At 53.1% G+C, this 64,574-nt stretch overlaps 11 protein-coding genes and 1 non-coding gene across 12 annotated transcripts; 7 read left to right on the top strand and 5 right to left on the bottom strand.

The window, feature by feature from the left end:
* Positions 1-576: 576 nt before the first annotated feature.
* Positions 577-9,282, bottom strand: LOC34624399. Its single transcript, XM_026337463.1, has 13 exons — positions 8,131-9,282; positions 7,132-7,525; positions 6,706-6,942; positions 6,141-6,395; positions 5,595-5,717; positions 4,870-5,046; positions 4,672-4,738; positions 4,413-4,528; positions 3,864-3,995; positions 3,339-3,701; positions 2,381-3,201; positions 1,213-2,232; positions 577-1,005 (listed from the first exon to the last, which is right to left on the bottom strand). The coding sequence occupies exons 1-13, from the start codon at positions 9,013-9,015 to the stop codon at positions 577-579; spliced, it is 5,019 nt and encodes a 1,672-aa protein (XP_026193248.1). The 5' UTR covers positions 9,016-9,282.
* A 7,558-nt stretch (positions 9,283-16,840) lies between these two features.
* On the top strand, positions 16,841-19,548 carry LOC34621671. The gene is made up of 7 exons (XM_026337462.1): positions 16,841-17,020; positions 17,356-17,504; positions 17,601-17,720; positions 17,841-18,078; positions 18,774-18,840; positions 18,993-19,074; positions 19,404-19,548. Exons 1-7 carry the CDS (start codon positions 16,841-16,843, stop codon positions 19,546-19,548), a joined length of 981 nt encoding a protein of 326 aa, XP_026193247.1.
* Positions 19,549-19,774: 226 nt separating this feature from the next.
* On the bottom strand, positions 19,775-21,547 carry LOC34621672. Its single transcript, XM_026337461.1, has one exon. The coding sequence runs from the start codon at positions 21,545-21,547 to the stop codon at positions 19,775-19,777; it is 1,773 nt and encodes a 590-aa protein (XP_026193246.1).
* A 711-nt stretch (positions 21,548-22,258) lies between these two features.
* LOC34621673 (small COPII coat GTPase SAR1) lies at positions 22,259-24,558 on the top strand. Its single transcript, XM_026337460.1, has 7 exons — positions 22,259-22,275; positions 22,888-23,033; positions 23,217-23,282; positions 23,484-23,587; positions 23,834-23,971; positions 24,168-24,243; positions 24,527-24,558. Exons 1-7 carry the CDS (start codon positions 22,259-22,261, stop codon positions 24,556-24,558), a joined length of 579 nt encoding a protein of 192 aa, XP_026193245.1.
* Positions 24,559-29,706: 5,148 nt separating this feature from the next.
* On the bottom strand, positions 29,707-34,903 carry LOC34621675. Its single transcript, XM_026337459.1, has 10 exons — positions 34,869-34,903; positions 34,080-34,619; positions 33,707-33,734; positions 32,560-32,738; positions 31,928-32,370; positions 31,463-31,584; positions 30,944-31,066; positions 30,497-30,556; positions 30,066-30,219; positions 29,707-29,852 (listed from the first exon to the last, which is right to left on the bottom strand). The coding sequence occupies exons 1-10, from the start codon at positions 34,901-34,903 to the stop codon at positions 29,707-29,709; spliced, it is 1,830 nt and encodes a 609-aa protein (XP_026193244.1).
* A 1,527-nt stretch (positions 34,904-36,430) lies between these two features.
* Positions 36,431-38,294, top strand: LOC113147310 (transcription factor btd-like). The gene is made up of 3 exons (XM_026337458.1): positions 36,431-36,879; positions 37,093-37,434; positions 38,036-38,294. Exons 1-3 carry the CDS (start codon positions 36,431-36,433, stop codon positions 38,292-38,294), a joined length of 1,050 nt encoding a protein of 349 aa, XP_026193243.1.
* Positions 38,295-41,106: 2,812 nt separating this feature from the next.
* On the top strand, positions 41,107-43,536 carry LOC34621678 (coiled-coil domain-containing protein 153). Its single transcript, XM_022734876.2, has 4 exons — positions 41,107-41,200; positions 42,584-42,796; positions 43,051-43,181; positions 43,378-43,536. The coding sequence occupies exons 1-4, from the start codon at positions 41,107-41,109 to the stop codon at positions 43,534-43,536; spliced, it is 597 nt and encodes a 198-aa protein (XP_022587573.2).
* On the top strand, positions 41,496-41,568 carry Trnae-cuc. The gene has a single exon. It is a non-coding gene; the product is annotated as a tRNA-Glu (tRNA).
* A 1,858-nt stretch (positions 43,537-45,394) lies between the features above and the next one.
* LOC34621679 lies at positions 45,395-46,157 on the top strand. The gene is made up of 2 exons (XM_022734877.2): positions 45,395-45,724; positions 45,966-46,157. The coding sequence occupies exons 1-2, from the start codon at positions 45,395-45,397 to the stop codon at positions 46,155-46,157; spliced, it is 522 nt and encodes a 173-aa protein (XP_022587574.2).
* Positions 46,158-46,472: 315 nt separating this feature from the next.
* LOC34621680 (replication factor C subunit 5) lies at positions 46,473-49,936 on the bottom strand. Its single transcript, XM_026337456.1, has 14 exons — positions 49,859-49,936; positions 49,613-49,680; positions 49,431-49,513; positions 49,170-49,246; positions 48,861-48,946; positions 48,532-48,623; positions 48,256-48,346; positions 47,775-47,818; positions 47,636-47,673; positions 47,386-47,521; positions 47,152-47,205; positions 46,831-46,909; positions 46,664-46,700; positions 46,473-46,556 (listed from the first exon to the last, which is right to left on the bottom strand). The coding sequence occupies exons 1-14, from the start codon at positions 49,934-49,936 to the stop codon at positions 46,473-46,475; spliced, it is 1,047 nt and encodes a 348-aa protein (XP_026193241.1).
* Positions 49,937-50,219: 283 nt separating this feature from the next.
* On the top strand, positions 50,220-57,274 carry LOC34621681. Its single transcript, XM_026337455.1, has 13 exons — positions 50,220-50,357; positions 50,796-50,843; positions 51,453-51,878; positions 52,110-52,181; positions 52,587-52,725; positions 52,994-53,114; positions 53,434-53,708; positions 53,821-54,216; positions 54,406-54,776; positions 54,942-55,979; positions 56,064-56,381; positions 56,587-57,002; positions 57,178-57,274. The coding sequence occupies exons 1-13, from the start codon at positions 50,220-50,222 to the stop codon at positions 57,272-57,274; spliced, it is 3,855 nt and encodes a 1,284-aa protein (XP_026193240.1).
* Positions 57,275-60,545: 3,271 nt separating this feature from the next.
* Positions 60,546-63,176, bottom strand: LOC34621682 (radial spoke head 10 homolog B). Its single transcript, XM_026337454.1, has 5 exons — positions 62,683-63,176; positions 62,008-62,180; positions 61,757-61,859; positions 61,039-61,187; positions 60,546-60,697 (listed from the first exon to the last, which is right to left on the bottom strand). Exons 1-5 carry the CDS (start codon positions 63,174-63,176, stop codon positions 60,546-60,548), a joined length of 1,071 nt encoding a protein of 356 aa, XP_026193239.1.
* Positions 63,177-64,574: the final 1,398 nt, after the last annotated feature.

Below are 64,574 nucleotides of genomic sequence, written 5' to 3'. Positions count from 1 at the left end.
CAATCTCTGTCTTTGGCGCAGTGCCAGGAACTCCACCGAAGGGCACCCCCCTCCCTGCCTACAAAGCACTAGAAGGGGGAAGTACAGGCGTGTACTGTAGCACTAGCTGCTGCTACCCATGCAAGTCCAGCTGTTGCCGTGTGCGACACGGAAGACGGAGGCAGCCGCTCTCACAACAGTGGTGTGAAGTACCTGCAGCCAACGCTGCTACTGTCAGAGCTCCTCGTGTTACAGGTGCTGCTCCAGATGCCACAGCTGCAGCATTCATTAAGAAAATGACACAGAAAAGGGGAAACAGGTCCTTTCCTGGCCGCCAGGCAGATCACCCGGGCCGCAGAATTTACGCGCCTCTGGCACACAGCACAGGCTGTGCTGCAGCAGTCGCACATTTTTCTGGAGCAGCAACTGCAGCAGATCTGGCTGCATAGCCAGCTGACGCAAAAAGCGCTTGAAGGATTACAAGACAGCAGCAGCAAAATGAAGAGCCGTGAGGCAAAAGGAGAGCTGCTGCACTCCCTTTGCAGCCATGCAGCAGTGAGCCTCTACAGTGCCAGCAAAAGCCGCCGCTAAGAAGGTTCAACTGCGCCCATCGTTGTTGTTGCTGCTATGGGGTATGCTGCCCCCAGAGGCAGCAGCTGCAGCGCCAAGCTCGCCCAGGGAAGGCCCTCCAGAGCTTCCGGTGTTATTGCCATTGCCGCAATCCTCAAGGAGAGTCGAGGAGGGAGCAGTGAGTCCCCCCGTGTTTTGTGTATTGGAAGTTGAGGGCACGCCCCCGTTGTTAGTTCCGAACCCAGCAGCAGTGGTGGCTGCTGCTGCGGCTATTGCGGCTGCTGCAACAGTCGCCGCTGCCTGAGGCTTGGGTGGCTGCGTGAAAGGCCTTATTGGAGGCGGATACAGTTTATTCAGTGGAACAAACCTGTCCGAGGGGCAGCAGCGCACGGGAAGCGCTGGATCAAAGTAACCCATGGTATTCCAAATGAACATCTCCTTGATGAGGAAGGGGCCCTACATTTACACGCAGAGAGCAGCCGAAAGGAAAAAAGCAAGTGAACACTCCACCACGCTACCCAACGTTTACACCGAAGAAATGCCCGCTTGCAACTCGGGCACACGACATTCTACGTCGAAGCTCCCCGAGAGCCGAAATCTCCCTTCATGCCATTGCCATCGGCAGCACTGGTGCAACATGCATCAGCAAACCGAAAGTCTCACCTGAACATGGCCTTTCGGATCAATGTACTGCCAACATTTTTCAGTCATTACATCAGGCCGGCGGTTCTGCTGCTGCTGCCGCTGCTGCTGTTGCTGCAATAACTGCTGCAGTTGCTGCTGCTGCTGTAACAATTGCTGTTCCTGCAGTTGTTGCTGCTGCTGGAGCTGTTGCTGGAGCAGCAGTTGCTGCTGCAGCTGCTGCTTGTGCTGCTGCTGCTGCTGCTGTTGCGGCTGCTGCTGCTGCTGCTGCTGCTGCGGCGGCGGCTGCTGCTGCTGCAATTGCTGCTGCTGCTGCTGCTGCTGCAATTGCTGTAGCAATTGAAGCTGCTGCTGCTGCTGCTGCTGCCTCGCGTATTGGTGCTGCTCATTTTCGGCGCTGCTGCTATCCCACGCTTGCTGTCGCACACCGTACCGTTGCTGAGCTGCGGCTGCAGCGCGAGAGCCACGATACTGCTGTTGCTGCTGCGCCTCCTGCTGCTCGAGCTGCTGCTGCTGCAATTGTTGCAGCAGTTGCGCGGTTTTCTGGGCTCCTTCTCCTTGTTGCAGCCGCTGCAGCAGCAAGCGAGCTTGTTCCCTAGGAAGTTGCATTAGGGCAGCAGCCGCTGCTGCTGCAGGGGAAGCCGGCTGTCTCTGGGGGTGATGCTGATGCTGTAAATCCAGCGCAGCATCCCGTTGCAGCTCCGAGTGGTGCTGCTGCAGCTGCAACAGCTGTTGCTGCTGCTGCATTTGTTGCTGCTGGCGTTGCAGTTCTTGCTGCTGCAAGGCTTGCTGCTGCTGCAAGGACAAACTACGTTGCTGTTGCTGTTGCTGTTGCTGCTGCTGCTGCTGTTTTTGCTGCTGCGCTGCAGCGGCGCGCAGCAGTGCAAGCGCTTTTTGCTGCTGCTGCATTGCAACAGCTCCACGCCCGAGTGTTGCGTCTCCGCTGCTGCGCTGCAGCTGCTGCAGTAAGGGTCGCAGCTGGGACTCCAGCTGCTGCTGTTGCTGTTGTTGCTGTTGCTGCTGTTGCTGTTGTTGCTGTTGCTGTTGTTGCTGTTGCTGTTGCTGTTGCTGCTGCTGCTGCGCAGACCGACACCGAACACAAGTAGAAACATAGACGTGCACCCAAGAGCTAAGGAAGCAGCAGGGAGAGCAGCAGCAAACGAAAACAAGAAAGCGGTCAGAATCATACCAGATCTTGCTGCTGCTGCCTAAGAAGCAGCATCTGCTGCTGTCGTGCAGCAGCTGCTGCAATGGCGCTGAGTGCGCCTTCTCCTCGGTTGGCTTGTTGCCACTGATGTTGCTGCAGCTGACGCAGCAACTGATGCTGCTGCGCTGCAGGGGCATTAGGCAGCACCATCCGCAATGCTGCAGAAAGCTCTTCTGCCGATAGCTGCTGTTGCTGTTGCTGCTGCTGCTGTTGCTGCTGCTGCTGCGTGTTGTGTCCTGGTACCCGCGAGAAACCACCGCTTCCCGCATGATGCATCTGAAGCTGCTGCTGCAGATGCTGCAACAGTTGCTGCTGCTGCTGCTGCGACAATTGCTGCTGCTGCTGCTGCTGCTGCTGCTGCTGCTGCTGCTGCTGCTGCTGCTGTGGCCGCACCTGGGAGCCAATAACACCCACCGCAGCCGGTGTTGCCCCCAACGCTTGGAGAGTTGCTGGTGCTGCCTGCTGGTGCTGTTGCGGTCCTGCATTGCGAGAACCCTGCTGCAACAGCTGCTGCTGCAGTTGCTGCTGCTGTAGCTGCTGCTGTAGCTGCTGCTGCTGTTGTTGCAGCTGCTGCTGTTGTTGCAGCTGCTGCTGTTGTTGCAGCTGCTGCTGTTGTTGTAGCTGCTGCTGTTGTTGTAGCTGCTGCTGTTGTTGCAGCTGCTGCTGCAGTTGCTGTTGTTGGAGCTGCTGCTGCTGCCACTGCTGCTGCCAATGTTGCTGGCGCTGTTTTTGCTGCTGCTGTTGCTGCTGGATGTGTTGCAGAGAGTGCTGCTCCAACATCGCTGCCAAATCTTCCACTGCATCTGGGAAGTAAAAAACCGCAATCCAATCAAAATACCACTAGAAGGAAGGACAACTAGGTGCCTGCAGGAGCCGCAGTTCTGCAAATAGCTTTTTCAGGCGTGAAACGAAAGCAGCAAAAACACGCTTGACTTACTGCTGGGAGCCACAAAATCTGGCCCAAAAGAGGCAAAGTCTGAAGCCTTCCTGCGCTGCTGCTGCTGCTGCTGTGACAGCTGCTGCTGCTGCCGCTGCTGCTTTGCTGCAGTACACTGCGCCTCTGTCGCTTCATCACCCGAAGAAGGGCCGCTGCCTGACGCAGGGGGAGCACCCTCTTGCAGCTGCTGGCGTCCTGTTGCTGCTGATAGCGCGGTACCTTTACCTGCGGAAATGACTTGTGACAAATTGGTGGAGCTGCCGCTGCCTGCGCTCCTCTGCTTCTTCTCCGCCGCTGGAGCAGCGGGAGCAGCGGCAGCTGCTCCCGCTGCCTCGTCCTGAGATGCTTTTTGCTCAGATCTTGGCTCTGAACACACCAGCAGCCGCACAGGCAGCACGGCCAGCTATGAAGCTGCTGCTGCGGAAACTTCGGGGCAGAGCAACCGCAGTAGCACCTGAGAGGGAAGGGCTGCGTTAGGCCGGCAGTTTTAAGAAGAGCTGCACAGCAGTTCCGACAGCATCATCGTACGCCGCCTCCACTCCAATTCGACAATCTCGGTTTCTTTTTTCTTTGCTGCAGCAGCAGCTGTCTTGCGTCTCCTCATCTGCTCGCGCTGCCTGCGCAGTTCCTCGGGCAGCTCGGACTCGTCGAGAGCCTCCCCTGAGTAACGCAGGAAAAGAAGGAGAGGGAGAGCACTGCAAATAAGAAAAATCTGACGAAGGGAGTCGAGGAGGAGGCTCAACAAGAGTCGGCTCAGAGAAGGCGGCAGAGAGGACCTCCCCCTGGACTCCCCAAGTCGTCGCGCAGCGCCACAAATCGGAGTCTCCCGCTCTCTCTGCAAAGTACCACGTGACTTTATGCACCGCTCTCTCTGCAAAGTAGCACGTGACTTTATGCAGGAGGTCTTGGAAAAAAGCAGGCAGGAAGACTAAAAGAGGAAAGCGATCGCCAGAGTGCACGAGGAAGTCGCCCTGTAATACTCATGGCCGACCCCACAACCCAGCAGTGACAGCAGCAGCAGCCGCCTCACTGCCACGTCCATAAGGGGGGTTAGAGATTCACCACTCTATCACTCACCATTCATGATGCGGGCAGTGATCCCGCGCTGCTGCGCAGCACCTCGAGGTCTAAAAGCTTGATTTTCTGCTAGAGCTAGCAGCCGTTCGTTTCGGCGGGGAGGCAGCGGAGGCACTCTGCGCAACACACCACACCCCCGTGAGACAGGTTGGACTCGCCCTAGGGTGGGCACCTGCTCGCCTCCTAACACTGCTGCTGCTTCCTGTGTGCTGCTAGTGCTGCACTGTTACTGCTGCACTGTTACTGCTGTGCTACTTACAAGTCGGACTCAGGTTTCCAGGCAATGTGATACAGCTCGTCAAACTGGAGGCGCTGCACAGGCTCGCCTGCAACAAAGGCACCCGCAGCCAGCCGCGGAGTCGACACCTTGGAGCAAGAAGGCAGGAACGAAGAAACAGCCTAGTTAGTGCCCCCCCCCGCAAACGCGTTTGTGGCTGCAGCAGCAGAACATGCTTGCCTGTGTAGTCCAAAACATTCAGGCAGTTGTCGACTTTCATGCGGGGGTAAGTGGACGCCGTTGCGAAATACGAGCCGCAGGGAGCCCAAAGCGCTAAAACGCTGCAAGGCGCTCTGAATTCACTGATGTGCTGCATGCCGTGAGAGGCCCTGTCTCGGAAATAGAAGCTTACTTCACCTGCATGCATCATGCGCAAGGGGACGAAAAAATTTCGAGGCGGCAAAAATCTATCTTCAAGACAGCAGGCAGCACGACCACAGGCCCCAGCCAATACGGGGAGGCGGCGGGAGGCAGGAACCAGGCGTGTCAAGCACACGCAGTTTCCGCGCGTAAATCTCGCAAATACTGGCACAAAGGAGCACACATTCATAGAGAAGAGGGGTAGGATGTAGAGGGGGAAGAGGGAGAGGGGCATGGGACAGAAAAAGACACGACAGCCGAATACACATACGGCAAGGCTCAGCCCAGATAGAGAGAGAGAGAGAGAAAAGCTCTCGGAAATCGAGAGAACACAACGCAACAGGCAACAGAGGTTTCCGATGCGAAAGATTCTAAAACATCCCAGGCATCAGATGATCGAGGACAAGGCACAAAGACAACAATCAACCCTTTCCTTCTTCCTTCCTTCCTGCTCTTCCTTCCCTCTCAAGTGAAGAGAAAAAGGCAGGCACCCCTTCCGTGAGATACACTTGAGAGAAGCACGAGAAATGGGAGACGTGTCGTACCGGCTAAATTCCCAAAGCCAGCAATTACTGCCATCTGCCCGAACGGACAGAAGGACACAAAGTTGCGGTAGCGGCGCGGAAATACAAACTGCGTGCGTCCTTGGCGATCCAACAGTACAATGTCTGCGACAGCAGAGCAGACAGACACACACACAAACATACAGGAAATGTGGCGAGATGTTGCGCGTCTTCTGCCCCGCCTTCTGACACAAAGCGTGTCCAATATGTGCATGCATTCTTGCATGCCGAAGGTCATAGACAGATGTGTGTTTTCTTGCATACACCCCCACACAGCCATGGACTTGTCAAAGCGCGCGGCGAAACACGCCCCATGCATCGAACCGTCCACCAGGATAGCATCTCCAATCAGCTGGCTCGAATCCTCCCTCGCCTTATAAGAGCTACCGCCCACGTGGCAACAGCGAGAGAGATACGTGTGTGTGTGTGTGTGTGTGTGCCCCAGGAGACACCACACGGCCCACAACAACAGATCAGCAAAACAAAACTCCCTCGTGCGCCTTGAAAAGCCCAAAGGTGACGGCTTACCGCTCGGAGATTTTCCTTCAATAAGGACAAATTCGTCCCTTGTAGGGCTCCACTTGACATCCTGCACGACCTTCTTGCTGATGCGCCGCACGCAGCAGTATAGCGACAACCGAGACTCCTCTTGTGGCTGCTGCTGTTGCTGCTGCTGCTGGAGAGCGAGCCGCTGTAAGTGCTGCAGCGCGGAGATTGCTTGGGGATGCTGCGGCGGTCCCAGAGACACTGCCCAGCAGTCTCCCACGCCTCCATAATTTTCCCCTACAGCAACGCGGAAAGACGCAGCAGCAGGGAGAAGCGGCGGCTCAAGCCCTCCTTGCAGCCAAGAAGGGAGGATACATGAGCGTGCACATGCGCAGGCGATGCGGCGGGAAAAGGCAACGATGCAAAACACAAAGGCGTTGAAAATGCGGAGCAAACACGCGTGCAATGCAGCGAAGGCACGCACTGCTACAGACAAGTAGACAAACAGACGTTCCAGGGAGGGCGGAGGACGCCACACTTCAAAAGACAAAGCGGCTTTTCCAAAGAAGGAACGCTCGGCAAGGCAAAGAAGAGCAAAGAAAAATACCTGTTGCATCCACTGTGGTGTTGGCGACAACGAGCAGCGCTGCGCCCGACGGACTCCACTGGAAATCCGTAGAATCCGCAGATGGCAGAATTTGCCACGCTAGCAGCCGTACCAGCGACTTTTCATAGGCTGCCAAGGCTTCGACTGCTGTTGCCGCAGACACAGCAGCAGCAGCCCGAGCGGCAGGCACTGAAGCAGCAGCAGCAGCAGTAGCTGCTGCTGCTGCTGCTGCTGCTGCTGCCTCCGAAGCCCCCTCCCCAGCTGCTGCACCACTCCCCCCACCTGCACTCCCAGCACCTCTGCTACCGACGCTCCCTCCAGCTCCGCCACTCCCTCCAGCTCCACCACTCCCTCCAGCTCCGCCACTCCCTCCAGCTCCGCCACTCCCTCCAGCTCCGCCACTCCCTCCAGCTCCGCCACTATTACCACCCCCCCCCGCAGAGTCCACGCACTTCTGCAGCTGCTCCTGCAGCACGTCCAGAAGCTGCTGCTGAGGATTCGGTGCTGGTTCGAAGCAAGCAGCCGCCTCCACGTCCTCTCCGTTTTCCTTCGCAGCGGCTACTGCGCATGCAGAGAACGAGGCAGCCGCTGCAACGTTGGGAATTTCAATAACCGAGAAGGACGGCGGGGAAGCAGCCGCCTGCTGCTGCTGCTGGGTGGCTCCAAAGGAGAAACAGGCAATGCACAATCGCTGCTGCTGCTGCTGCGCTTGCTGCTCCTCCTGCTGCTGAAGCTGCAAAGCCGGGCACACCTCAAAGGTTTTCAGACGCCGCACAAACACGCGGAGGAGAAGGCGTCTCAGGTCGTTACCAGGATACACCTGCGAGGGCCCCCACACCGCAGCATGCAGCCTTCATCTCTCGCAAGACGCCAAGCTGCACACCTGGTATACAGCTTGCAGCTGCAGCTGCAGCTGCAGCCAGGCATATACGTATGCGTACCAAGTACAGCCCAGTCGGGCCCAGCTCAAACCTTTTCACTCTCACGTAAAGCTATAAGCAGCGAGAGAGAGGGAGAGACAGATGCACGAGCAAAGACGGGAAGCCAAAGAGGCAACAGGACGCAGAGAGGGGCAGCAAATCTGCCCTCAAAAAGCCGGAGAAATAACAAACGCTTGCGGGAGCAGAGGGAGGGGCGGGGGGAGCATGTGCGTCACCAGGCGAGGCAGCACAAGAAGGAAAGCGACTGCAGCACGCCAGCGCGTGCATGGCCAGAGGTATGGCAGAGAAATCGAAGCCGGAGCGTATCGGGAGCGTGACAATACAATGAGCGAGCAAGAGAGGCTCACAAAAGAAAATGTATGCGGAATAAGTATGTATGTATGTATGTGTGCATGTGTGCGTGTTTGTTTATCTATCCGTGTGTTTGTTTATCTATCTGTGTGAGTGTATCTGCGTGGGGAGGGGGAAAAGGCGGAACACTTACCAGCAAATGCGGTCGACTCTGCATGCAGCAAAAGGCTTCATCATCCCTCCATTGTAGGAGGGGCCAGACAAGCCTCTTCTGCTGCAATGAGACCATGACGCTGCGCGTCGAGACTTCCCACACAAATACGTTGTGCTCGGAGACAGCAGCTGCCCCCGGTGTTGCGGAGGAAGCAGCAGCAGCAGCAGCAGCAGCAGCAGCAGCAGCAGCAGGAGGAGGGGGTGTAACTTCGGGTTTGTTGGTAGTGGCCTCAGTGCCTCCGCTGACGCCGCCTTCTGTGCTGTTGTTGCTGCTGCCTCGCTGCTGCATCAGCTGGGAACGCACGTCTGGCTGGATATTTGCTACCAAATAAGTTCCGAGAGGCGACCAGTGGAGCGCCTTCACCTGAGCCTGGGGATCCACTTGCACGGGCTGCTGCTGGTAGTCTTCAAGCTGCGCGTGTTGATCCTGAGGCACGATTTCTGGCTTCAGGGGTGCAGACACGAGCTCCTGCTGCAGCTCGGCAGTAACCAGCTGCAGAACCTCCTCCCGAAGTGCTGCAGCCGCAGCTTGCGCTGCAGTGGGGGCAGCGGCGATTGTTGCACCTGCAATTGCAGCAGCGGCGGCTGCCGCTGCTGCAGAACCCTTCGACTCCCCTCGCTCCTGCTTCAGCAGCCACTCCGCGCGCAGCAGCTGCTGCGCAGCTTGCAGTTGCACCTGGGGAGTCACACTCCACGTCGGATGCTCCAGCAGCAACAGTCCTCCAGCCGAAGTCACCACAGCCAGTCTTCGACCGCACGGAGACCACGACGCCTCCTTTGTTGCTCCCGGAACGAACAACAATGGCATTAAAACAGTTTGCAGAGGCTGCTGCTGCTGCTGCTGCACCGAGAAGTCGCCATTCATGCTGCTGTAAGCGTTGCTGCACGCTGCCGCCTCAGTTGCGCTTCCCGTAGCACTATCCTGTGGTTCGCCAGTCACCGATCGCGTGGCAGCGACCTCGACTGAGGCACTGCTGTCTCCTCCTTCTTCCGGAACCTCCGAAGACAGGTGTACCCTGAGCAGCTGCAGAACTGTAAGCCCCTTCTTCTCACGACACAGCAAGCAACAGCCTGCTTCCGTGCGAAGCACCTGCGGCTGCGGGGGCACTGCTGCGGCTGCTGCTGCGGCTGCTGCTGCGATGGCTGCTGTCTGCTCGATTTCTGCAACAGCTGAGACGGTTTCGCAGGCGGGAGACATCAGCGGGTCGTCGCCTGCAAAGTTTATCGCCATATTCGTTGCTGCTGTGCAGTCAGCTGTCGGCGCTGCTGCTCCTGCAGGGTGAGCGTCTGCGCTGCCTGCTGCCCCTGCTCTGATGTCGCTCATTGCCAAACGCGGTAGATGGGAAGGCAGAGGGGAAAGGGGCAGTGAGGCAGCAGCTGCTGCTGCTGCTATCTCTGCTGCAGTTAAATCCAGGAAAACGTCAAGAGCGGTGTTAAACGACACGGGCGGCTCGTCTGCAGGTAGTAATCCTCCTCCTCGCGCAGATCTGCTGGTCGGCAGCTCTGTCTGTAAGGGTGCTGCGTATTGCAGTGGATGCCAGAGAAACGTATTTCTTGCGCTGCAGTTGCCAGACTGCGTGCAGCTTGCAACGCAGTTTCAGGTGCACTTGCGTCTTGTGCCTGCTGTGCAAGGTGAGGCGGCTGAGGCTGCCGCTCTGTCTTAAACTGCCGCGTTGGGCTTTTTGCGCTGGTGTTGCTAAGGCTGCTGCCTCCCCAGGGGGTCTCTTCTTACAGTGTTTCGCAGAAGATGCAAACAGCTGCTGCTGTCTTTTCCTGGCGTAAACCCAAGTATGCGGCGAACAGTAACGCGCCGCTAAAAGCCAGCTTGCTGCTCAAGTGTACATACAGCGCACACGGCAGGGGGAAAAGACGTGGCACCAGTCGCTAGGCAAGGCGCTGCAGCGGAACGAGGCACAGACACGTGAAGAGGACGCCTCAGGAGCTGTAGATTTTGCTGCAGATGGCTTCGATGCATCCGTACGCTCTGTGGCAGAAGTATTACAGCGGGCCGAAAGGGTGGCTTTGAGCTGCGACCACCGTTAGGCTGAGCACAGTTGGCAAACTCTGGATGTGGAGGCTTCGCAAGAACTCCTAATGGAGCGCTGACTGTGTTCTAAAGCTGCGGCGCCTACAACTGCTGCTGCGAAGAGCCTCAGCGGAGTGCAGACGAGGAAGGACTGAGAGGCAGGTGAACATACAACGAGTAGACTGGGCAGCAAGACGCCGAGACGAAGGCCTCTGGAGGCAGTCGAGCCGTGAACGCCGTTCGAGAGCCACAGGCGCACCAAGGGTAAAGAACAGAGGTCTATGGCATTTTGCAGCAGCAGCTGTTGCTGCTGCTCCTAAAACTTCTGCTGCTATGGCGTCCGCTGTGGCGAGCAAGAGCGGCGCTAGAACGCCTCGGACGACGGTGGAATGCAATGGGAAACACTGCAGAGGGTTACACTAGGGGGCCCCGGAGTTCTCTCTGCTACCTTAGAAGCAGCAGTGCTCGCAACAGCAGAAGCAGCCGAATTGCCGCTGTTATTGCAGTGCATGCAGAGAGGTGTACAGGCACCCACGGATTTGTTGCTGTGGCTGCTCTCCAACTAACATGCGACGCCACAAGGTGAAAAGTATGAAGAAACAGACGAAACCAAGGCAACAGGAGCTTCTCCAAGACAGAAAAGAGCCGCAACAGCGCTGCAGACGCCGCGCGATGGTTTAGCGTTTAGGGTCCAGGGGAAAGGCCCCCAGATATCAGGAAATCACAAAGCAGAAAAAGCAGAGTGTGACTCGTATTGCTGTTTACCTCTCCTGCTCTCTTTTGCTGCTCTTGGCGCAGCACTGGCAGAAGCCACTGCAGCAGTAGCTGCTGCTGCCGCTGCAATACGAGCAAGCACACATGAGGCAGCTTAGTAATCTCCTTAATTGTCTCCATCCATATTTTTGCAGACAAAAATTCAGAACCCCAAGCCATACCATTTATTTTAGTCTTTTAACCCCGAACCTTCAGCCCCTGTAGGCAGCGCTCTCCGCAACCCCCCACGGCCCCGTATGTTGTCAACTCCCACATGTAGGCACTTAAGCCTGCTATTCATCCTAAACTTCAGAACATAACACCTTTCACTGAACTCTCATCAGCAATCGCTATCCATTCCTAGGGGCTTGGGGCTTTTCCGTGGTTTACGAGGCCAAATCTGTCCGCAGTCTGCAGCGAGATCAGCTTGCATGGCGAACCAAGCAAAACAGTGAAATGTTCATGCGACACTTACCTTCAGGAAGTTATACATAAGTATGCACTGTGTGGCTTGACGCTTCCTACGTGCTATGCGCTGCAGAGCGGGACTAGCTCAATACTATTAAAAACTGGTTGTGTGGTACACGTCATGTGACTATACGGCCAAGGTTTTCTCACGGAAGCACGCAACTCGTGACTCAATATGATCTTGGCAGAAAGGTGTTTGGTGTTTGTCGAAATAACTCCCGCTTTCTTCCTCTCCCCGCAGAGTTCTCTCCAAATAGAGGACAACAGAGTGTGCTTGTTGCATTATCCAAGCACTGATAGTATTCACAGCTAATGTCACACAGCATGTAGCATAAACACACAAAACAATGCATCCCCTAGGTTCGGGGAAACAGGAATTTGCAATACGAGATGTCCAACGAGACAAGTCAAAAAGTGAATATAACCCATAGAAAAGTATTGCTAATGTAGTAGGAAGCTTGTTTGTGGCAGACCCCGCTACTTCCTCCCTTCCATTTCAGACATTCGCTCTCAGTTCTGCTCATATCGATCGATACAAATCTCACGCAAGATAGCAGAAGAGTTCCTGCTGTGTCGCCAATCCCCAGGCAGGCAGGAACATAAAAACTGTGCAAAAGAGGGCAGCGATCGGGTGCATTTGAACGTAAGGTGAAATCGAAGGGAGTAGATACACAGACACTAGTCAATCCAACACGACCGCGGCGGTGTGGTGACTCAGTGCCGCTGATGCGACTGAGAATATCCACTACTTCTGCAGGACCTCCGCTCTTCGTAGACGAGTGTCGTAATACAAATACAGCTTGTGTATGCAGCATACTCAACTTACAAGATCCAAAAAGGGCATAAGAAAGAATGTAGGGACAACTTACCTAAGCGTGTCTGCGCATAAAAATTAGTGTTAAAGAGACTCTCACGATAGTGCCTAAGAACTTCTCAAGCATTTTTCCTTAAGGAGGGTCGCTATTTCTGGCTTAGGATGATCTGGGGAAGAAAAATCACAGAACAAACCGAGTAACACCATCAATGGTGACTAGCATTGTTAGCTAAACTAAGCCAAAAAGCTGGATCGTCATGAGCAAGACCCGCCATTGCCCCTTCAGTCACTGAAGCTGTCGCTCCCCGCGACAGTTCTCTAGACACTGCCCCTACCGTGTCCTCGGCGCTCAATTTGTGAAGTCCATCACTTCTATGCCTCCCGGTAGGTCCTCCGACTTGACGCGATTCCCTTGCCTCTGCGTGGCCATATCCGCGGATAAATCGGTAAACCCTAAAACATTTCGGCGAAGCTAATATTGATAGCTCTGTGATTCCTCCAGCGTTAGGGAGATCGATCGAATACAAGAGAGCATGGATTTTTTAGAGGATGGCAAATGGTCATAGTCAACTGGCGACAAACCTCTTTGCCTGGTCACCTTTTTGTGCACCTCTTAAAGCCTGCTGCTTCACCAGTACCAGTCGCCAGGCTTGAAATATAAGCCGACAACCGATTGCCGTTATTCTGTACTGTGCTTGTCTCTTGAGCTTCGCGCATACATTTGCGTGCACCGATGCGCTGTTGTCCGATCGTTCGGCCGGGTAAAGCTGCCGCTGACCTTCGAGCATCAGGTCCAGGCTTAAACTGGTGAGGGCTTCTCAATGTGGAGCACGGATGCGGGGGAGCAGCGGGTAAAAGATAGCACTGTTGCATCATAGACAAACCCAGAACAAGGAAAAGAATTGTGGCACGCAGTGGCTACTATGAGCACAGTGTCACAGAAGATGTAAAAGTGTGGAATGATTGTGCTCTTCCTGTCTACCTGCTTCAGGGGTGCTTACACTGGTACTATGTTTAAGCATAGGCGACCCGTACAGGCACGCCAGAACGCACCATCGAGCTCTAGATAGCTATTATAAACACTCTTGAAGGATCCGCGGAGCTTCAGCCAAGATGTGAGAGCAACTATGCAACTTTTTGAGCTGTTCTAATGTTGCAGCGAAGGACGAAATGGACATGTTTTTCTGGGTCTGGCGATAACTACGTGAATGTTATCCTTACTCTCCACCTCTATCAGTTCAACAGTAAAGTGCATATTCATATCAATACATATTATTTGATAGACCAGAAGGCTTAACAAAAGGCCGGATTTGCAGAATTGCGTTACGTCAGCTGCTGACAATCTAGGCATTACAGTGGGTACAGCTTAGCTGGGGAGGGCATCCCCAGCCACCAGAGGTACCATCCGAGCTTTTTCACTGTAGCATGAGTCCCTCAATGGTCAGGAGAGCACGATAGTGCTTTTGTCCAAAATAACATCGCGAAGCAAAGTCAGAATGTGCGAAACCGGCGGACTCTCCGCTCTACTTTTTGCAGCCGCAGGCACCCCTCAACGCATTAGCATCTTAGCCTTTTGCCATGATGGAGCTTGTGGATAGCGTTGGATGCATGGGTGTCAAAGCACGAGAAACACGCAATTTTAGTAGAAGAGGTGAAGCTTCAGAGAAGAGAGCGGCTGGAGTTTACGACAGATATCCTCAAGGAGTCCCCCATTTGCTGAAACCCTGCTGATCGGCCTTTCAACGGCTATGTCACTGCTTATCCTGTGACCACCTGAACTGATACTCTAAGTAGACCTAACATAAATCTCTTATATACCAGCTGTTCGTGTATATTGTGACTCTCGCAATCCAGAGCTCCATATTTCTTAATATACTGATCTATTAACAGATTTTCCTGCTTTAAAATATCAAGTCGTCCTGCAGCTTGGTGGTATGCTGATCTCGGCAACGGCCAACGAGGCAGACCTGTAAAAGGGTTGAATTGTATGGATCCTGCAGATAGCTGACCTTCTCGACATAGATGGCTCCACGATTAGGGTGCTTTGAAGTGCTTCTTTCTTTCATAAACAGGCCTCAAGGAGCCTTCATTTCGCTTCATCGGGGAAGGCCGATCGAGGTATATCATTAATCGGCTAACGAGATTGAGTACTTGCCGAGCCTTTTGGCCGTCATTCTTCTATGATCAAGAAAACATTGTCGGCTTATCTCTAAATTTTTTGCAGGCTGACATATGATGCCTTTTTACCAGCTGTGGAGCTACTTTGTTTACATATCCTTGCAGAACGGCATGTGCCGTCCGACAGGCGGTGTGCCACCATCAATTTCCATCGCCAGAAGTTTTATTCAGCACCTGCGCTAAGAAACAGTCAGATTATTTACGCAGCATACAACTTTGTGGAAATTAGATGGTTATTTTAGTAAAACTTCGCATGTCACAGCCCACAGCCAGTGGATTACCTTGGACACAGGTGCCTCAGACCACGGGGGCTTTGAACTGTAAGGCTCTACCTAGGGTCCCAGTTAGAAGAGGCTCATCTTCTGGCTTAATAAAGACTCGATAGGGAATGATTGAGTGTCTCCAAAGATCCACAACCTTTCATGGGGGCACCTGTCATTTCCGGTACGGCAAGGGAGGAGCAGCTAGGGGCGCGCGTAGCTGCATCCTCTAAGCGTTTCCAGCGTGTACAGCTAATCACAAATTGCTTTCGGAGTACACGCAAGCAGCAATGCACTTTTTATATCGAGGTAATCATTCCTTTTCAAAATATTCACGAACGGGCAATCCAGTACGCATTCATTTACAGATTCTTGAGCTAGTATATCTATTCTGGAAGAGAGTGTCGTTGCTTTGCCTCCTACACGCACTGTTCACCTCAACCACGACCGTGAGCTTTTCTGGCGGCGCGGCCGTATTCTTTTTGACCCCTGTTCAGAGTTGGCTAGTGTTGGTATTTGCCCCCGTCGATTTCACTTCACAAGTTGATGCCCAATATGCCTTTTTCATCTCCAATGTTTCCGCCTTTCTACCCGCTTCAGGAGTGGTGAGAGCATGAAAGCCCTTCTGTTCTCGTACACTCAGTTGGCCTGGGTATTACTTCGCATAACACAAGGCCTTTCTTGCGAAGGGTGAAAAGTTGTGGGAAGCAAAGCCATACTTTGACCCTTTCCACTACAGTAGTGATATGTAATCAAGAATCAGTGAAGGAGTTGGTTGAGTAGTTTGGCCGATCATATTTCTCATTTACTGCGAAGTAGCGGCAACTTAATACAGGCAGATGCAATGTTGTGCGCTAGATGCGTTGTGCAACTAGGTATGCATGCTCTAAATGCTTCAAATGTGCAGCTACACGCAGCTGTCCGTCCCTCTCCATTTGTATGGGAAGCCTGAGGAAGGTGGAGAGAGAAGCAGGAGGGCCTTTCGGAAAAGCATTCCTAAGCTTCCTACTAACTTTACCTTGTACATGGAGCTACGTGTCGCCCTATGAATCACCAAAGATGGAGCGTTACACACTACGGCTTCAGCATCAAATGGCAAAAAGCCGCCAGCTAGTGTGGATTCATCAGTTTTTGCCCATCAGTACACAGATCGTGCCCACAGACTGCGTGCAAGCATAAAACATAACTGCGCTTCCAGCAAATATCCCCCTGATTCCGCAAACCCCCATTTGCTCATGCCACCGATGTATAAGGTTTTAGCAGACACGATGAGAGTGAGGAGAGGCTATTAGGCAGAACATTTTTGCCTGGTGTTATCGTGGCCTACTCTTCGTAGAAATCTGACCGTCCCGAACGCCATAGAGGAGGAGAAGCACCAGGCAGAAGGAAGGGAGGAGATACCGCGCTCTGTGAGGTGACCCATATTTATCATATGTGTCCCATATCTATTATATAGCCAAAATAAATGGACTAGATAATCAGAATCGCCCTACATGAATAGCAGAGAGGACTTGGGAACATGGTGCGTGCGATACGGCTGTCGGCCGTGCCCATGGGACAGCTGCACGAGTGGAACAGCATGAATTTGTGCTTTCCCTGTCCCATTTAATGAAAACAACGCAACAGATAGGAAGCAAATTCAGTAATTTAATCTGGTCGACGTGCCACAGTAAAGCCCACCACCGATGTTGGGAGAAGCTGGCAACAGCAGCAATTCAATAAGTGGGCAGTGGGTGCTACATGTCTTAGGGATTGAATCTGCATCCATGGCCATTTCCACCTGCATTTCCTCCTGTTATCTTCAAGCAAGCATTTAAAGGGGTTGTCGACTACCAGCAAGCAGCTGAATTCTGGCCCACACCAGCGCGCTCATTTAGGCCAGCCCCGTGGAAATGTTGGGTGGCATCCGCTTTTTTTCTCCCGAAGAGGGCTATTGAATTCCTCTCTGTCCCTGTTTTATTTATTGTCTACACAAATACCTAAACATAGGGGGGCGGATTGCTCTGTCCTCCCCTGCGACTTTATGATTTCCTGTCACCCACTGGTGGACACGGCCACTGTTGGTCACGCTCAAATAACACTTATTTGCGTTTTCGCCAGAAAAACGAAACCGCAGAACAAATTTGGTTGACAGAACCGCGACAAACGTATACGAATAACTGCTTTGTCTTTCTGCGCGTTGGCCTGCAAAATGAGACTAGAGGAAGGGATCGCCTTAGTTAAGACCAAGCTCCAGAACTTCCGCATGGAAGATGGTACGCTGGTGTACCATACACTTTCATACCTAAAGGAGGTCGGACAAGGCCCTTTTTGGAAACAATACCTATTGAATCCAACTGTTTCTTATGATGACGCCATATATGTCATTGTGGTAAGTTGAATAATTCTCCCTTTTAGGCTGTGTTTTGACCAGGCACTGATTGCTCTCGTTGGTTTCAGAGGCTCAAAACACAACTAGGATCGCGCATGACGCGCGCCAATGTCTTGGGATATTCCGTACTCTTAAATCAGACCCCTTTGCAAGATATAAAGGCTCGGGATACGCAGCGTCTCTGGTGTGATTGTGTGAGATCATTTTACGATCGTATTTGGGGTATTGAGCGTGGCCCGCACTGTTGGGAGAGCCGAAGTGATTGCTGGCAGACTCTGGGTTGTGCTATTTCTGCTTTGCATGTGTGGGGGTGCCGCTGTATGTATGTCTCTTAGGCGTTCATTGGGTTGATGTTCATTAGAGTGGTTATCGGCGGATGCAGCAGCGGCCCATTGAAGAAGCTGCCTTGCATCTCAAAGAATCTTGCGAAGTCCAATAATTGGACTCGGCCTGGAAAGCTACACAAATTCGGGGAAAACGTGTGGTAATACTCGATAACCCCTGTCCCAACAACCTGCATACAAATGAGCAATCCGGTTAATAATGTAATTCCATTGCCTGCTTTTTTATTTGTATCCAGGTATACATTGTGGCACGGAACTGCGTGCCTCTGGGGCCTGTACGTCCTGTATTGGGAAGCCGGTACACCAGAAGTTCCAGGGTGGCCGCGATTGCATATGGGGCAGCCGGATGGCCGTTGGTGAGCAGCTGTTGATTAGACTACGGCTGAAGATCTCGTTGAGGAACGACACTTCCCGTTACCTTTTATGCTATGATCATTCAGAGCTAATTTCTCTCTTGCACACGCCTTTGCTTTCAGGTACTGGATGGCTTCGCCAGAGGAGCTTTCTAGAGGATCTGGCGGCTGGCCTCTGCTCGTTCCCTCGGTGCCGGCTCGAAACTACTACCTCTGCCAGCTGGCCTTCTGGATAACTTGTCTTGTCTTTATGAATTTGGAAACAAGAAGGAGGGACTTTGGACTCTTCCTTCTTCATCATGTGCTCACGATTACGCTTGTCGGTCTTTCCTACTGTTGCTCCTACTGGAAACTCGGCACGGTATGAAAATGAGCGCAATGGAAGAAACATGCAGAACTACCAACGAAGCGCTAAAATATCAGTGTACTCCTGGCGTCTTTCGCTGGACTAACTCTGAGCTTCTCTGCAAATTCAGCTCTCACGCATTTTTGAAATTGGCCCTTTCTTTCGTGTCAAAGTGTTCCACGTACCAACTCCTTTACACTTTGCGGTTTGGAATAGCAGTGCATATATAGATATAGCGCCTTGTGTACGTGATGCCTTTCGCAGAGTGTTTTATTACTCCACGATATGGCTGACTTCTTCCTGTATCTCTCCAAGATGCTGCACTACAGCCGCGTGAAATCGGGCCCAGTTGAGATCGCGTTTGCTACTTTTACAATTGTTTTTTTTGTAGCTCGGCTAGTACTGTACCCTCTGTATTGCGTGAGGCCGTGTCTCAACACCGCCCTTATCAAAGAATTTACCCGAGACTTTGTGGATAGCCGCTGGCATATCCCCGGTGGAACCGTTCTCCCTGGATTTCTCGTCGTCCTTCAGGTGTGTCTTCGTATGCGGCTTGGTGTTGCTAATACATTCTGCCTTTGCACATTCAGCTTTACCGCAGTGCGAAAGAATTCCTCGCTTCCCCTCATCTCTTCTTGTGTCAAGCTTGCCAGCGAGGTTCCATTTTCTATTCGGAGGATGGCATTCTGCCGGCCTGTTGCGCCACGTAGGTATTGCACATTTACTGGTTCTACTGCATCATTCGCATGATCATTGGACTCGTTCGCGCCATTCGTAGTGAGTACAAGCCGAACCGACCAACCCCTTTCCCCGTCCAACGGATGGCACTACCCCTTGCTTCGTTCAAGGCAGTGACCGTACCCCACCGTTCTCCCTACCTATTTGTGTTCAATGTACTGGTTGACTGTGAGCCTCAATGCCGCTTGCAGAAGGTTCCAGGGAAGACTGTGAAGACATTAGGAGCGAAGATGGAAGCGATGACGAGACGAATGAAGACGCAAAGAAAATACAGTGATAGTATTGCTTGGGGGCCTACCCCGTAGTTCTGGTTGCTAGCCTCACTTTGGGATGGCAACAATCGAATTCTTGGCTGCTACACTGCAGATAGGGTTTGATTGCGTCGTTTGCCTGCATACGAATTGTCTGGCAGACCCTGGCCAGCACATGCGGTAGCTGCAGGACCTTGCTCTTAGCCTGCTTCGCCGCACTATCCTGACACTACCATGAGACGCCCTAAATAACTAATTTGTCATAACTCAGCAGTTCAAACTCAGATAATGCAGTGCATCTTGCACCGAAAATACCCCACTGCGTCCTCCCTCAAGCTTGAATATACGCAGGCTTCCAGGCAAGGGCTCTGCGAGTGCCCCCTACTGTGCCCGTCGATCAGTGGCCAAAGGATACAGCACTGGAGCACTGAAAATGCCACCCTCCATCGGGAACGGCGGGACTAGAAAAAAAATTTGCCTCTTGGGTCGTGATTAGTGCTCATTCTCTGCCGTTGCCACTTTCGACTCGAAAACTCATCGCTAACTGCGATTCGACTGTCGTCTGTACCTGCGCAGCCAGCGAAGCAGGCTGCATAGAAAGCCAGCAGCACTGCGGCAGTTGTTGCTGCGGCTAGACTATCGGCAGACACGGCAGCAAGGGAGCTGCACGTTTTTGCCCCCAAGGAGCTCACCCGTAGAAATGCATGGCCGCTGCTGCCGCCTCACATCTTCCATTCTAAAAAGTAGCTCAGCAGTAACGCAAGAAGTGGCAACACCCAAATATACCAGGGCCTCTTGCTGGTCGCCATTTTAAGCTTCTCTGTCCTCACACAGTTTATTAAAGCCTTCCAGTAGCGGTCGTGCTCCGCCTGAAGGGCCCCTGTGTTTTGGAGGTCCTTGTGCGCGTCGGAGCCTTTGGGGTTTTCAATGGAAATATCGGCGAACGAAAACAGCCGCAAAGCCGCTATGACTCCCCAGCGCCATTCCCCCCCGAATAGAAACTCCACTCTGACCCTTTCGCTTCCCTCTTCCCCCTCTGCTGCGGGGGCTAACTCCGCCAGGACTGCAGGAGCTCCGTGCGCCTTTAGCTGTTGCTCCAGCAAGGGGGCATGTTGTGTCGTCAGATACCTCCTTTGGTGAAGAGAAACGTGTAAAGCAGAAGGAGGCCCCTCGCGCTCACCCCATGCCTCCTCAAGAGAGCCATTCAAGGACCCCACAGCGCCACGCACCCAATCTGCTATCAGAAACTCCATTGCAGTTTTTAGCGTTTGGTGTTTAGGGTTCAGGGAAACGGCTCCCTGAGCCAGAGAGCAGCGCACTACAGTATACCCACCGGCGCGAAGCATCTGCTGCTGCTTTTGCTGCACAAAGGCGGAAACGGTAGACACACACCCGTCCTCAGCAATGCGAAGGCATAGGGAGGGAGTGACTGACGAGAAGAGCTCTATTTGCAATGCATCAAAATCCTCCCCTCCTGGAGCTGATGCAGCTCCTGCTGTTGCTGCTGCAATCGCTGTGCTAATGGTCGTATCCGGAGCACATGGAGCACCCTTCAAAGTACCAAGCTGCTGCCCAGAGCCATGCGTGGAGCTCCGTTGAGACAGTCCCTTACGGAGACAGCAGTAGAAGGGGAAAGACTCTCTAGAGTACCCCATAGGGGCCTCCTCCAAGCCTGCGAACACCCTTAGTGCCCGACGCAAGGCCCTTCGGAGCTGCCCTGTTCCCAATATCGTTGCCGCGGAGTGCTGCCGCATGAGCGAAGGGTGCAACAACAGGGTAAGGTTCAGACTTAGGGGGCTGCAACAAAGTTGCAGCATCTGTTGTTGCTGCTGCCTCAAGAGTGAGGACGACGGGAACAAGGTGGCACTCGATAAGGAAGACCAGGATGAATTGCCAGACATCCAGGAGAAGTGTGCAACGCTGTCTTGCAGATTGTGCTGCTGGAGGAGTACGAGGACAAAGGGCTGCTTCGGGAGGCCTTTTGTGCTGCAGCCTCCTTCTTCGTAAAGATGCAGCACCGCTGCAGTTGCTGCCTCATCTGCAGCGTTAAGACCCTCAAGAGTGCCGTCTGCCACCGCTGAAGCCAGCCGACTCAGCTGTAACTCGTGCTGCAGCTGTTGCTGTTGCTGATGCAGCTGATCAGCAGGGACGGAGACACGAGCCCATACCCCCAAGACTGCGAGACCCCCCACCAGATGGTGTGAGCAGCAAAGAGACGCCTGGCGAATCAGTCGGTCCACCACTTGCTGCTGATGGGCTTGCTGCAGCTGCTGCAAAAAGACCAACGCGTCTGCGCCCTCCTGAAAATCCGGATCGGAAGAGAGCGAGGCCAGAGGGGACCACTGGAGGGCATGCACGGACCCCTTGGAAGCCCCTCCCGCTTCTGATGCGGCGGCTTCTGGATAATACGATCCAAGGAGTAAGCCGAGTGGCACTCCAGACGAGGGCGGCAGTGACGCCTTCGCTGCAAGAAGACGGGAGACAGCGGCACTCATGTTAGGGGTGGAAATCCTGAGCTGTAGATCAAGTTGGACGTGCAGTAAGCGCTGTTGTTCGGGTCGAGACTTTGGGATGCCACACTTGGATTGTCTCACGAGCCGGCGCTGAGGACTGTGCTGCTGGTGTTGCTGGTATGGCTGCCTTTAGTGCTGGAGCTGCTGGCACTCCGCATGGTTAGACGAGCTGCATCGCCGCAAGACAGTGCCGATACACCCGCTGATGCTCCTTCATGCTAGGAATTAGGGCTTCGGGAGAAGGAACTGCAGTTTCTGTATTCAAGACGACCCGTGCCCCCCTGAAACACGCACTGCCGATGTCGTTATCGTTCCGGAATTCGGGGTTAGGGTCCGTGGTTTACAGACTGCGCCGATAAGAGCAAGCGGAAGAAATAAAGAAAACAATAGCGGAAGCTTTAGAGCTTGGAGTTTACGGTTTGCGCAGCAGCGGGGCCTCGCATCCGAAGCAGTGGCGGCTGCAGCCGCCGTTGCTGCTGCTGCTGCATCTGCTGCCGCTGTTTCTGTCGTGGTTTAGGGTTCAGGGTTTTGGTTTGTCTGTATTTTACTCCCCGGAGTCTTGCCCTGAAAGGCCCCCTTGTCCACGTGTGTTGCTGCCGCCGCTGCTATTGCTGCTGCTGCTGCTGCCACTGCGGGACAGCTTCTCTCTCACTTCTGCCTCTCTTCCCTCCGCGACAAGACCATCCCAAGAAAATGTTCTTCGTCAACTGGTGAGCTATTAACTTCAAACTCAAAGGGCCGTATGAACTCCGCGAGGAGGCGACAGACACAGCCCGATCTGCGCCGTTCTGGGACGCATGATGTATGAGGGATTGTTTGGGGAGTCTTATGTTTAAGAGTCCTCGCTTTTCGCGTGGATTTCCGGGGCCAGCCAGAAATGGCTTTAAACGCAGCCCTCCAGCGCCATTGCATGGGTTGCGGCCCCCTTAATTGGCGGGGAATAGCTCAAGCGTCCACTCCGCCGTGTACTTGTTTCGCGCCGCGCTGTTCAAAAGGCGCACCAACAACTCAAAGCCGCAGTCTCAGAGATATATGCTGGCCCCTCTCACGTTCTGTGACCTAATGGAAGGGTCCGCTGGGCTCTGTCTCCGTTTGACTTGAGGCAGCCTCTGAGTCTCGACGCTGCCGTGTTTGGGCAGCGTTGTGCGCTCTAGAGAGGCCATTTCCATGATTTTCTGCAATCCGTACACGTTTTCTCTCCTGAGGGTCTGGCGTTGCCCCTTCTTCGCTCAAGTTTTTGCGGCTGCCTGTGGGTTGCCTGTCTGCATTTTTGCTGGCAACGGCCTTTCAAGTGCGCTTTCCGACGCCGTTTTACGGTGCAGGTTCTGGGATGTATTAGGCTACTTTGGCCTCTCCCGCAAGTCTGCGCGGATCGTTTTCTTAGGCTTGGATAATGCGGGCAAGACCACACTTCTCCACATGCTCAAGGATGACAGGGTTGCGCAGCATGTGCCGACCCTCCACCCGCGTAAGTTGAGGGGCTTTGCAAATACAGCGCACTGTGGACGGCTTGTGTGTATGGCCTGCTTGGCTGTCAGAGTGCCTCTTGAAACTTGTGCCCTTAGGGGTAGGACTTTTTGTGAGTGGCGCACTCCGAATCATTGTGCCTGCTGATGAAGCTTCTAAAATACACGGATTGCGCGTTTCGCAGATTCTGAGGAACTCATCGTAGGAAAGATTCGCTTCAAGACTTTTGACCTTGGAGGACACGAGACGGGTAAAGCGCATAGCCCCTCTTTTTTTTCAAGGGAGCCTCCTATCCTGGGATCCCCCACAAGAGACCTTGCGCAGGAGGCTTCGGTGCGCTGGCGCGTTCCTGCTGCCTGAAGTTGGGCAGCGGGAGGAGGGCAGCTGCTTCGTAATTTCGTGACGGTGTGGACAGGGGCTATAGCAGGTGGCTTGGCGTGTGTGTCTGTAGCGCGGAGGATATGGAGGGATTACTTTGCGGCAGTTGACGCGATCGTCTTCATGGTGGACGCCACGGACAGAGGGCGATTCCAAGAAGCAAAAGAAGAACTGACGGTGATCTTTCGTACATACCAAGCAGTTCATGCAAGGAGCACACCGTGGACCCCTGTACTGGCACCGCCTTTCGCAGCCGTTTATTGCTTTCCAGACTGTCTGACGTCGTGACACTCAGTCTTTCCTTTTTAGCCCGTTTAAAGGGGTGGCCCTGCGTAGCCTTGTGGCGAATCTTGGGGAGGATGATGAAAGGAAGGAACCTCCCCCTTTCCCCCGCCTCGCGGTTTGCTCTGTATATGCATGCAGCATTTGCTGGAGACCCAGGAGCTGGCGTCAGTGCCTTTCGTAGTTCTGGGAAACAAGATTGATAAGCCTCAGGCTGCGAGCGAAGAGGAGCTGAGACAGCAATTGGGGTTATATGCACACATCACATTTGGTAGAGATGTGCGCTTGGGTTGAAGGGTGGGGTTGGGCACGCCTGTAGAGTGGGCAAGACTATGGCATATAGGCCTCTTACGCAACTCCCTTTCAAGCTATCCGGGAAAAGGCGACATGGGGTCAAGGATGAGGGGCTCGCGACAGGCCGCATGCCGTGAAATGCGGCTTTTTTCTCTCTCTACGTCTGCCTGGTGTTTCGCAGAGGAAGCCCGTTCCAGGAGTGCGCCCTGTCGAGATCTTCATGTGTTCTGTCATCAAACGCATGGGCTACGCAGATGGTAAGGCATCGGTCCTACTGCTGCAACTCTTACTGCCGTTTTCTTGCTGCCGCTAGTCATCTAGGCAAAGCAAAGCAGCGGGCAGCAGCTGCGCTCTCTCTATGATGGCCTCTCGGTGTGCCTCCCTTTTCTGTATTCCCCTCGCATCCCTCAGCGCGTGCGCTGTGTTGCGCTCGCTGGCGACGGGTTCTACCTCTTGGCATCTTTTTCCAGGCCGCATCTGTGGGGCCATGTTTGACGAGATGCTATTTCCCCTGCTGCCTGGCCGCTTTCGTGCTTGCAGCGTTCCGATGGCTTTCCCAGTTTCTCACCTGAGGAAGAGGATTTCTTCCAGGAGACTCCTTGGAAAGCGCCAAGGAGCCCCCCTAAGGGGCATCATCTGGTGTATCGCTGAGGGTCCTTGCCCCATCTGGACCTCTTCCAGATGGAGGCCATGGCCATCCGAAGCAGACAGGCGTGTGAGCTACCGGAACGGTAAAAAATCGTGGAGCCACAGGCCCCCTTCAAGGTGGACGCATTCCATCAATGTGTTGTGCTGAGAGAGCGGCTTATTCTTATACAGAGTCCTTGGGCTAATTCCACGCCAGGGAGTCCCTCCGATAGGGGGTCTTCCTAGGGAACACTTTTGCAGTATATGAGTCGCTGTCTCGTACTATGTGCACCCTAGGACAGAGCGTGGGGTCGCGTGCATTCTGTATAGACAGCTATGGCGCGCCTTGCTCATATGAAACACCGTGGAAAAAGATTCCCAAGTTCATGTAACGCGCTTTGCCCAACAGGCAAAGAAACAAGCCTCTCAATGTCTCGGGGGTGCAGCCGTCAATGGGGGACGCTACTGCTGGTGCTGGTGTTTTTCTAATACACCAAGTATACGCCATTAGCAGCAAAGGCAGCCGCCGCCTCAACCCTAAACTCATCTTCTTTCGTCTCACGATTCAGTGACGGGTGCACGCACAGAGGAGGGGCAAAATTTGGGGGGTGGCAAGGCATACTCAGACAAGAGAAGTCTGGAGTAAAGTGAGAACAGTGTGTGCGAAACCCAGAGCGACAAGGCTCTGCACGGGACGGCAGCACACGTAACTACTCATGGCCATGTAATCATCTGAATAGAACGGGAAGACTACTTACCTCTTAAACAGTGGAGCGGAGTGGGATACGAGGCAGTCCTCGCCCCAACTAAATAAAATGCTTCGTTACATCACCCTCCACAGGTTTACGAAAACTTCTCCTTCTCTTGACTCGACAGCCAGCTCGAGAGCACGTTTGCGAGTGCAGTTAGCTTGTGAGTATTTTTAAGGAGCTTTTGGGCTACACCACCCAAGCGCTCCTTGTCGGCTGATAAAGCGCTATCGAAGCCGATGAGGAGAACTTCCGTGTGCTTATCCAGCGCATCTATGGCTGTGCAAGCTCCCATTATGCGACGGCCATGCTGTTCGACATATGGCCCCAAAATGGTGTGCCTCCACCAACGGGCTCTGTGCTGCGCATCTTCTAAGCGGCGCTGCACCCTCTTGATTTCAGATTCCAAAAGTTCCTTCTTCATCGCGAACTCCCGGCGCTCTTTTTCGAGGTCTTCGTAGAGCTGCTTTAATCCTGCGTCTTGGTGCTGATCCGGCTGCTTGCCGAACCACCATTGGCTCTGAAGCTTCTTGAGTGTAGCACCAACCTCAGCGAGCTGAGTGGAGAGCTGCAAGATGTCTTGCTCTAGCGATCTTACGTCCCCCACATCCGGCAGCACGCCTGGCCGCCCCTTCAACTGATCCTTCAGCTCTAGAACATCTGCTTTAACGTCGCTTATTCCCTTGAAAAGAAGTTCGTTATAACTGCGCCTCTTCGCAACAACGTCCATCTGCGCGACAAGCTTCTCCTGATACTCCTCCATCCGGGCCAGCGTCTGTGAAGCTTCTGCTGCTCGAGTTTGAGAACGCATCTCCAAATTCTCAATGGCGTGCCTCGCGCTAGTCACGGATGCCTGCAATTCCAACAAGCGCTTCCCTAACTCCCCCAGGTGGCTCACTGCACGATGGTCAATCTGCGATCCCTGCGCCTGACTCTGCTGTTCAGCCTCTAGAGCCGAACAGATATCCGTCAATTGCTTCTCAACCTGCAGTGCCTTGGTCAGTTCTTGCAGAAGTGCCGACTGATAGGATTGCTCATTCTCAAGGGTAGAGTCTGCCGACTCGACGGCGTCTGCACGCGGGCCTTGTTCTGTTTTCAGCTCTTTGTGAACCGCCGAAATTATGTTGCTTTCAATCTCACTAGATTCCAACAGCTTCCGCTGAGCTGACTGATGAGCAACCAATGCAGCAACTAATATCAGCAGCAAGAAACCTACCCCAACGGCCTTCTTCATCCGCCTAGCCAATGGAGGGTCAGAGGAGGACCGAGTGCCATCAGTCGCATTCAGTCGTAGAAGCACAAAGTCTTTATCTATATCCCATTCTCCCTGGTTGCTGGGTGCCCCCTGGCGAAGGGCTCTGCGGCTATCTTCCTTCCTCTTCCTCGTAAGGGAGCGGGTAGTTTTTCGGTTCCGACTCAGAAGCAGCTGGTCCTGACGAGGCAGCGGATGCGGCGAGCTAGCTGGATCGAACGAGTCTATCTCAGCAGTTGCCGTTGTCTCTGAAGCCCATTTGCCAACTTCCTCGGGGGGGCCTCCGTCCGGGGGGGCCTCCCACGGGGGATCCTCTTGAATAACAGACGCAAAGGAGGCCGGACCACGCAAAGGCACCTCGTACAGTTCCAAGGATGTAGCCTCATTAGCCGCTTCCTCTTCAGGAGCGCTTTGTTCAAGCTGATCCCATGCGAGCTTGCCAGCAAATCCAGGAGGCGGCTCCTCTGTGAGTCCGCCTGTCCCATCTGGACTTGTCAGTGGGGCGTCCAAGGCGTCATGCTGTGATTCTCCGGTCTCCTGCTCGTGAGCATATGCAGAAACCAGGAAACCGCATAGAAGTATGCAAATCCTCCGCATTTGAGGCCTCCTGCTCCTGGGTGTCGGGCTTCTTTGTGGCCCGTCGGCGGAGCAACCTCCACGGGGGCGGGAACTTCCGTCGCGCCCTTCAGAAATCTTAGGCAAAGATAAAGTTCAGGCCGCCTACAGATGAGGGGCAGAGATTTTCGGGATACGTTTCGGACCTTGAGCACATGGGTGCAGGACTTCGAGTTCTGGAAATGCTGCGAACGGTACGCTCTCAGCCTTCAGGGGTGTTGCTGGCATCCAAAACATGTTAGAAGAAACAAGATAAATGCGAAGATTCGACGCATGCGCAAAAAGTGCATGCATCTAGGGAGGCGCCACCGCAAGGACGCTGCGGCTCGGCCTGCTCCACCAGCCCTTACCCAACTGCCTTCTCTTGCGTTCGCTATGCGGGTTTACGCTAAATGAAGCGAAGGAGCCCTCCAAATCCACACAAAGAGTTCAACATCATTTGGAATCTTACTGCCTGAGAAAGATTAACAATTAACTCTCTGGAGTCGGCGTCCGTTGCCTTGCTGCACCCTACCCTGTCAATGTTCGACAGGACGGTTCTGCCTAAATAGCGAGGATCAGGTGTAAAATTCTCCAAACCCTGAACCCTAATCCATAAACTCGAATCTCAAAATACTGAATAGGATACAACAATCCTCTTGAACAGCCGTGTATCACGGCTCACGCAGGACACCCTGCCCGTACGGTTTAGAACAGGCACGCATCCAGTAGGAACAGGTTTCAAATGCACCACGTGAAAACTGCAGAGGCAATTGGAGCACGGGACCCCTTTAATTGCTCTACGGCCATGGCGGCTGTGTTGGGTGTAGCAGGCAAAGCTGCACGTAGAGGTGCCCTTTACTGCACTAGTTGTATTTGGCAAGTAGTGTAGGGACGCCCATTTGGTATGGCTACTCGTACATCTTATTTGCTGCGAAACAATGCTAGCTTGATAGACTAGGATGCATTGATGCGTGTGTTTCGTTGTGCACGGGTGGGCTGGATGCGCACCCGTCGTATCAGCAACTGGATGCAGCATGCTCAAAGTGCTCACAGGGCCCAGCAACGCGCGCCCTAACTGTCAGTTTTTCTCACGGCTGAATCCTGAGGACTGAGGCCAGGGCAGTTGGAAAACCCTTTATGAGGGGCATAAATAGGCGCAGGACGAGGTGTTATCCTGTCGGAACCCTTTGTGAAGCGTCACCCCGCAGTTGTGGATAACCCTAATTGTAGCACAGCGGCAGCAACAGCTGGGCTTTTCCTTCTAGTTGTACATTAATAATCAGGGGTTGAATAACGCTTGACTCTATTGGCTTCTTTGCTCGTATACATCTCACTTGTTGCAGAGTAGAGTAGGCTCAATGCAGTGCACGAAAACGTTCTGCACCTGTAGGCTAAGCTGGTTTGTGCAGCTGGTTCCACTGCGCAGAGTGCATAAATAGAGGGTGCAGTAGTGTGCAAGTAAGCTGCCTCCCTCTATATACCCGAACATGAAGGAATAGGGGCAGTAAATGGGAGAAGTACTTTTAGAGAGACACTCAATAACCTTCTATGAAATTTACTATTGGGCTTGGGGCTACGTGCCTTCCTATGGAGCTTTTCAATAAAGCCTTTTATCCGATAACGCCCTTTTGGGACTGGGTATAGTGTACCTCCCAAAATGGCAGACACCATGAAGCCCTTGACCTTATTGGACCTCCCAAAGCAGCTCGTCATCACTATATCTGCTAAGCATGCACTTGAAGACGCAGGTTGCCACTTGGCAGCAAAGCGCGTGTAAAAACTTCTCAACGCCCTGCTTTGCCACTCTGAAACCTGCAGCCTGGCTGCTTCTCCATTTATCTTGCAACCTCCTGGCTCTTCCCGAGCACTCAAAATTCTTGGCCCTTAAACATCAAGCCCTTGAGCGTAAGAGAAAACTGTAGCAGATATGGACAGATGTTCTGCGGGGGAAAGTGTGCACCGCAGAGCCTCGTTACGTTCTCGACTCGATTAATTTGCTGCGGTTGGCGACCCGAGTCTCAGAAGCGCATTGGCTGGACCGTAAATAAAGGTCCCCCGTGAAAAAGCTTCGTCCAAAGTAGGGGTTAGGGTTTGTGATGGCACACCAGAAGCAAGCCCTATTCTTTGCAATGGGGACGCGAACAAGTTGGCTACGTGGAATAAGTCTTTCCTTCACTATGGGTAAGTGGTCGCTCAAGAAGACACCGAAGCCTCTTTAAGGGAAGTCCCGTGCTGTGAAGCGTCCTTGAAAGGCCCTAAAGGCCGTCCACCGGCCACATTAAGCGTCTCAGATATGCTATTAGCCACAATGAAGTAAAGGGTAGCAGACGCTGTGAAAATCATGTGTATCCATACTGCAAACGATACATGCTTGCCGCAGGTGCTGCAGTTGCTGCATCAGCTGTACCAGTCTTGCGCTACTGCAGTCGCTCTTACTCCAGCAGCAAGAGCAACAGCAGCAACTGTTGCGGCACTTGTACCGATGGCAGGAACCTTTAAAGTCTGATTGTTTTCACGAGGTAGAGGACGGCAAGGAGCGAAAGGACGGCAGAAAAGGCAATTACAGAGGATACAAGTACAAAAATGTTGTGGCTCTGCGCCCCCTCTTCATTTCCATTCTGCAAGTTCATCCCAAAGATACCTGAGCGCAAATCCTTGGCCTTGAATGAAAAACCCTAAGTCACTAGCCCTAGAATCAAAAGAGCATCATGGGTGCGCACCGAATCCAGAATGCGTTGACCACCTAGAGTGCTATCGAGTGACTTCCCGTAAGGAGTTCGCATGTGCGTATATACGTGTTTGTGTTCGCAAGCTACAAATCTGGGTATAAAGCTTGCAACTGCAGGTTACGCACCTGAGATGGAGGTGCCAACAGCGAGGCCGGCAGCAAGCAGAGTAGCTGCCAGCTCAGATTTTATCAGAGAGTTGCGCATAACCGCCAGCCGCAGCGTCAGAAGTCGCTCGCTGTCCTCTATGGACCCCTTCAGATGACGCACGCGGATTTTGAACTGCGGATCACAAACCACAAGCTCCACAGCCTAACCCACAAATCCTGAAATGTCGACAACAATTTAACCCGCATCGTCCCCCCCTCCATTTCAGGTCTTCATTTGGTCCTCATGGGCTCGATCTGCAAAAATGCATGTCTCAAACCCTGAACCAGTGTCGCCGAATCACGATTCGTAAGGACCAGTTGCCATATCGGATATCCTTGCCACATAAGGTATGATAGTTCGCTCAGTTAGCTTTGAAGCCCCCTGACAGCCAAGTACTCCGAAGTCACACCTGGTCAATTTCCTGGTCGAAATACTCCAGAAGAATCTCGAGATCCGGATTAACGGATTCCTAAAAACCGCAGCAGAAGGAGACCCCCCCAATACCATCATCCGTGCATGCGCATACTACGAGAGGCGGGCGTCCTGCAAATGCGGGACTGGCCGAAATGGCAGGTCGATGTGCTGGACTGAGGGCTTGTATAATGTGTGTTTATGCGAACGCGATGGCTAATACTTCAAGCCCACACATATGTACACCACCACATGTGCATGAAAGCACACAAAAAGCAGCTAAAAGTCTCTCAAGGCTAGAAAGCTCGGAGCCACGCGTTGGACTGGAGGCCGTATGGGGGCCGTATATCAAAGTCATCCTTTCACACGGTGACTGAAGGAGTGTGGCAGCAAAAGCATCCCAAGATGTACACGTCCAACTGTTTAGCGTTTGCGATAGTCTTGCCTTTTCAGTGGGCTCTTCGTAGAGATGGGGGTGCCGAGCATATTTGGAGAGTTCCATTCTCTGCAGGTATGTGTTGTTGCTTATAAGTTCGTCAAAGGCTTTGTCGAAGGCATCCACCCGGTCCTCAAGAAATACACATCACAAAGAAACTGCAAGACAACTCTCTACCTCCGCAAATCCTAAGCGCTCAACAATGCGAAATCGCGATGCACCACCAACAGCACCTGAAGCCACAGAGCCCACGGCCTCGGCCTTGTGCCTGCCCTGCATCACTGTCTTTTCCAGCACCTTGCAGCCTCTCTTTCTCTATGAGTACATGTGCAGCTCAAAGCTATCACTGTGCTGCAGGCTCGCCCTTCCCTTTACTTCTGTCTCCGAAGTGTCTGTCAAATAAGTCGCGAACATCGTCTCATGGGCTGCCTTTGGCGCCCTCAAGAGGCCTCCTTCTAAAAGCATTCGTTCGCTCTCATCCGTGAAGAAAGGGCTTCCAAAAGTATGTGCATGATCCGTGATAAATACCTGATAGAGAGAGATAGGCTCCTTGAGAGCGTGCAGATCCTCCATTAAAAGAGACAGAAGTTCCCCCTTGGTCCGCGTCCTATGCTGCGCCTCGCTGAACTTGCTCTCGAGATAAAGAATATCTGCAGTTTGTCCCCAGATACAACACACACCAAAAGGCGAGCAAAAACTCTCCACATGCAGTTTGTCCTCCGCGGAAAAAGGGCAGCGCTGCCTGGCAGGTAGGTGGCGGCAGGCAGGCGTACAGGCAATCAATCGGAGAAAAGTAGATGATGCTACGGAACAAACATATGTGTGCCACAAAGGCGACGAGACTAATGAGGCCAGGCGGCAATACTGCCAAATGTAGGGGGAAGCAAGGCGAGAAAAACTTGGAATAAGCAAAAAGGTGAAGCACGCAGGGCGAGGAAACAGGAAGGAGAGAGAGAGCGAAAAAAAACGACGACACGGATGTGCGATGCTGACCGGCATTTAGCTGCTGGAAAGCAGCGAAGAAGATGCATTCAAGAGCAGCGAACTCGAAAGGCAACTTGTGACTCTGGCCGCTGTTGCTGCCCACAGAGCAACACGACCGCGCAATTAAAGGCTGTGCACCTTCGCCCTTGCCCTCCCAGTCTCCCCCAGGCAGGGGGCCCCTACCATCGCCCGAGGTGTCCCCTCCACTTTGTCGATGACCACCGGATGTGCCTCCTGGGGGCCCTCTTAAAGGCGGTGGAGGCACTTTAGGGGGCTGTTGAGGGTGCGCTGATGATATCCCTTCAAAGGCACCTTCAGGAGTTTGCGTTGCCTGCGCCTGCACGGGCTGTGGATTTTTCGACTCTTCAGGCACACTGTTTGTGTTGGCTTGAAGACGAGGTGCTGCTCCTTCGAAGCCAGTAACGGCGGCAGAGACAGCGTATTGAGCGATGCTATTCCACGAGTCCATGTGCTGTTGTTGGTGCTGTTGTATCTGCGGTGGAGGTTGCTGGTGCTGTGGTTGGTGCTGTATCTGGAGCGGTTGTTGTTTAAGGGGTAGATGCTCGAAGAAGTCCGTGGGAGTTGCAGCCTCTGTGGCATGTGCTTTTGCTGCAGCAGCAGCAGCAGCTTGGTGCTGCTGCAAGGCGTAGTAACGGCTCAGCCTGCAAAGCTGGTATATGAGCTCATCAGCCCTAAGGTCCTCTGTCACGAGGAGGTAGACGGTGTCCTTCAAGACAAAGCATGTGATGGGGGGCAGGCACACAAGAATGACGTGCCTTCTGATTTCGATTGAAGGAATAGGGTGGACATCGGTAAAGGCTTGGCGGCAATCCCGATAAGTTAAGATGCACGAGCGCGAACGCGTTGCGTCGATGCACTCTGCCTGCAGTAGGCGTAGCACTTCGGCCACCTGAGGCAGCAGCAAAGCGCAGCAGGGCGATGGAAAGAGCAGACAATAGACAGCCGAGATCCCTAGGGACTCAAGTGCATGCACACAATGAGTGCATGGCCGCAACAATAGGGCGGCAGCGGGGAAAAAGATCTGAAAGAGCAGTCAGGCAACAATCGGCAGGTACACGAAAGAAGCCACAAAAAAGTTTACGAAGAAAAAGCGGCGCACATCGAAAGACAGGCCAAAGGGAAAAAACGAAGTACAGCAGCGGCTGATCGCGGGCTCCTAAGTGGAGATCTGTGGAACATTCACTGGAAGTCGAGAGACAGTTGGTAAAACCCACAAATGGATGCGCAGACGGAGACACAGATGGCTGTGAAAGCGAAGGATCACACCAAAGAGATTGATAAGAGGGGAAGCAGAAGGAGAACGAGAGAGAGAGAGAGAGAGAGAGAGAGAGAGAGAGAGAGAGAGAGAGAGAGAGACAGAGACAGACAGACAGAGAGAGAGAGAGAGACAGAGCAACAGAGAGAGAGAGACAGAGACAGACAGACAGACAGACAGAGAGATAGAGCAAGAGAGAGAGAGAAAGCGACGCCAGAAAGGGAGAGAAGCATCTCAGAAGCACTCCAGAAAAAGAAGGCAAGGGTAAGGAAGGCACGTGTGCATTTATGCGCGCCGAACAGACCAGGCAACCGACTAAGCGGCGCCCCTGCAAGTGGCCTATGCCAATACATGAGGAGGCAGGAAGGCAGCGAAAAACCGACGCGTTAGAACACATGTAGAGAGCGGCGGCTGTGGCCAGTGCTGCCCCTGCCTACCTGCAGCTCGAGTATCTGATGGATGCCTTTGTGAATGCGGATCACTACGTGGCGCCTGAGTCGAGCTCTCTGCCCGAAGGGGCCCTTCTCTCCGAGGGCCCAACTGTCACATTCGTCCTCCGGGGGGTGGGGGCCCCCCGGGGCCCCGCCCCCCGGAGGGGCCCCCGCTGTGGAAATGTAGCGACTCGGTCGATGTCCAAATGCCACATTTGCGCTCGCTGCGCTAGAGCTCGAGCGAGGAGCTGCCCCAGATGGGCCCCCTTCCTGAGGTGCTCCTCCAGCCCCCCCATGGCGCCCGCCGTCGAGGGAAGGTTGCGAAATTCCTTCGGAGGAACACAGCGAATCCAAGCGCACGAACGAGAGGCGGCCGGCTCCTTGCTGCTGCGGCTGCTGTTGTTGTGTTTGTTGCTGCTGCTGCTGCTGTTGCTGTTGCAGAACGATCGCATACTGAAGCCTCTCTGATGCGTCGGCCGTCTGCGCTGCAGCAGCACCCGGCGCTGCTTGCTCATGGCCAGCCGAGACACGGTACACTTCTAGGTTGCTTACACCCTCGCCTGCGACTCCAGGGGTTCCTGAGCCTCCCGCTATTCCTCGCTTCAAGAGCATTTCCTTGTCCTCTTGCAGCAGGCCTAAAGGGTCTGACTCAGGCCCTTTCCCGCCTCTTGGCAGACCGCCTTCCGCTGCATCTGTACACTCCTCAATCATGTGATTGACAGTCTCTGCGTAATATCCACCGTCCCGTTCAATGCCAATGTGGCCACCCCCGAGGGGCCCCGGGGGCCTCTGGTTGCCTCCCCCCCCCCTCCATCGCAGAGTACCCGGATCTCCAGCAGGGCCCCATGGAGAGGCCCCCGGAAGGGCCCACTGCTCGTTGTGAGAAGGCACTCCTTGAGCTCCCCGATTAAACGCGGATGCCAAGTGCCACGCACCTGCTGAGGCTGGCCCCTGGGTGGGCCCCCCACCCCCTAGAGAATCTCCGTACGAGTCGCTGCTCGGGGGGCCCCTGCAGCGGAGACACACAGAGAAGAAGCGCAACAGATGCAAGACGACCAACTCTAATGGAAAGCTCAGCCCTAGACTGCTTCCGGGCAGTAGCAGAAGCAGAAGCGGCAGCAGTAGTCGTAGTCGTAGCAGTAGTAGGATACCAGTAGTAGCGTCACTATCAGCATTGCCATCACCCCGGAGAAGGAACTCTACTACCACACACAAAGACCAGCAGCACACATGCAGGGCTTACTGAACCGGGCGCCTATCACTGCCTTGTGCCGGCATTCTCTTTTTCCATGCGCGTTTTCAAGCCCCAATATGGCTGATGCAGCAGCAGCAGGACTGAGGGGGCTGTTGCAGATCTGTGAGCAACAGCAGCTGCAGCTGCGCCGGTGATAAATGCTCCTTAGGTGGCTCGCAGCATGCAGCCCACCTCCTGAAGAAGCTGGGGCCCCAGAAGTCTCTACTCTATTTATGCGTCGAGCCTTGCTGCTGCCAATGTTTCCCACCTCCGGCCAGCGGTCCATTGCAGCAGCAAGAGCCTCGGGGGGGCCCTGCATGCAGCTGCTGCTGTGCCTATACGGATACGCTTTGCGGCTTCCAAATGGGCATCTAAAGGAAACGGGAAGACGTGGGACAGTAAACCAGCCGGAGGAACAAGCATCCTTCCCCACTTCTGTACGTGGAACTACGCTGCAGCTGCCGTTCTTGCAAAAGTAGGGCTGGCAGCAGTGGCAGTGCAGCCAGCCGTGGCGGAGGGAAGCCCAGGAGACAGCCTACATCTGAGATCCTGCACTTGCTATTGCAGGGGGCATAGGCACTCCGCAAGCAGGATCTTCTTCGACTAAGGAAGAAGCTAAGGGGAGTTGGGCAGCGCGTCAAGCAGGATCGGCAGGAATAATAAGCAGCACCTGTTGCTTCTCCGGATGGTGAGGCGCACAAACACTCATAGAAACCACCACCGCAAAAGAGAGATTGCGCAAAATAGAGTTTTGATCTGGTGCTTCCTCATGTTGTTTATGTCGGGGTTCCCGCTGATGTTGCTTGGACTACTGCTATCGGTGCCGATTGGCCTCAAAAAATCTTGGGGCTGGAGCTGCTGCTCGTTGACCCCTGAGGAGTAGTGTTAACACGCGTTTTACTCCCTCCTGGATCTATCATCCTTTCAATAGCTATTTTCTAGGACGGAAAATACGCGCGAACAGGGGGCAACAGCAGCAGCATTCCTCTAACTCCCTCCTGCCTTCCCATGCTGTCGCACGCGTCCGAGGGCCCCTGCCCGAGCAGCATCCTCCACACCGGCACCAGGAACAGAAGCGACGGCAGCGGCTTTGGGTGGAATCCTTTCACTACTTTTTGTGGCGTTACATTCTCTTCATACCCTCAAGACTGCAGTCAACCGAGTAGCGGCGACGGCTCGAGCAGCAAAAGCTGCAGCAGTGGGAGGGACAGGACAGGAGAGGCCCCTGCAAGCTAGCGGTTTGTCTTCTGCTGTGAAGTCGCATCTCAGTCTTCCTTCTGTTAGCTTCTAAGATTTATCTGGAATAATTGAATTTAGTGCCGCTGCAACTGCTCTCTGCAGCGCTAACAGCAACTCCTACGCAGAAGACACCCACACCGCAACGCGCACACCGCCGAGCCGGCCTCACGAGCATCAGCAACCGTAGCAGCAGCAGCAACAACAGGCAATGCTTTTGCATCTGTTTGTCTGGCCCTCACCTTCTTCCTATGGCCGCGTGTAGCATCAACAGATAGGAGCAGCTCGGCTCTGCTGGTTAAGCCATGGAGCAGCGGATTGAGAACCTCCCGGAGATGCCAGACGCGTCCGAGCAGCACCAGGAGATACTGCACGATCAGCCGCTAGAACACGAGCGGCAAGAATCGCAGCAGGAAGCGCAGCAGCAGCAGCAGGAAGCGCAGCAGCAGGAGGAGGAAGCGCAGGAAGGAGTGCAGCAAGAGGAATCTCAAGAGCAGAGTATACCCCTCTTGCCCGCAGTAGAGCAACAGCCACCCCGGCAACAAGAATGCTGGTGTGCTCAGATACTGTCAGAGCTGCTGCAGAGCAAGGAAGCTTCGACATCTCCCGACTGGCTCCTTGCTGCTGTCCGATCACTGCCCCCCTGTGCTGCACACTCCCCCTCAGGGGAGGTAGTTGAAGGGGCTGTAGCGGCAGTATCCGCAGCCACAGCCGCTGTGGCTTCAAGAAGACCGCCTGGGTGTCCTGCGCAGATGGATTTACCTCCAACAGCAGCTCTACCACAGCAGCTACCACACAATCTCCTCCAGCAGCAACCCGAGATGTCGTCCTCGGCAGCTCAGGATCTCCTAGGCTTGCTCCATGGCTTGCTCCTGGCGATGCGGCAGCAGCGTGCTGCCTTTGGGAGCCAGCTGACGCAAGCGCGCATGCTGCTTCGGCATCTGCTGCTGCTGCTGCCAGGGGACTTCAAGGAGGAGGCCAACAGGCTTCTTGTTAGCGCCGCTGATAGGCAACAACGCCGAGGTGCTGCTGCTGCTTCTCCTCCTCCTGATGCTCGAGCAAGCTCGGCAATACCAGATTCACCGCTTGAGACTGCCGCAGCAGAGTCTACAGTCGGAGGAGCAACGGCAATTGCATCTGTGGAAAGGGTGCCGTTCTCGGAGCAGAACAACCATAGAGAGGCCAGAGTGTTGCCTGTGCAGCTGCCAGCAGCTGCTGATGAGCTGTTCGTCCGTTCGCGAACTGAAGATCGCCCCCTTACCCTTAAAGACCTGACTTCTGAAGACGACACTGCTCCACAGTTGGAGTCTTTGGCTGCCACCATCAGCGCTGCAGCGAAGCAGCAACAACGGCAGCACCAGCAGCAAAAAGAGATTCCTTCCATGGTAATGCCACAGGGCAAGCAGAATGAGCGGCAGCCGCAGCAATCCTTGCTGCTGGGCAGCTCCCAAAGTACAGCCGCTTTATCGGCAAGTCCAGACCTGGGGCCACACGACAGCTGCTACTATCAGCAGCCGCAACGACAGCAGCAGCAGCAAGACCAGGAGCAGCTGCTGGAGGGGGGGCAATTTCTCCAGAACCAGAGGGAAGGGGGCAGAGGCAATGCTCGCCCTGCAGTCTCTGCAGGGTTGCCGGCAACACCGGCTCTCGCCGTAGAGCCCGCCGATTACACCGCAGCCGAGCAGCTGAAGGAGGCAGCAGAATCGGTGCTTTCGCTGCCTCCCCAGCCCTCGCAGCAGCTACAGGAGCGGCTGCAGTCGTGCCCCTCTCTATCTGAATTGAAGGAACGCATTGCTGCCCTACGAGCAGCTCTCGAGACTTCACAACTCCAACAGCCAGAATCGCAGCCAAGCCAGCAGCGGGAGGCGAAGACACAGGTGCTGCAGGACCGCTACTCCACCACTGCGCTGCTTCAGCGGCTGCAATTTTTGATGGCTAAGGAGGCCTTGCTTCCAGACCAGCAGCACCCTCTGCAGGAAAGTGGGCCTCCGCCACCCTCAAATTCAGATTCGCAGCAACAGCAGCAACAGCAGCAACAGCAGCAGGAACAGCAGCAGGAACAGCAGGAACAGCAGCAGCAGAGGTGGCACCACAATCGCCGCCGCCAGCAGCGGCAGCGGCAGCAGCAGCATCAAACGAGGTTTCTTACAGATTTGCAGAGGGACTCGGTGTACGATACAGCTCATACCGCGGAGGTGACCCCCAGTTACCCCAGTGCTTCGCAGCCCTTTCTTCGCCAAGGACCTCTAGATGAGAGGCCCCCAGCGGGTATTCTTTCTCCCTTGGCTGGGGGGCACATTCCTGGACCCCCGCCACCGCTAAGAGACTACTTTGGGGAGACTTTTCGAACTCCGCAATGGCAGCCACAATCGCACCAGGACGCCACACATAGCGACGCCTGCTCGTTTCGACAGCAAAAGAGGGCAGAACGAGTGCCTTCTTTCTGCTCAGGAGACACTCCAGTGGGCCATAGCTCCAGCGACAATTTGCATCCCGTGGTTCGGCGGAGCGGCTCTTACCGGCCACCAGCAGCAACAGTGGCAACAGCAGCAGCAGAGACACGCTGGTCCGCAGAGCGAAGGGCGAAGCAGCATGCGCCCCCACAGCCAACAATCCCCTTTTGGGAACGCCTCAGTCGACCCAAACAAATAAATCGAGAACGGCAGTCTTCTCAGAAGCAGCAGCAACTGCAAGTACAAATAGGCCAGGGATCAGGGCAGCAAAAACAGGATCATTCGCAGCGAGAACAGCCAAAAAGGGCTGTCTCCTGTTCCGTAAGCCCCAAGAGACAAGAGAGATCCCCGTATCTCCGTTTCGTTTCTCTGCTGTAGGGCAGGTCTGTCCTCCACTCGATTCGTTCTCGATGATCTCCGTGTTACTTTGTGTGCATGTCCCACGCTACCGTGCACGCTCCTTTCGTTTCTGCGTTTTCTACTTGTGCGCAGAGTCAGCCACTTCAGCATCAGCAGCTGACACAAGTGCCGCAGCTTTCGCTGCAAGAACAGCAGAGGCAGCAGCAGCAAAATGATGTGCTGTCTATGCGCCTGCGGTTGGAGCTACCGGGGGACCCCGCCTGCCTATTACTCCGCAGTGTGCCTGAGGGCGAAGAGGTTGCATCCGCGAGCAGGAAGCGAGGAGAGACTACAGAGACGGAAGACTGGAAAGAGAGGCTTGTGCTGCGATACCCGGCTGCAGATAAGCTTACAGTGAGATGCCTGCCTTATGTGCTTTGCAAAAATGTCTGTCACCTCGCTCTGCCTTGGAACTCTTTCGGGGCCACCCTTTCAACTTTTGTCTCTGCATTTCACTTTTTGTAGGTATCTCTTCAGTCCATTTGCGGCTAAATGCGTGTCTGTTTACTCTATCTCTGTCTCCTGAGCTATCTTTCCTCTTGCCCTTTGTCTCTCCGCGGGCGTATGGTTCCGGAGTGAAAGACTATTGCCTCACAAACGTCTTTCCTCTGTAAGCCATTACCTTATAAAGCTGCGCTTCTTGCATTGTCGCAGGTTGCGGTTTCTGATGGAGTGCAGGAGGTGGCGAGGCTGCGCCTGCGAATCTATGAAGAGTCAAGCTAGGGCTTTAGGCTTTCGCTATTTTGTGGTGCGGCGGTTCTTTTTGTCTGTCACCGATCAAGCACTTTGCAGTGTTTTGATTGTATCCTGAATACGAGTGACATTTTTGCAGAAGTTTGCCTATTGCAGCCTGTTCTTTCCACCTGCCTTCTTTTCCGCCTCCCCTGTTGTATCCCGTTCTCTTTACTTATAGAGTTACACGGCTGTCTGTCTACACATCTGTTTTCATGGTCACATAGCTACAGGAATGTGGAGCCAGCCCTGGCAAAATAGTGCGTATGCCGTCAAGGAAGTTTCGTGTCCAGTCACTTCGCACTACTTACTTGCTGTCCGTGTATTTGCTCGTGTATGAAATTGGTACATGAGCAATACTTTGAAAGAGGGCCTTACAGCAAGAAGCTGTGGTAGCAATTATGAGGCTCTGGTTGCCCTTTCTGGACTGAGGGCTGCTTCCTTAGGGCTAGGGGTGAGGGTTATAGACGGCCTTGTGGAGGCTTTCCGGTTATTTTTAGTATAGCAATATATACGAATTGTGCGTCTCCCGGCAGTTCGGAACAGCAGAACTTGCCGATACAGACCCTTGGTGTCTGGCTTTTGCCGGAACTTGAAACCAAAAACTGATGCCCATAGAAGGGTAGGAAACTACATTAACACAGAAATGCTGGCCATGCGCCCATGCAGCGCCGACTGCAAAAATATTAGGGCGATCATCATGGTGTACTTACTCGCCAGACGTTGCATATCCATCATATGAAAAGTTGCTGCGCAAGCTACAGTGCCCTGGCCCACGCAGCTACAGCTGCATACTGACGAGTTAGCACTGGGATGTGAAGCAGGTTTCTGCAACACATGTGCCCTAGAGCATTCTAGACCCACAAAACAAGGACTCCCATTTGCTCGTTCCTCTTAGTCAGCCGCTTGTTTGAGCTGTCCTCTACTTTTAAAACTACAATCCGAGAAATGCCGCCGTGATAAATCTGAAGAGTGAATCGAGAGGCTGCTGAAGGGTTTGAAAGTCGGAAGACGGCCAATCTTTGTTCACACTACCGGAGGGGCGAAGGGAGGGACACCGTGGTCAGGAAGTAGGAAGGCGAGTATCTAGGATCTTTCCACAGAAACTAAAAATGTGGCAGCATTATTCACCCCCTTTTTTTGTTAACTATAAAGGGAACTAAGATTATATTATGCTAGTCAGCTCATGGCGTCTACGTAGGTTGAGCTCGTGGCTGCTGGGCTTAGTCTCTATGCCTGATGCTTCAGCTACCACACTCTTGTCAAATTGAAACATTCTTTCGCGGCCCCTATATGTCCACTTTATTTGATTCAGGAAGTGTGTTCGGTTCCATAATATAGTTTTTTGTTGCTCTTGTCTCGCAAAGGCACGCGGATGATTGTAGCCCCTGCATGCTGCGCTGCTCAGTTATTCACGGAAAATCTCGATGGCTGCGAAGAACAAGAAGGACGATGGGCATAATTATGAGCTCGAAAATGCAATACTCAGGAGGCGCATCCAAACTCTGGAGAAGCTCATTGGTAAAGAAACAAAGTGTTGTAGTCTTTAAATATAAGGGTTGGGCTTTGCAGGCCCCGACGCAGACCCTAAAAGCCTCCTCGTGCCATTGCAGACCCTGTGTACAGACGAGCAAAGATCTACTGCCTGCAGTGACTGGTGCACATTGCTTCCCTGACAGGACTTGAGGGCGAAATTCCTTTTCAGCAGTCAAGTCCTTACCTTCACACTTGCACTTGGAGTTTGCAGCATGGAATCATGCTTTATTAAGGCCTTCAGACCTTAGGGTTTAAGCGTCAGTTTCAACGGGAGCAGATATCCGTCGTAGTCTAGGTGGTTAGGATACGCGGCTCTCACCCGCGCGACCCGGGTTCGAGTCCCGGCGGCGGAAGGCTTTGGGCGCATGGGTTGTGGCTGTTTATTTTTTGATGTGTAGACTCAGTTAAAGTAAATCTTATTAAGATACTACCTCTGTTCAGATGGTCTCTTGAGAATTTTTTTCTAGTGCATGTACTAACTAGACACGCATAGAAGTGCCGATGTATGTGTATGTGGAGACTTGTAGATGCATTTGTGCCAGTGGATATATGCACATAGAACTCTGTCTACACAAGCGTACAGATGTTGGCATGTGTATAGTGGTTTGCACGCGTCTTTATGCGCAAGTTTTTCCGCTGTTAAAATTGCATACGGGGCCTCGTATCGCGCTTTCAGCACCTGTTCTAGGTGGACATGAGTAGATTTCGAGGGAAAGGTACTACTAGTCAAATAACTGGCAGGACGACACAGATCTCTATTAAGGGTCATCTGTGTCTTGATATGCAGTGCATCCTGCTTTTGAGAAGCGTTGAGCGGTGTCGATATAGAAAACTCTTACTTGTGACACAACGGGTACTACTACTTACAAGCGTGCAGCGCGTACGCAGATGTATTTTTAGTCCCCAACACTCCAGGGCCGAGAAAATGAAGATTAGGTTTTCTGATTTCGGCTTAGTCAAAGCAGCTATCTGCACATCTCTACCGGACTCCACATTGACCTTCAATTTTCATGTACCCGCTTGGCAGCTTATTTAAGGAGTGTGTGCCATGCAAGCACACGGCTGTTACTATCTCCCTGGTGGCCCATTCGAGCTGTCCGCTGTACTCTACTGAGCGCTGCAACGAAAGGCCAAGCATGCGCTTGCTTTTCCTCTCTTTGCATACACATGCGCCAACCGTTTATCCACCAAGCACTACCCTGCATTGCGCGCCGGCCACTGCCCATTCTCCTTCCACTACTAGTGCTACCACGTCTGTTGCACTACTCCAGAAACATTATATGTCGCTGCAGTATGCGTATTCGTCCCCAGAGTCACAACAGTGCATTTGTAGGGCCTTTTTGTTTCAGCTGGTGATGCTGCCTGCAGCGCTTCAGGAGGAGCAGACGCAAAAGAGCGAGCGGTCCGCAGAGTCATTACGTGAGAAGATAGAAGCCCTCAACGCGGTTTTTGTGGAGCAAGATAGACAAATGTTTTCTGATGTTTCAACACTCAGCTTCCGCAACGCCGAGGCTAAAGCACACCACCGGCAGCTCATTCAGGGGCTGCAGAGTCAGCTGCAAGCAGCGGAGGGAGACGTTGGTACGCAAACTGAGCAGCATGTCCAAAGTGCAAAATAGGCTTATTCTACTTCGACTAGCTCACTATGCTGGGACAAATGCAACTGAAGACTACGACAGCAGCTAGCCACTCTTTCTGGAAAACGTGCCAGGGCACCTTTTAGCTGTGCATGTCTACCCAGACGCTGTGCAGTTCCTACTAGGGTGTTTTCTAGGGTGCTTTGGTCTACTGGCCGTTGAGGCCTGTTACATTTCAAGTGTAGCGAGTGCGCGCAGCTGTGGCTGAGACGGACTTGGCAACAACACGCGCTGCCAAGGAGCACGAACTCCAGCAGTCCAAGGAGGCATTGCATCACCTGCAGAAAGATGTTGAGAAAATGACTTTTGAGTTTGCCGAGATTCTCACGGTACATTTCTATCCCTAAAAGCATAAACTGTAGTGCCTGAAAATAATCCCTAATGCTAAATTATCTGCACTGTCTTTAAACTTCGTTTTGTTTTCATGTAGCACTAACGTGCTTCCGGAGGCTTCCAGCCAGATGCCTTACCTTGTGGCTTCGCGCATCACTGGTTCATTGTGTCTTGTGTTGGGTATGTGAGCAGGATACGGCGGAGAAGGTAATGGAGAGAGTTTCAATGTCTCATGGCAGCTGGGCGGCTGAACAGAAACGACGGTCACTGGACGGCCGGTTACAAGATGAGTCCGCTGCGTTTTTTGAGGCCCCCCCAGTCGATCCACCTCTAGATGTTGTGGAGCCGTAATAAAAGAAGAATGTGTGCGGCAATGGGCACTTCGGGGTGGAGCATATCACATCGGAATCACCTTCGTCCGCCCGAGCAAATCCATGCTCCAGATTACAGCCTACCTGTGTCTCGCCGCACCGTTTGACCTCGTCGACCCTCCACAGACGCTTATATTCTATCACAACCTCTATGTCCCAACAGTCGTTACACCTGCAAGTCTGTGCAATTGCGTGTGTCTATATAATATATATTATATGTATGTTAGCAGCTTGGGCGTAGGGCGGTGTCCAACCCCTTAGTTCCGATCCTGCTCAATTAAAGCATTAGCCAATCCCTTTGTTGGTTGCTGTTTCGGATCAGGGAGTTCAAGCTGAGTTTTAACAGTTTTGGGCTGCGGGCATAAAACACATTAAATGACGAGTTGTGTGCTCGCAAATTTGTCTTCATTTGCCTTCATCGCTAGTTAAAGTGACTTTTGGTAAGAATGTATGTAATTAAAGGAGGCAGGACTGGAAACAAGGGATTATCTTAAAGTAGATCCAACACCTGCATTTTTCAAAATATTCTAGCGCCAAATTCCACGCCCTCCACAGCATATGAAGTGTCTAGTCCCAAATTGCATGGAAACCACGCAGGGAACGACATGCTTGTTAGTAGGCTATGATTCGGATTTGGCGTAGAGTCGAGCAAACCATATGCAGCATTTTCTATGATGCCTTGTTACAAGCAATAACCCCCCACATATATTCTGTAGCCCCTACATTCTTACTCTTGCGTCCAATATCACATCACCAGAAAATTCGAAACGCTGCTGTTCTTATTTGTTGCAAACATGGCGGGAAGGTGAATTTTTAAGCAGCATGTAAATTCTCGAACGCTGAATCTATGCGGCCTGGCTCTGCTTGGGATGAAAACACCTATCTATAGAACGGACGGGAGGCTTGGACTGGGGCTAAAGGGCTAGGAGCAGCGGTGCGCGATGTCTTAGTTTCCTTGTTCCTTCTTGATTATGAGTGTTGCACTTCGTACTTGAAATGATAATCTTCCTATGCTCTTAATCCGGAGACACTCAGTAGCAAGAGTGTACTGAACAGGATTTATAGCGCGCTCCTCCCCAGGTATCCAGCCTCTCAATTCCCCCACCCCTTAGAGCTACAGGCCGCTGGAGGAAATGACATCAGGCGTGTAAGGTACAATAATCTGTCACATTTCGCATACTGTTGCACACTGCAACCTACCACACAAGCAGTATTTTGCCGTGTCGTGCATCTGCCTCCGCTCTGCAGCTAATGAAAGAAAGGAACAACCAGGCTATTGAGCTCAATTTTTAGAAAGAGAGTGACTGAACAGTTATATAGTCAAGTACAGTTTGCCCAATACATCTGAAATGTATGCCAGGTCACTTGCACTGCAGTAGTCAACAGCTCTCTGATGCACCATATCCCTTGACTCATGAAATGTTTAAGTTCCTCAAGAGGCGTGTCTGCTCTGTAAAATTTAAGAACGATTGTCTGGCGATCTAAAACTAGGTGTTCGACAGCACTGTGGCTGGTCGGGCCCGAAGTACGGCAGAAAAGTAGGGGAAGTTTTGGTCTTTTCTATTCCCTTTTACGTATTTCTCTCGAAATTAATATATTTCACTTGAAAATCTGCTGAAGAGGGTCGTCGGGCAACAAGCCACCGGATCTTCAAGAGGTATGCAGCCTCAGCAGCCGGCGGCCGGAGTGGTCCGGTGCTGCCGGCCTGCCTTTGGTAGATTTAGCTTTGCGAGAATGTCTACTTATGGGTCAGTAGGTAGTGTATATTCATTTGTCGTTTTAAATCCCAGCAACAACGTCAGCCACTGCAGCGTCAATATCCTCAATATACCGCTACAATGGCAACAGTAGCAGCAGCAAACCCTGGGTCGGTGGAAGGGTCTCCGTCAGCCGGGGCCTCGGCCACTGGTCGCGAGGGATACCCTGGATCATCTGGAGCCGGTGAGGGCCCTCAGATGCAGCAGCAGGTTCCTCTTATGGTGCAGCAACAGCTGGCTGCACAAGGCATCACCCATGGCTACCCCGGAATGCTGGAGGCGGGGGGTCCAGTGGACGCCACGCAGGCCCAGATTGCCGCCTTCGCCAATCAAACCGCTATGTATGGTCCCTACGGATCTCCTTACGCGCTCAACATGCCTCCCCCGCCCACCGGAGGACCGTATTATCCGGTAGGATACTTGTAGGGCTGAATCATTTGTGTACCACTTGCCCCCTTTCCTGCTGAGTCGGGGATTTCAAGGGTTTTGAGTGTATTGGCTGGCCCCTCACCACATCAAGGGTCTGCGTGCTGATGCAGTAGGGGTATGCTCACACGGTCTGGTGGGCCCTCGGCGAATGAGGGATAGGAAGTTACCATGGCCCTTCGGTTTTGAGCCAGTGCGTTCCGTTGCTGTGTACTGCGGGCTTCAGGGTATGATGAACCAGTTTGCACTGCCCTCTGTGGAGAGCTTCTCCTTGCCAGGTCCCGCATACTACGACCCCTATGGGATGATAAACCCGGCAGCATGTGTAGCCGCAGTACCGACACCAGAAAACAAGGATGTAGAACAGCCTAAGCATATCCGCAGAAAGGGCAATAAAAAGTGGTTTGGTTGCTGCTAAACTTCAAAGCCCACCCACGAATTTTGGGGCTGCCGGCACATGTCTCAACCCCGTCGTAGTATTTGTCCAGAGCAAGGATTGCAGCAAAATCCTGCCAATACCAAAGCCCTAGGCTGCTTCTTATGGAAGTCCAATAGTGTGCATTCTTAAGGATTTGGGACAGCTCTGCACCCTATGGCTCAGGCTGAGCCTCCCATCAAAGGACCGCAGATTCCCCATGGTTTGGAGCCTCTTCATGTGGAGGCTTCCTTCTTCGACTGTGGGGCCTGCTGTAGAGCAGGAAAACTGTGGCTACCTTGTCAGCGCCGGCTGCGGCTAGCTTGCAGTGGCCGTTATCGGAGTATGGGAGGCATGCAGAGCGTGGCGGGCCTCAAAAAATGCCGCGATTATTGCATGGAGCTGTACGCAGCAGACACCATTATGTTTTTTGGATTGGCCACTTGCTTGGTTCCGGAGTTGGGTCGGGGAAGCAAGAATTTTAATCAAAGTTTAGGGAGTGTACTTACCTGAACGAACTCCCCCGAGCCAAGAGCGAGCCGCTCCCTGCGCAGACACCGTAGAATAGGCCCTCCCCTCTGCAGCTGTGAGAGATACAGGGTTTTATGGGTTCGACGAGATTCGGGGTTTATGCCAAGGGTCATAGGTCTAAGCTTGCAGAATCCCTAGTTCTCACTCTATGTCTGCGAGGCGCGTTACAAGGGTTATGGCCACGGGGACTGGCAGCTTCATGGCCCTCAACTCGTTGTGCAGGGCTGCAAGCAAAGCAAAGCTTGAACCCCCAGGCTGAGCTTATTCTCAAGTAGCTGCAGAGGAAGCCGCGATGCCTCGCGTCTGGTTAAGCCTTGATAGACAGGTGTGAGACACGGAGCGGTGAAGTGTACGAAGGCCCACGAGGAAGGCAAGGGAGACTCCAGCATCGTCCCAAGTGGTGAAGAAGGGCCGTCTTAGCTCTTTAGAAAGCCAAGGGATGCTGCCTTGCAATGTCTCGCCCTACCTTCTGTCCAATCTCGAATTGAGTAACCCCGACGGGTGACCAATCCGTGGAACTCTGCAAAACACACGCCCAGGCGCAAAGACCATGGGGTCACTTAAAGGGCAGAATGATGACCCTCCTACGCCTACGGTACTCCAGCCTTCAAACGCTTTGAAGCCACCGAGGGCGTTCGCGTTGTAGGGTGTAGCGCCACGAGGGGGCTACGTCAGTGGCTGCTGCGGAATTGGAACACACCAGCGGAGCAAGTCTTCAAGTCTCTCTCCAGCAGGATTTGCATAAGGGCCTTAACTTCACTGGGCTGTGGCAGTCCCAGCACGCGATGAATCAACTCCCCATCCAGAGGTTCCCCAGGATGCGCCATGCTTGCTGCCTGCAACGAATTCCGTCCGCAAAACTCTCGAATCGTCAACCTCGGGTCGTCGCGCTATACACAAGCACGGATTCTGGAAGAGCGAGGCCCTCCACCCGACACACCAGAACTCACCTGCATGCAATTCAGGAGCCGACGCATGTCTCCACTCGCTGCAGCGAAAAGCAAACATTCCAAGCCATCAGCGCCAAGCCCTGCAAAGCAAGCCGTGGCAGGCTTCCCCTCGTCCATCCAGCAGAGACCTCCTGCTCACCGATTTGTATGAGAGCCTCATATCCGTCTTCGGTCACCGTCATGCTGCGAACATGCAAATTATATGCAAAACCGACTCCTAGACCCCAAGACGCGCTCGGGGAATACTGCCATCGGCGATCCAGGAATTAGGTTTAGTGAGACGTACTTCTCCAGCTTAGCAGCTTCTTCTGCCTTTCGCCTTAGCTAAAACACAACCCAAACACTGCGAGCTCAACCATTAAGACTCCACCTCAGATCTCATGACCTTCACTGTGCAGCCTGAACGCTATGCTGTAAACCCTACCACACCCTAGCCTCACCGCCTCTGGCTTCAGGGGTGTGAATCGCATGCTGCGGACAAGAGGTGCACACAGCACATGCTCAACAATAGGATCAGCTAGGATGCATGGCGGCAGCGGCGGCCGTAAAGAGAATCAAAGCAAGGGCAGCAGCCACTGAAGCAGCAACGTTTGCTGAAACGACAGTCCGTTTCAGAGTACCTGGTGCATCGAGATTGGATGGCCGGAGTAATTTTGTTGACTAAGTTGCAGATCAAGCAAAATCTCACGTTGCGAGCATACGTCTCCATAACTGCGAACCCAAAGCCCCAAGCGAGCAATAAATTGGTATTCCATTCGTTCGCATGCATCCATCCCTTCCCCATGCCCCGTCCCCCCCATCAACGGCGCCACACCTTCTGCCTTTGTAGCAAGAGGCATATCCCAGCAGCAGCAATACCAGCAGCCCCTTTTTTTAATTTGCCGAAAATCCCTGACTTCTCCGAAGTGCATTTTGCGCGGCAGACGTCATCTGGTCTGCTTCGTCCAGAATAATCAACTTCAGCTTCGGTAGCCTTGAGGGTCCTGACCTGCAAACAAGAAACCTAACACCCTAAGGCCTTATAAGCCTGTGAATGAACCCTTCGTCAAACTGTCCCCTCGCACGCACTGTTCAGGGGTGTGCCAAAACAGGCTTCCAAAAGGGGAAGGGGGCTAGCACCACTGTGGGAAGGGCTGGTCATGCGTAGTCGAAAGGCTGTGCAGCCGATCGCCGCTCTTCCAAGCCCTCTGAACTCCCATTGTCGCGTGACTAAATATGCGCGTACATAGAAAAGGAAGCGGAGGTCGTCTCAGCAAAGGTCTTCACAAGCTCCCTTACGGATCCGATGCCTCTGTCATCCGACGCGTTTAGCTGCACCAAGGAGATACCAGAACAGGCAGAAAAAAGAGCAACACAGCAATGTGAAAACGCGTATTGAACACCATACCATGCACAAAAAAGAAAGCCGGACAGATAGAATCTGCATTGCTGTCTGCTTGAGCAGGGATTCAGCGGCTAAGGGCTGGGTGTAGATGTCAGGGAGGAGACATCCTGCTGAGTGCTTGCGAGGAAGGTCTTAGGGCCCTCTCCCTACCTCGAGAACATGGGAAGCCTGCTGCGTGCCGTACAGCTGCCGAGCCACTGCGAGAATAGTGGAAGTTTTTCCAGTTCCTGCGCATGATGCATCCATAAGTTTAATTCTTTATGACCTAACACGGGGCACGGCACGGAAGCCGTGTGGCGAGAGGCCCAGTGCAACTGTCACCACGTTAGAGCCTCGGGAAGGCTTCCAATCCATGCGACATCCTCAAGGCACCGAAGAAGAAATACATAGACTGCGAAGGGAGCTTCTTACCTGGAGGGCCGTGAAAAAGGAGATGCGGCAGCTGACCCTTGTCGAGGTATCGCTGGACTGTACGCACAAACCCGCAAAAAGCCCTAGCCTGCAAGAGATGTCCAAAGAGACATGTTTTGTGCTTTGAAGAGGCGCAACTCAGCTGCTTTCTGAGGCTGAGGACTCAAGGTTCGGACGGAGACTTGCTCGTTTGAATGATGTCATCATGGGAGAGGACGTCACTTAACGTCTTTGGACGATAGCGCTCCACCTGAGGAACCCACACCACAAGAGGCCCCCAAACTTATGATCAATCCGAGGCTGCGGGTCCTATCCCTGGCTGTCCATGGCGGATAGGGAGTATCGGTGTTTTGAATGGCGACATGCTGCCTCTTCCGCGGAGGTTCGAAGGATCGCATGGCCAAAAAGGGCTTCTGTCTCAGCTGTACCCAAGGCAAGTCCATATCCTCTGGAATTGTCGCGGAAGGCCGTTCTGCGTGGTCCTGGGGGTTCCTATTTTCGTCCATTTTATCTGCTGCCCTTGCTGCTGCTGCTACTCTCGCTGTGAAGGGATGGAGGCCTGTCTCTGCGGCGGTAGGTGTTGCCCAGCGGCATGAGAAGCTGGGAGGGCGGCTTTGTGGCTGCTGCTCCTCCTTCTCCTGGTTCGGACTGCCAGTTGTATTCTGCTCAGAGAACCTGTCGGCAGCAGCAGCAGCAGCGAGGGCAGGAACGTGAACTTCCAGCGAGGTGTTGCGGGAGAGCGTCTCCGGAAGACGTGTTTTGCTGAAATTGGGACTACACTAAGCTAAAATGACAAGCTACGCCGCTTCGAGAGACCATTGTCCGCCTTGCAACAGTTGCGCATCGAGGGTTGTTGCGGGTAGGGGTGGGTGGACGGGGGGCCCCTGGGGCCCCACCGCAGCAGCTGCTGCTATCGCGGCGGCACTGGTCAAGGAGCTCCTGCGGCTTGTGGATCTGATGTGATGCCGATAGATGATTCATCAAAAAGCCTACAGCTCTTCTGGCCTTCACGATGACATCGATTGGGGCAACTTCCAGTGGCTGCTTTCACTTGCTGCTGCTGCTGGCGTTGAGTCAGCAGCAGCGGCAGCAGCAACTTTGATCAGCAGTATTTAGCACTGCTTTTGGTGTCTTAACGCCTTCTTGCCCTCCGCCTCCCTACTACTTCTTCAAAGGCACCACAACAAAAGGGCACTCTGTGTCTCTCCTGCTGCTACTGCCAAAGCAGCACTCCCCGTGTCCAGCTAGACGTTGCACGTGAAAGCGACCTAAGGAACTTGTTGAAGTAGCTCTCTGCAGCAACACCTGCGCGCTCACTAGACACAAGATGTGATGCAGCAACAAGGGCAGCAGCAACTGCAACAGCAGCCACAGCTGCAACAGCAGCCACAGTTGCAGCAGCAGCAGCAGCCACTGCACTTGCAGCACCCCCAGCTGCAACAACAACTGCAGCAGCAACAGCACTTGCAGCAGCAACTGCAGCTACAGCAGCAACTGCAATTGCAGCAGCAACTGCAGCTACAGCAGCAACATGCGTTGCAGCAACAACTGGTGCAACAGCAGAATCTGCAGCAGAATCAACTGCAGCAACAGCTTTTACAGCAGCAGCTGCTGCAGCAACAGGGACAGATTTCGCAGCCTTCGTACCTGCAGGCCCTCCAAAGGGAGAATTGCCACGAGTCTTCGCAGCAGCTACTGCAGCAATTGAAACCTGAAGAGCCAGTGCAGCAACAATGGCAGCAGCAGCAGCAACAGCACGTGCTGCACCATCACCACCACCAGCAGCTGCTGCTGCCTCAGGGGGCTTCTCTGCCAGAACAGCAGCAGCTGACCACGCAGCACTATCTGCAGCAGCAAGCATTGATGCAGCAGCAGCAGCTGATGTTGCAGAAGCTGCACAATAATCAGCAAAATCAGCGGCACTTCCAGCAGCAGCTACTGCGGCATCGATCTTTTTGTGAGAACCCCGACAGAGGATCCCCCAGGAGGCGTCGTCTCTCTGCTCCTCGCGACAGCCAGCAGCGCAATTCGAGTGAACTGCTTTCCGGCAATGTGGCTGCAGCAGGTGCTGCTGCTTCAGAGGGGGCTCTTGCATGCCCTGACACTGCAAACACCGGTGCAACATCAGCTCCAGAGCTAGAACCTTCTTTGATTGACAGTGCTGCAGTTACAGCAGCAGCAAAAAGGAAAGCCTTGGCAGCGAGGTTACCCCCATTGGCTGAAAAGCTGTTGCAGCGGTCCTTGTCGAGAGAACTCGAGGCACCTCGACTAGCAGAACTAGCCCTGCTTCCACGGCTCTTCTATGCTATGGCAGAAGAGCGACTCAGCAGCAGCAACAGCAACCTGAGTAACGGCATTTCAGACACCCCCAAGGGAGTCAGCCGTCACGGGAGCAGCATGCGCGAATGTTACGTTGACACAGCCGAGATCTTCGCAAGGGAGCTCCTGGTCCGCTGAATTCTTTCTATTTTTGCTGCTGCCCTTGATTCTGGTGTCTTCATTTCACTTGGCCTTTAGTGCTGGGGGTTGCTGGCGCCTTGCACACAGCAGCCGCAGCTTTGAAGGAATGCATCCTGTGGTGAAGCTGCTGCCGCTGTTTCTCGCTTTTGACTGGTCCCAGCAGCAGCCATTTTGTTGGGGTGCTGATTCTGACACTGTACACCATGTGTGCTGTTGCAGAGCAACAAGACTCTGTCTCAGCCAGTCTCAGCCCTAAAGACCCTTGTGGTAGCTCACAGGCTGCTCGCTCAGGTACAATTACGCCAAACTCTAACAGGGTTGAGGCTTTAAGGGCAGAGCTGAGGACTGTGTGAACTTGGAATTAGACGTTAATGCGTGTGTGAACTGGGAAGAAGTGGCTTATGCGTGTGTGAACTTGGAATTAGATGTTAATGCGTGTGTGAACTTGGAATTAATTGTCGATGCGTGTGTGAACTTGGAATTAATTGTCGATGCGTGTGTGAACGTGGAATTAGACGTTAATGCATGTGTGAACTTGGAATCAGACGTTAATGCGTGTGTGAACCGGGAAGAAGAGGGTTAGCTGAGGATCTCGTGACACTGACAAAAGACGCAGCGCTGCCCCCTAAGACATACGCATGAATTAGGCTTTTTCCCGGGATACGGATTTTGGCTTGCGTTTATGTTTGTTGGCAGATTCCAGTGGAGGCGTTCCTTGGATGTTCTCTTGGCAAGCTGCCAGACCAGGTTCTCCGCATGTGGTCGGCGGCTGCTTTACAAGCAGTAGCAACAGCCTCTGCTCCAGGGGCGATGCCAAAAGGAGCTGCAGCGAAGACGGCTGGGGAGCTGGCAGCTTTCCCTTCCTTGGGGAGCATTTTGTGTGCTTGCGCTGACTTTTTCGCCGAGAAGCTGCGTTTGCATCGGCAACTGGCAGACTGCTGCACTGGTAAGCCGCGGCAGCAGCTTCGGGTTCAGCAGCACTTGCTGTAAGCAGAGAGCGGCACTTCCCGAGGAGGAAGAAGAAGCATTAGCAGCAGCAGAAATTTTCTCTCACGCCTCTATCGATTCGCGGGTTCCGAAAAGAAGCCTCGCTTGATCTCCTGATGCTGCTTCAGGCACTTGGTCCGTCTCGCGCTTCCTGCGGGCAAATGCGGTATCTCTGGAGACCCTTGTCGCATTCGAGTCGGAAGGTGTAGTTCCCTTGAACGCCTCAGCTGCGTCGGAGTGAGTTGCGGGAGCTGCCGCTACTGTTGTTGTAGTTGCTGCTGCTGTGGCATCTGTGGCCGCATCGCTTCAGACGCTAATGTCTCTGGCGTCGAACCTCTTGGCAGCTGTCAACGGGAAACCTCGTCACTATTCTTAGGGCAGCATGACACTCGTATGCGAGCTCCTGAACCTCTTCAAGTAGCGGCAGATGTAGCAAAGCAAGGACTCTTGCATTATAGGGTTCAGCTGGGGGAGCGGCAGCTTATACCACAATTGCAGCAGCCATATCGATGAAACGCTTGTCGGGATTGTACCTCCCTGTGTCGTTTGCTTTTAGGTTGATCGGCCTCCTGCAGCGCGCATGCGCGCTTTGTCTGCTACTGCTGCAGCAGAAGGACAGCGATGCTTTTGTCGTCATTGGCAGCTACTTGGTGTTACTTGCAGATGACATTTGGGGGGTGGCTGCACTAGTGCTGCGTTTGCTGCACGCTTTGTTACAGCGCTGCATGCGTCCCGCTGTCTCGTTGCAGACAGGACCCTCTCTTGTTGCAGTGCTGGCGTCTCTATCATCGCCCCTCAAGGAGGCCCTTAAGAGCATGCAGTTGGCGGCAGGTACGTGCGTGTTCCCCCGCAGCTCAATCAGCTCCAACAACGTTGCAGGTATCAACCCAACAACGGGATAAAATTTATGTGGCGGGATGTTGTGGGTGCCCCGCCTCTGCAGAGGGGTGTCAAGCTGCTGCGAGCCGCTGCTCGTTACTGCGCCGCATGCGGCCTCCACCCCACGAAGCCTTTTTGCTGCTTGCTGACCTGCGAAAGCAGCAAGAGCAGCAACAGCAGCCGCGTTGGCTGCTGCCAGCCCGCAGTCAGCTGTTGCCTTACAGGCCCTCCTCCTCAACACGCCGCTGCATGCAGACTGTGCTGCATGTGCCGTTGCCTGCCGACTTGGAAGCTGTTGCTACCGGTACGAGGAGTGCACTTTCTACAGCTGCTGCGGGGCCTGAGTCAGACTGGATCGATTTTCTCAGTGTTGAAGAGGTGTACTTACTGCAGCAGGACAGGACGCTGGATGTTGCCATGCTTATGCAGCAGCCTCACATGCATGGTCACCGAGAGGAAAGCCGAAACGGGAGCAGAAGGATTAGCAGCAGCAAGAGCACTGGCAGCAACACTGCGGTAGCCAGAAGCTGCAGCGTTCAAGGCAGACAGACTCACCAGTATGAAGACCAGCGACAGCAAGAACAAGTGGCAACAACGCATAACAACTCGGGCACGTCCAACGCGGGCAGGCCTTCCTCGCCGCATGCAGTGGCGGCAGCAGAACCTCAGCCTTCCCGCTGTAGCAGTGGATGCAACAACAGCGTTGCTCCTTCTGCAGCTCCAGCCGATGTGAATGGGGCCCAGCATCAATTAGATCAGCTAAAGCCGCTCCAGCAACAGCACCATCGGGCATGTGAGGAGGGGTATGACGCAGCAGGCGCAACAACTGCTGTGAACGCAGAAGCCCCTTCAATAGAAACTGCAGCAAATGCGGCCTCCTTTGCTGCTGCACTCGGTAGGGAGGAGCCAACATCGCCTACGCAAGTCGCTGCTACTGGCGAATTGGAATCGTGGGCTGTCGCATCGTTTGAAGCGGACTTGAGGTCGCTAACGAGCGCTACTAGCCCGTCGCATCAACACGTACAGCAGCAGATGCAGCAGCGAATTCACCAGCAGCAGCTGCAACGGCAACAGCCCATGCAGCAGCAATACGCGCACCAGCAGTACGATGACCAACAGCAACAGCCACAGCTGCAGCAGTACATGCCGCAACAGCAGCAATTCCAGCTTTCTGGGATCTTTCAGGAGCCGTCCGTGGAGCAGTGTCGGCAGGAATACCAGTGGCTTCAAGGCAGTGCCACGCATCCATCTGTTGTCTTTGGCCAGCATGTACAACCGTCTCCGTACATGCAGCCATTGGATGTGCAGCAGCAGCACCTTATCCCCCAGAATCCTGAAGTGCGCTGCCAACAGCTCGAGCAGCTCCGCTACCAGCAGGCGCAAGCGCAGCAGCAGGGGCAGTACTTGCAGCTTCAGCAGCAGTTAGAATTGCAGCAGCAACTTGTCCATCAGCAGCAGCAACAGCAAGGCCTACTGCAACACGCTTCTTACTGCGTGGGGAATGCCTCGCAACAGCTTTGGCACCCGCAGCTGCAGGAGCAACAACTTCAGCAACAAGAGCAGCCCTTTGCATTCCCGTCAGCGTGGGATTACGTCTTGCAGCAGCCAAGTCGGGCAGCGATCCCTTCCGCGTATGCAGCAGCGACAGCGCTAGCTGCATTGGCAGGTGGCGCAGGCGACTCTAGGGTCTGTGGCTGTTTTACATGCAGGGGCTGCAGCGGGAAGAGCAGCTGCTGCCTCAGGGGCCTTAAGACACAGCTGGAGGCCTTGAATTTGGGGGTCGATCCCCGAGAGCTGCAGATAATTTCCGTACTGGGCAGTGGTGTTTCGGGAACTGTCCTTAAAGCGACGTGGCGGGGCTGTGACGTTGCAGTAAAGGTGCTCCCCTTGATTTTTCAGCAAAGGGGAGTCACTACTGTCGCCGCTGCTGCCGCCTCCGCCGCTGCTGCTCGCGAACTCCAAATAATGAAAAGGCTCAGGTGCCCCAACCTAGTGCTGCTTATGGGTGCGTGTGTACTGGATGGTAATGAGGCCTCCTGCCGTAGCCACAAAAGCAACAGCAGCAGCGATCCTCACAGGTCTGGGGATTCAAACACCACAAAAGAATTACTGGCAGCCACAGGTTGCCAGGGGCAAGGTCTCGCGGTGGTTATGGAGTTATGTGCAGGGGGCAGTCTCTTTGGACTGCTCCACGGGAGGCCTGAGGAGGCTCTTGCTGCCGCTGCGCTGCCCCGATCTCCAGCAGCAAATCCAGCAGATCCTGCTGCTGTGCATACGAGGATTGTACCAGAGAGCTCACTTGCTGAGGCGGAAAACCCTATATTTGTCGCCTCTTCAACAGCAACGACAGCAGCAGCTCCAGTAGTGCGGGCATCAGGTGAGCAACTGGAGGTTCAGCTTGGATCTGGGGAAGGCCATAAACAACGGCAGCAGCCACAACAGCAACAGCAACAAGGTCGGATGCGGTTAACGTGGGCTCAAAAGCTGAAAATTGCGCTGGACGTGGCTCGCGGCTGCGTGTACCTGCATGCGTCACAGCCTCCCGTGGTGCATCGAGACCTTAAGAGTCTTAACATCCTCCTGACAGACTCCATTCTCAGCGACACCCAAACCCCCGTAGCTAAGGTAGGCAAGCAGTGCCTGAGTACTTTATGTGCTGCGGCTTTCAGGGATTTGCTGCTTTTACGCCACTCTTTTGAAGCCGTCCTCGGTCGGGGGGCGAAACTGAGGAGGCCACAGGGATAGCCTTGGGGCAGGAGGGGCTATGGTACATTTTCTCGCAGAGCTTACATATACAAAGAAGCACGTGTGCTTGTTGCTGCTGCATTAGGTGGCAGATTTCGGCCTGAGTCGTTTAGCAACAGCAACTGGAGGCGGCGAAGGTCTAGTAGGCACAGAAGGTGCGGGCAGTGATCACCCCAATTATCGTGATATACCGGGGGCGGTCCCCGTATCTATTCGCACTCCAGCAGGAGGCACAGTGCACTGGATGCCTCCAGAGGTTATGAGGGGACTCTCCCAGGGACCGGCTGTCGATGTGTTTGCCTTTGGGATTGTGCTGTACGAACTTGCGGCTGAGGCACTGCCCTACTTAAGGCCAAGGCACTCATCTAATAATCAGCAGCAGCAGCAGATAGATCGGAGGAATGTGTGGCTGCCTCCACCTCCAGAGATATGTGCTGCAGTGCTAAGAGGGGAGCGACCAGACGAAAGGTTCATTCTACCACAGTGCCCTCTCATACTCAGGTAAAGGATCAAGGGGCTGGGATTTCGACTTTGGGATATGCAGCATCCTGTTAAAAGAAGCACAATGGCTTGCTTCAGCATGTGCGTTGGGGACTGCGGCCGCCGATAGTGTGCTCCGACTTCTGGCTTTAGTATGTATAGGTGTGTGTTAAGGCTTTTGTGGCATTGCATGCAGAGATCTAATGCGCCGTTGCTGGGCAGAAGACCCGCGAACTCGCCCCACATTTGTTGAAGTCGTGGAAGAACTTAAAGCCGCTTTAGAAGCGCTGTAACAAACATGCTTCCACCGCTGCCCTGGCTGCCACACCTGTGGCTCTTGGTGTAGCTTCAGCTGCAGGAACTTCTTACTTCTCGGACACTCTTTGCCTTGTAGTTTGGAACGCCATACTTCTGTAGGGTGTTCATGTCTCTCATTATGTGCCCATGCAAATCTACATATGCATGCGTACTGAGATCTACATGCGGTTATACGCCGATCAATAAGACCGTGCAACATATTCCTCATACTACAAGCCCAGCCTACAGCAGGCCTGGAATGACGGGCTTGGGGCCTGGTGAGCGCAGCACCCCTCCCTGGCCCCCACGACAGATTACTACACCGGTGCGTTTCGTGCCCGGACTGAAAACAAGCTAGATCTGAGTATTTACGACTGGGCACCTGAAAATGGCAGCATTCGTTATTTTGTTAAGAGCGATATCGTGCTGCATTGTGTCAAAGGGAGGGCGGGAGAGGGGAGGGAGAATACGAGGCTGCTAGAGCGGTGCCATATGTTCAGTGCTTTGAGTTTAAGGAACCAGCTTCCGTCCAAACTTGAGCATCCCCCAAGTTACTGAGGCAGGCATATAGTTCAAGGTTTATTTTCCGCAGTTTACAGTGGGACTTCAGGATCTGGGGTACTTGGGCAGGTTAACCCCTAAACATTATAAACAGGGAGATACCTCGTGTGTGAACGGCTCCTGCCTAATCAAACTCGCACGTCAAGTGCGGCAGAAGGCCCCACCACTAGTTGTTGTTCTGACCTATCCTTACCGAGGTGGCCGGGTACACGTCACGTAGCGGCCGGTAGCAACAACTTTGTGCATCTGGTCATTCAGTTCAATGGTTTAGGGCTAGCCAGGGATCTGAATAAAGCTTGCGCTTCTTAAACATTTTGGCGAGGTCCGTGCAGTTACTGGAACTAGTATTGCAGCACGTTCAACTCGAAAGTCAGCCATGTATCTCTTGGGTACATTAACACAGGCATCAAAGTGGCCACATTTGAATACGGAGGGTTCGAGTTCTAAAGGCGGAATTCGTTAGGTACATAAATGGGCTATATCTCGATCTGCATCTTATGCTGGTGATCTATTGTTTATGGAGAAGGCCACACTGTGTCTCATACCATTCGGTTCTTGAATGTTCGAAGCTCGCGCGCACTCAGTTTTGTGGATTGAGCTGTGCTCGAATTCAAGGTCAAGCATATGTCGTGTAGTCCCACCTCCACCATGTGACATCATTGAGAAAACCGTGAATAATTAACTGTTGCTGTAAGCATATCGTTTGGCAAGACAATCTCCAACAGGTTAAGGAAGCAACTATGCATAAGGGAAGCTTGAAGATACTCGAAGAAGAGTCCATATGGTACTAACACGGGGCGGTGACAGATGTAGACAAGACCTAGAGGGCCTGTAAAATATTTTGAAGTTGTCTGTGTCCAAAGTCAACTATGGGATGCCAAGCAGCATTTCTAATTGTCGGTTTTCCTGAAAGCAAAATCGTGGGCATGGTATTCTAAAGTGCAAGGAATGGTTGCGGCATAAGTCGCCAAAGTGATGCCTCACGAATGCCACAATAAATACTCAACGCATTGGTGCTCTCTGTAATGGGATCTTTGGTATGCTATAAGACTTTGCCTTTATTAAGGCCATCCACATTGTCATGCCACTACCGTGATGTGGAGGCAAGCACTTGCCCGTCGAGCTAAATACTAATATATTGAGAAGAAAGCCACCAGCAGTGCGTGGAAAGGCCACTCGCATTATTTTAAGAAAAGGCACAAGATTCACTGCCATCCTCGAGTGTTTTGAAAAAACGACAGGATATAATGAACAGAATCCCAGCAGGCAATGGTAGAATATAGTGACACGTGGAACTGCCGTTGGATTGCCAATTCCGGTAGAATGTGCCTCACTACTGCAGCTTGTAGCCCCCTCTCCTTGTGAAATTAGGCTTGGCTCCCAATGTACTGGATAATAGCCAAACATTCTCCTAGGCTCTAGGATATCGGCAATTTTGAATGTGTGTAGGGATGTCTTGACTCTCCGCAGCTGAAGTTTACTCAACTTCGGCTCAACAACTGACTGTGCCGGCCTGCGGGTGTCCGTTTGCATTCTTTGGCATGAATTGAGACACTCTTTCCAGAGGTTTCCACTTGTGCAAAGCCCAGGTTTCTTGGAGGGCCCGATTGTCTAGCAAGACTCAAAACAGTCAGTGAGTCGGCAGACAATAAAATACATATTTAAAATGCCAATGCGAGAAGGCTTGTGGCTTTCCAGGAGCAGAAAGGTAAAAACTACTGGGGCATGAAGCCAACGCAGAGAATAGCCATTCTGTAGAGATAAGCCCCATCCAAGAAGAGTTGGAGGTGGCTTCATTTGCTACAGTATTTCACATCTTAGTGCAACTTAGCGTAGGAAATCAAAGAGGAGAACGGGGCAAAGAGCCATCTTATCGCCAGTGTCATCCGTTCTACGAGCAATTGTCTCAGTGCTTCGACACAAAGTTGAGGTCCACCATATGCGTAGCAACAAATTCACAGCCCGGCATCACACAGATCCAGCAGTTTCCTTTTTAAAAATCGATCTTTGGACTACACAATAACTTGGACACTGTTTTAAGCGTTCTAAGGGCAGATGTTGCAAGAACCCGAACTTCAGCGTTTCCCTTTTCTTCCTGCTGAGCCTGTGGGCATAATAAACTGTCACTACCAGCTAGGGGCCACGCAGTATCTACCCCTATCTGTCTGCGCGTGCGGCAGCCAGTCTTAACATCGCTTTACCTGTGCACACATTCATGCCTTCATGTGTCGCTGCGCGCCGCTGCAACTGATCGTCCCCATACTTTTCTGTCTATCCTTGAACATGTTTATCTCTAGCCTAATTGAAGGCTCATAGTCCCTTCGCCTTTGCGCATAGCTGTGTGTTAGCTTCATCTTCATATGCTTCCTTGTATGTGTCAATGAAAATTTTGTTGCTTGGAGACCCTCCTGGGGTTACCCCAAACGATTAGCCATCCCCAGGGACCTAGCTGATGGTCCCAGCCCCAATATCTACGCACGCGAGATAAGCGGCGGAAAGCAAGGAATTTACCTGGTGCTCTCAGTAAAATCCTATACACATCTACATGGGGGCAGGACCCTCTTAGGACCCGACAGCGGGCACCTATGAAAACCCGCTGTTTGGAAGAAAAGTAGAAAATTTTCAACCCAAAAAAACTGCGCCCTTTCCTCTACAGCCTCAAAGCGGGTACGCGAATACAAATGCGAAAACTGCCGCTGAAGGTCTTCACTGTGCTGCTGCTGGTGTTGATCCCGGTGCTGCTCCGGTCGCTGCATTGGGAATCCCTGATTCTGTTGCTGCTGAGGCCTTCGTGGCGTTTTCAGCAGCAGGGTTTAGGTCCTCCAACCACTTAACTCGAACTCCTTTGTTCCAGAGAGCTGCAACAGCAAACCAGCAGCAGGACAAACAGAAGCGGTATCACAAATATCAGAAAGGCTGGACGTCCAAGTTTATGCAAAAGAGTCCCGGGTACATCTGAATGCGCCTTATCGCAAGCGAAAAACAACGGCGGTCTAACATTCGCATGCTCCAGTCCTTCACTCTCTGTTTCCTATGCGCAAATGCCCTAAGCCGCGCCTGAGATTTTAGGCGCTCCGTTTTTGCGTATCCAGAACCGTCTTTCTCTGCTCGACGCTACCTCTGCCTGCGTGTATCCATATCTCCGGAGTTTTCTATTAATATTGCCGCCTGTCTCACCCTACGGCTGTGTCAGTCTTACCAAGGGCAGTAGGGGTTCCCCCCTTAGGAGTGTGTCTGCCTTCGCCGTGTGGCAGACCGTTCTTGAATTGTCCCTTAAAGGAGGATCCGTCCTGCCACGTCAAGCAGCCTTCTCCTTCCATCCTGCTATCTACGAAATCCCCCACGTACCTGCGCTCCCGCATATCAATATAAGAAAAAACTGCAGTAATCATCATCAGCAGTGGCAACAGCATCTGCAGTAGTAGCAGTAGAAGGCTATTCAAAATGCTGCGCTTCGGTTCATTTCCGTAATATGTACTTTGCGAGCAAATTCTAAACAAAGGTCTCAAATAAGAGCTAAAACAGAACATCAAGGGCGGATCAAGGGGACTACGAACGAAGCTACCAAGGGTGACAGATGGAGAACTTTATTATCTTTGAGGCAATTTGTGTGAATCAGACAGTCATATCTGTATATAGACATATGTACAAAGGAACATCCATCAATCCGGCAGGGTACTTCAGATGGCAGCTGTAGAAAAACTGCATTGGCATTTGAAAAGCCCTTAGATTACACTCGACCTGGGATGTGCAGATAGAAGCATATAGATCCACCCACACAAGATTCTATGCATAGTGAAGAGATCCATAAACAGGCATTTTACTGTTGTGTTTTTAGTCGGCACTACGCATAAATCCTCTAATGGTGAAGTTCAGCTATGCAGCGAGCTTCAGCGCTACGAAATCTGGAGACTAACTTGCGGCCGTCAGGAAAGAAAAACACCCCTTTCCCGTGCATTCGGCTCCCTTTCCACTCGCCTTCGTAGACTCGGCCGTCGGGCCAGGTGTACACACCATGCCCTAAGAACAAACATCAACAGCACTCACAGATGGCGCATCTGTTATCAGCATACATACGCACGATGCCAGCACACCAGTACTTCCTCATGCTGCATCATGCATCAGGCATTAGCAGTGGGTGTAAGCGTTATATTAGCTGCATACTAACCGCTCATTTCCCCCTGTACGAAGTCCCCTTCATATGTGTCGCTATTGGAGGCCCTCATGCGCCCCTTGCCGCATTTGAGGCCGTCAACAAACTGCCCTTTGTACTGAGAGCCGTCAGAAAGAGTCTCACAACCCTCCCCATGGCGCTTGTCTTGCCTCCATTGGCCCACGTACCTACGGATACATGCAAGCAGGCGAGCATTGGAAAATTAAGGGCCTTGTAAGGCGCATGAGTAGTAAGTTGAAAAGCTTTAAAACTCTCAAGGGTGTATGCGTAAGAATACATATATGATATATATGCATTAGTACTCACTCGCACCCCTGAACAGTTTGACATTTACAGTCACTGAAAATGTATTTTGACCAATATACGCATTAATGCACACATAAATTGTACATACATACGCATCTGTTGGCATATATGTAAATATGTTTGTGCGTACCTGGGTCGAGAGACGAGCAGACACGTCCGTGAAAGAATACAGAGCACACATACTAATGCACATGATACACATACATGCAGGCATACTTGCACAAATCCAAAGTATATCAAAGCAGTCACACGTAGCTTGGCACACATTATAGACACACAAATGCACAAACACAAGATGCATCTGTATTTATTCCTGTAGTAACGAACAGCTCCATACAAGCTTCACGAATTTGTCTATCTTACTTGGACCCATCTGGGAAGGTGTACACCCCGGGCCTTGTACGCGTTTCCGCCTTCCCGTTAACGAACTCTCCTTCATATTTGCTTCCGTCTGCCCTAGTAAGCCTTCCAAAGCCCTCAATCTGACCCTGACTAAACTGTCCCGTATACACCACGCCCATGGCCTGCCGCTGCTCCCCCCTCCCGTGCTGCTTGCCGTTGCGCCATTCCCCTCTGTACGTCACTCCGTTCTTCATCACTACCTCCTCACAGTCCTCAGGGATGGTCAGGTCTATGCCTGCTAGGGGGTCCACATCCTCGTCCTCAGGCTTACCAGACGGGGCACCACCGTGAGCCTTAGGCCCGCCCCCCGCAGCACCTGTGCGTGTGGCAAGCCCTAAGGCCCCTGCTTGGTGTGCCTCAGCGTCAGCGTCTCCGGTGTTTTGGTTATCAAGACGCGTTCTAGATTCATCTGTGAAAGGGCGGGCTGCCCGAGCCTTGCTCCCCGAACACCCCATTTACGCTGCACAGTTCGGCAAACCAAAACCGGTGTGCTCTATTTCAGCAAGGAAGTGAAACGAAAGGGGCCAGAGAAGTTCTGCAACACTCAGCGAATGGCTTTCTAGTGCGGCTCCTTCAAACGCAGCTGACCAGATAAAGGGCACTCTAAGCGTCGTCTGCCACGTCTTCAGATATCGCGGAACATTCGTGGATGCAAACAACGTGAAATTTGATAGGAACTATGTCCAATGGTGCGTATTTCTTCCCTTCTGCGCATGCTGCGGCAGCGCGACACGAGACCAATGCCGGCAGCGGCTTCCCCCTCTTGGAGATGGAAACAATGCAAGAAGTGCGATATTACACAGAGAATTGCGTCCATAATGCACAAATATACCTCACAGCCGAATAAAACGCTGCAACACAGGCCGTATCCGGCACGATGGATGCTTTGTCCTGCGCTGGTGGCTCGAATGGCAGGAAGTTGCAAGAATGCGGCTGTATGAAGCTGGTACTTTACATGAATGCTGCTACAGCGCAGGGATTCCGGGACAACCCTAGGGCAAACCACAATAAATTAAAAAAATGAGGCGTTCAAAATATAATTAGCCACACACTTGGAAGGATTCGTTTCCCGCGGACTGTCTTGTTGCCGAAGCTAGCTCAGAAGGGATAACTTGAAACCTGCATTTAAACGATGGAACATTCTACCTGATCTGCCAGCGAAATTCTGTGAGCACTTCAGATTAACCCTCTAGATAAGAGTTTTAACAGCCAAACTCCAGCCTCGCACAGGAACGGTATACATAGGCAATATTCTAGGGCCATGATACTCTAAGGGAAGGAAGGAGTCTGCGAGCTTATGCGTATCCTCCTAATTCCTGTAGCAACATCCGGTGCATACTACTAGGCAGTGAAGCGAGTCTGTGCTCTTGTACTAGCCGCTAGCGCCCCTGGTACTAGCGCACAGCAAATTTCAACCGAAACCGTTCAATCCTCTTGGCCTGAATATGCTTCTTTTCGAACCTTCTATAGGACACCGGCATGATTCTCAGATTGTTCACACCCAGTTTGTGCTGTACGAGTCAATGAGTCTATTGACAGGCAGCAGGTCAATACAGGACAATTATGGCGTCTCACTTGGCCGTGTAACGCTCCGAAGTGTTTGTAGGGAGGCACTTAACTGCAGACTCTATATAACCGTTCTTAAAAGTTTTGGGGTGTGTTCCAAAAACTCTTCCGCCCTCCCGTGTCTTTACCCCTTGAGTTCCGGAGATACGAGTCGGGGGGCAGCGATGGTGCGCGTGGCTGGACCCTCAAAAAAGTTCGGGCATTCATAGGTAGTTTCATTTCGCATTCAGCGCGCGAGCGCACGCACACACACGCGCACAAGACACTGCGCCTTCTTGTATTAGGTA

The sequence above is a fragment of the Cyclospora cayetanensis genome, unplaced genomic scaffold (assembly GCF_002999335.1).
Source record: "Cyclospora cayetanensis isolate NF1_C8 unplaced genomic scaffold, CcayRef3 CcayRef3_contig_184, whole genome shotgun sequence".
Lineage (NCBI taxonomy): Eukaryota > Apicomplexa > Conoidasida > Eucoccidiorida > Eimeriidae > Cyclospora > Cyclospora cayetanensis.
This window is presented reverse-complemented; position numbering and strand designations above follow the sequence as displayed.

Bases quoted from the DNA above. Each gene is read 5' to 3' on its own strand.
- LOC34621675 (XM_026337459.1), bottom strand. From the start codon at position 34,903: ATGCCGGCACAAGGCAGTGATAGGCGCCCGGTTCA. The intron at 30,220-30,496 runs GTGTGACTTCGG...TGTGATCCGCAG, and splicing joins TCGACCAGGAAATTGACCAG to TTCAAAATCCGCGTGCGTCA. The intron at 29,853-30,065 runs GTGCGTAACCTG...ATTTGCGCTCAG, and splicing joins TGTTGGCACCTCCATCTCAG to GTATCTTTGGGATGAACTTG.
- LOC34621681 (XM_026337455.1), top strand. From the start codon at position 50,220: ATGACAAGCTACGCCGCTTCGAGAGACCATTGTCCGCCTTGCAACAGT. The intron at 55,980-56,063 runs GCGCTGCCCCGA...TCACTTGCTGAG, and splicing joins AGGAGGCTCTTGCTGCCGCT to GCGGAAAACCCTATATTTGT. The intron at 56,382-56,586 runs GTAGGCAAGCAG...CTGCTGCATTAG, and splicing joins CCCAAACCCCCGTAGCTAAG to GTGGCAGATTTCGGCCTGAG.
- LOC34621679 (XM_022734877.2), top strand. From the start codon at position 45,395: ATGGCAACAGTAGCAGCAGCAAACCCTGGGTCGGTGGAAGGGTCTCCG. The intron at 45,725-45,965 runs GTAGGATACTTG...TGCGGGCTTCAG, and splicing joins CCGGAGGACCGTATTATCCG to GGTATGATGAACCAGTTTGC.
- LOC34624399 (XM_026337463.1), bottom strand. From the start codon at position 9,015: ATGAATGGCGACTTCTCGGTGCAGCAGCAGCAGCAGCAGCCTCTGCAA. The intron at 2,233-2,380 runs GTATGATTCTGA...CAGCAACAACAG, and splicing joins GGCAGCAGCAGCAAGATCTG to CAACAGCAACAACAGCAACA. The intron at 1,006-1,212 runs GTGAGACTTTCG...GTGTAAATGTAG, and splicing joins ATCCGAAAGGCCATGTTCAG to GGCCCCTTCCTCATCAAGGA.
- LOC34621682 (XM_026337454.1), bottom strand. From the start codon at position 63,176: ATGGGGTGTTCGGGGAGCAAGGCTCGGGCAGCCCGCCCTTTCACAGAT. The intron at 62,181-62,682 runs GTAAGATAGACA...ATGTATCCGTAG, and splicing joins ACCTTCCCAGATGGGTCCAA to GTACGTGGGCCAATGGAGGC. The intron at 61,860-62,007 runs GTTAGTATGCAG...GTTTGTTCTTAG, and splicing joins CGTACAGGGGGAAATGAGCG to GGCATGGTGTGTACACCTGG.
- LOC113147310 (XM_026337458.1), top strand. From the start codon at position 36,431: ATGCCAGACGCGTCCGAGCAGCACCAGGAGATACTGCACGATCAGCCG. The intron at 36,880-37,092 runs GCAGCTACCACA...GCTTCTTGTTAG, and splicing joins CCAACAGCAGCTCTACCACA to CGCCGCTGATAGGCAACAAC. The intron at 37,435-38,035 runs GCAGCAACAACG...TTGATGGCTAAG, and splicing joins ACCATCAGCGCTGCAGCGAA to GAGGCCTTGCTTCCAGACCA.
- LOC34621671 (XM_026337462.1), top strand. From the start codon at position 16,841: ATGAGACTAGAGGAAGGGATCGCCTTAGTTAAGACCAAGCTCCAGAAC. The intron at 17,721-17,840 runs GTGAGCAGCTGT...CTTTGCTTTCAG, and splicing joins GGGCAGCCGGATGGCCGTTG to GTACTGGATGGCTTCGCCAG. The intron at 18,079-18,773 runs GTATGAAAATGA...TGCGCCACGTAG, and splicing joins CCTACTGGAAACTCGGCACG to GTATTGCACATTTACTGGTT.
- LOC34621672 (XM_026337461.1), bottom strand. From the start codon at position 21,547: ATGAGTGCCGCTGTCTCCCGTCTTCTTGCAGCGAAGGCGTCACTGCCG.
- LOC34621680 (XM_026337456.1), bottom strand. From the start codon at position 49,936: ATGGACGAAAATAGGAACCCCCAGGACCACGCAGAACGGCCTTCCGCG. The intron at 48,947-49,169 runs GTAGGGAGAGGG...TCCTTGGTGCAG, and splicing joins AGGCTTCCCATGTTCTCGAG to CTAAACGCGTCGGATGACAG. The intron at 47,819-48,255 runs GTACTCTGAAAC...GCATGTTCGCAG, and splicing joins ATCCAATCTCGATGCACCAG to CATGACGGTGACCGAAGACG.
- LOC34621678 (XM_022734876.2), top strand. From the start codon at position 41,107: ATGGCTGCGAAGAACAAGAAGGACGATGGGCATAATTATGAGCTCGAA. The intron at 41,201-42,583 runs GTAAAGAAACAA...TGCTGCCTGCAG, and splicing joins AACTCTGGAGAAGCTCATTG to CGCTTCAGGAGGAGCAGACG. The intron at 43,182-43,377 runs GTACATTTCTAT...GTATGTGAGCAG, and splicing joins AGTTTGCCGAGATTCTCACG to GATACGGCGGAGAAGGTAAT.
- LOC34621673 (XM_026337460.1), top strand. The intron at 23,588-23,833 runs GTGATCTTTCGT...ATATGCATGCAG, and splicing joins AAGCAAAAGAAGAACTGACG to CATTTGCTGGAGACCCAGGA. The intron at 24,244-24,526 runs GTAAGGCATCGG...TCGTGCTTGCAG, and splicing joins ACGCATGGGCTACGCAGATG to CGTTCCGATGGCTTTCCCAG.